At 32.3% G+C, this 72,089-nt stretch overlaps 2 protein-coding genes across 2 annotated transcripts; one reads left to right on the top strand and one right to left on the bottom strand.

Annotated features, from left to right (window-relative positions):
* The first annotated feature begins 34,230 nt into the window (after positions 1-34,230).
* LOC124927752 (auxin-responsive protein SAUR50-like) lies at positions 34,231-34,943 on the top strand. Its single transcript, XM_047468216.1, has one exon. The coding sequence runs from the start codon at positions 34,320-34,322 to the stop codon at positions 34,671-34,673; it is 354 nt and encodes a 117-aa protein (XP_047324172.1). The 5' UTR covers positions 34,231-34,319; the 3' UTR covers positions 34,674-34,943.
* Positions 34,944-43,250: 8,307 nt separating this feature from the next.
* On the bottom strand, positions 43,251-47,422 carry LOC124925532 (filament-like plant protein 4). Its single transcript, XM_047465567.1, has 5 exons — positions 47,261-47,422; positions 46,825-47,038; positions 44,444-46,394; positions 44,184-44,226; positions 43,251-43,883 (listed from the first exon to the last, which is right to left on the bottom strand). Exons 1-5 carry the CDS (start codon positions 47,369-47,371, stop codon positions 43,494-43,496), a joined length of 2,709 nt encoding a protein of 902 aa, XP_047321523.1. The 5' UTR covers positions 47,372-47,422; the 3' UTR covers positions 43,251-43,493.
* Between the last annotated feature and the right edge of the window lie 24,667 nt (positions 47,423-72,089).

The following is a 72,089-nucleotide window of genomic DNA, read 5'->3' as shown; positions in this document are numbered from 1 at the left end:
GCAAACTCCGGCAATCATCAAAATACTAAGGCTGCTGAAATTGAAGTTTTTTCCCTCTTTTCTTTCTTGATTTTCTCTCTCTTTCTTTTGCTCTTATTTCTTGCAAAAGAAGATTTCTCCCCTTTTATATTGCTCCCAAATAAGTGAATAAAGTGGGGCCCAAAATGGGCCTATTTGCTGGGCTTTTTTCCTCATGGACTAAGGAAAACAAAACCCAACACTAAAGGCGTATTCAAAAGAAACTAATAAAAGGATGATTCCTTGCTAAGATTGCGCGATCATTGGCCATAAAAATTGGGTTCTTCTTAAATCTATAGCTTGAGAGGATATCTCTAGAACATGACAAGTTTTTTATGTGTTACATCTCTTTCAACTAAATAGGCCCTTACCCCTTGCACATTATCAAGGTTATTATTGCTCCATCCATATAATTGTTTGATCATATACATGATAAATGATATCATTAATGTGTTAGTAAGAATTTTCATAGCCTCACCTGAGTCACCTCGATTACAAGTAAACGACGTTAAAATCATACTCGAAAGTCACCCAACATCGAAAGATAGTGCAACAATACTAATAACTTTGTGTCAATAATATGAAATGCATCTGTATACCAATTTATAAATATTAATTTATTAAAATATATATACTATCTTTTTAGTTCATTTATTTTTGAGAAAAATATTTTAATTAGTTTTGGTGTAATAGGAAATTCAAATCCATTAGTAATAAGAATGAGTTTCCTAATAATAATAACTTTTTTTTGTTGAGGTTGAATAAGAATCAAAAGGATGAGGTCAAAAGTTACTACTTTAATTGACAAGGGTGAAGAGAAATAAGGTTTATTCTAAATTCTTGGGCCTGTTTGATCTTGGTTATTTGGGGGAGTTTTTATTGAGTTTTTTTTATATACTGTTTCGATGAATATATAAGTTATTTGAGTTTTTAATTTTCTTAATTAATAAAATGTCTTCTTATATTTTATAAAATAAAATAAAAATATTTTTTAAAATAAAATAAAAATATTTTATTTTTAATACAATTTTCTTACATCGTTAGAGGAAGGGGAAGAGGAAAAGGAAGGGGAGAAGACCTCTCAATGAAGATATATATGCGAAAATCCTAGGCTGGAATAGTGAAGTTTGAATGTAATATTTTCTATTTGTAATCTCGGTTTTTTTAAAATGTATGAATGCTACTAATCAGTTTTTTTATGGTTTTTTGATTGTTATCCTTAATCATAACTAGAGCTTGTCTAATTTTGATTTTTGACCCTCACACTTTTGGAATTTTAATAAAATGGTTTTAACCGTTTTTCGAAAAGTAAAATAAAAATATTTTAATTGATAAATCGAAATATATATATATATATATATATATATATATATATATATATATATATAAAAGTTTTAATAACAAGAACTTATATGATATAGTATGGTCAGGAATTTCCCACTTTTATCTATTATCCACCCGACACAATCATCCTCAATTTTCAAAAACATTGGTAAAACCAAAATGTCAACTGTTATGCCATGTATATATGCTACTTTATGTTTTTATTTTTTTCTCTAACCTTAGACTAGAGCCCTTCATAGGCAGTTCAGATCTTCTGCTACCGATTGCCGTGTTCCCCTGTGGCGCACCAATCAGATTGCAGCATTATTAATTTAATAATAAATCAATCTGGGCAGGAGACGGAGGGAGGGAGAATCCGGAATCCGGGTTTAGGCCCGGGTTCACACCAGACGCCGTTAACGGAAGCGCCCGTTAACGCCAGGAAATAATATAATATTCAGATAATACCCAGATAAGATATCTTCGCTCTGATCTACACGCCCATTGAAATGACCCTCATGTAAACCCCCCATACCCACCCATGAGAAGACCGTCTGCCGTTCATGAAAATACACTTACACGTCCATGTAAAGACCGAATTGACAGTCATATTATATTTACGTTTATTAAATATTAATTTAATTTATTAAATAACACAGGCAGCGATATAATATTCGCTTCAAGTAATTCAATCTTTTATTTTCTTGGATTTTTTATTTACTTTTTTTATTTAATTTTTTTTTGCCTCGAGACTCGCTGGAGCGAAGATATATTTGCTTCAATTAATTTTAATAAAAACCCCATGTAAATCCCCCCTACCCACACATGTAAAGACCGTTTGACTACCATGTAAAGACACTTACCCGTTTATGTGAACACCAAAATGACATGGATTTTATATTTCCGTTTATTAAATATGAATTCAATTAATTGAGGATGACATGCAGAAACCGAACAAATCTTCGCCTCAATTACGGGCTCGTTATATTTTCCTATTTTTTGCCTCGAGACTCTCTGGAGCGAAGATATATTTGCTTCAATTAATTTTAATTGAAACCTCATGTAAAACTCCCCTACCCACACATGTAAACCCCGCTTGACTACCATGTAAAGACACTTACACGTTTATGTGAAGACGAAAATTACATGGATTTTATATTTCCGTTTATTAAATATAAATACAATTAATTGAAGATGACATGCTGCAACCGAACAAATCTTCGCCTCAATTACCGGCTAGTTTTTTTTTCCTATTTTTATTTTATTTCATTTTTTTTGCCTCGAGACTCTCTGGAGCGAAGATCTCTTTGCTTCAATTAATTTTAATAAACACCCCATGTAAATCCCCCCTACCCACACATGTAAAGACCGCTTGAATACCATGTAAAGACACTTACCCGTTTATGTGAAGACCAAAATTACCTGGATTTTATATTTCCGTTTTTTAAATATTAATTCAATTAATTGAAGATGACATGCAGCAACCGAACAAATCTTCGCCTCAATTACCGGCTAATTTTTTTTTCCTATTTTTTTTTTATTTCATTTTTTTTGCCTCGAGACTCTCTGGAGCGAAGATATATTTGCTTCAATTAATTCATTACTTTTTTTCTTTATTTCAATTTTTTCGCTGGAAAAGAACATTTGTTCGCCTAGACCATGTTCCATGTAAAATGGATTGAATAGTCGCTTCTCGAGAGAACACTTATTCGCCCCTGGTCCCTGTGTCATGTTACATGGAATGAATAGTCGCTTTTCGAAAGAAGACATGTTCGCCCAGGTTACATGAATATATATACCCCCTAATATGATTATTTTATTATCATTTCCGCCCGATTCATCTCTCTCTCTTCCTGCCTCCATTTCACGGCGATTCGTAACCGGCTCCCCGTCGACCGAACCTGAATCCACATCTTCACGACTCCTCAATGGTACGTATTCCTGACTAGTAGCTTTTAATATTTAGGATTATGGAACTACTACACTAGATTCTGTTATGTGATGTTGTTGTCTCTTTAATCTTTTGGAAACCCTACTCTCAAAATGTTACCTTGACTGTAAATCAATGTTATTTTCATGCACGTGCAGGCTGCCTCAGCATCCGTCCAAAACTTTGGCAAAGATTGGATTTTATGCCCAAATCAATTAAGAAGTGAAGAGATAGTACTCTTCGTTACATTTCTCCCTTATTTTTCCATATTGTTTAAGTTTTCATCCTGTTTAACTGAAATATTTATGATTGTTCTTAAACAGCACTTGATGCAACAATATGCTAACACATGTGGTGCCACGGTGTCAATGAGGTGGCGAGACGATGTTACCCACGTCATAGCATCCACCGATTCTAATGGTGGATGCGGTCGCACTATCAAAGTATTGAAGGGCATATTGAACGGGAGTTGGGTCCTTACCATTGATTGTGAGACTCTGTTATTCTTAACCCTTTACTGTTAACTCAATATTCATTTTCACATATATGAAACTAAAAACACCTATTGCTTTTATACAGGGATAAAATCATCAATCAGATTCAACTGTTACGTGGACGAGGAACCATACGAGGTGCAGCGAGATAATCATGGGACTGTGGGCGGTCCAAGAGCTGGCAGAATGCGTTATTTGAACAATGTAAGTTTTGTCTTATTCCCTCCTCCATATGATATTCAATTGTCCATCATTACTAATAATGTATTGTATTTTCTTTCAGCTGCCCAAACTCTTCGACAGTTACACCTTCATATTTGCAGGGGAATTCATCCCGGCTTACAAACTTGATCTTATGGGGTTTGTAATTGCTGGAGGAGGTACAACTAAAGAAATGGAGAATCCATTTGTCGAGCCCGAGGACGACAAAACTATAGTTGTATACGACAAGTCTAGGCACGATGTTAATGAACTTGTTTGGGTATTTGAGGCAGAGAATCCTCTGAAGACATATTTGGATGTGTTTGGTGTTCCTCACACAAGCTTGCTAGAATCCATTGCTGCTTGTGATTTGCAGCCTTTGTTTTTGTAATAGACATGTGTTGGTTTAATTTGTTACTTAATATTTGAATATTTTGCATTCTTGAAAATTCAATGTCATATTTGATTTCAGAATTATGTTTTTTGTTCTTCGAATTCTTTTTTTTTTAAACATCAGCCTTATATTTAACTAAATCTTGAAACATTAACAAATACTGTATAAATTGTATAAATTGAAGTATAAATTTGATAAATAATTAATATTTTTTAAAACTACTGTCGAAATAATATTTGTAAAACAATTGTCAAAACAATAATGTGAAGAAATCTTCGCTTACTGATTGATTGATTGATTTATTAATTTAATTTCATAATAATTTTTGTCATTTAATTATTGAAATGAAATAATTTTTTTAACAAGTCACCTCACCGCCACCTAACACCTGCCACCTTTTCATTAAATGCTGCATGCAGCAAGCCATGCTGCTAAGCTAGACAACTTTGTACTCTTCTCTCTCTCTACTGTACGACCATTTCTTCGCCGGAGTTATACTACATTGTCTACCATCGACCTCTCCTTCGCCGGAGACTTCATTATAATATCAATCCGTCTTCCTAAATTATAAAATGGTTTGTTTTTGAATGTCATCTATACCTCCTTTACTTTTCTTCCCAACCTTTTCTATGTTTTTTGAATCATCGACATGAAAAGGTCATGTTCTTTTTGATTATCAGGAAGGAATACGTATCAGCGAGAATGATATGGACGAGAATGATATTATTGATTTAAGGTAACATTTTTTAACTTCTCCAATTTTTGTAGTGCACATGTAAGCGAAGATCTCTTCACTACTACATTATGAGATAATATCTTATGAAGCGAAACTATGTTCGCCTAATATTACATTCTTCATACTGTTGAAGTGAAGCATTCTTCGCTTATATTGTTTTCATTTTCCAATAATCTACAAACCTTTATTTTCCACTTGTTCAAACTGAACAGCGAATCTGCTACTTGTCGTCGTCAATTGAATTTCGATGGAAACGGCCAACCTTTGGAGGACATCGAATCCAACTTAATTCCACTTTTAGGTAGAGAATTTGAGAGTGAAGAAGAAGGCTACGTATTCTACTTAGCATACGCTAAACTAATAGGATTTGGTATAAGGCGCAGTTCAAAACATGTAGACAAGGAGGGTAAAATACTGGATAGAGTTTTTTGTTGTAGTGCACAGGGTGAACGGGGAAAGGACAAACGTGATGTCTATGTGAAACGTAGACGTTCTGTGACTCGGTTCTGTTGTGAAGCGAAATTGAGGATAAAGCGTGCAGACAATGGAAAGTTCCAAGTGGTAAATTTTATTAGTGATCATAGTCATCCTCTTGCAAGTCCAAAGAAAACTCACCTGTATAGATGCCATAGGAATATTTCTGCAGTTGCAGGCTTACATATCGAGATGGCCACTAACGTGGGAATTCCTCCTAAGTCATCACATGCTCTAATGTCTAAACAAATCGGTGGAAGGGAGAATCTAGGTTTTCTTCCTGAGGATTACAAAAATTACCTGCGCACGAAAAGAACCAGAGAGTGTAATTTTGGGGAAACAGGGGGTGTATTAGAGTATTTGCAGAACAAACAATCCAATGATCCTGGTTTTTATAATGCTTTTCAACTTGATGCGGACGATTTGATAACGAATATTTTTTGGTGTGATTCCAACATGCGGTCCGATTATTCATACTTCGGAGACGTGGTCAGTTTTGACACCACATACAAGAAGAATAATGAAGGTCGTCCAGTTGCGCTTTTTGTAGGTGTCAATCATCACAAACAATCAATTCTTTTTGGAGCAGCTCTATTATACGATGAAACTGCGATGACTTTTGATTGGTTGTTTGAGACTTTCACCAAAGCTATGCATGGGAAAAAACCAAAAACCATTCTTACAGATCAAGACGCGGCCATGGCTAAGGCCTTGGCGTCTCAATGGCCCGAAACAAATCATCGTCTCTGTATTTGGCACATATTTCAAAATGCAGCCATACATCTTAGCTCGGTGTTCCATAATTTCAGAGATTTTTCTAAGGATTTTTCTTCGTGTATATATGATTTTGAAGAAGAGATAGAGTTTGTTGAAGCTTGGAATCAAATGTTGACAAACTACGGGCTTGAAAACAACGATTGGTTGAAACGCATGTTTAGCATCAGGCGAAAGTGGGCATTAGTGTATGGACGACAAATGTTTTGTGCTGATATGACGACAACACAGAGAAGTGAGAGTATGAACAGTATGTTGAAAAGGTACTGCTCCTACAAACACAAGTTTTTAGAATTTTTCAAACACTTTGAAAGACTACTTGATGAAAGAAGATATGATGTGTTGAAGGCTGATTTCAAATCAATTACCAGCCAACCAAGTCTTAACTATCCAGTTTTGATCTTAAAGGATGCCTGCAAAGTTTACACCCCAGAGGTCTTTAAGTGCTTTGAACAACAATGGTTTATGTCGCATGATTGTGGTGTTGAAATGTTAGAGGATGTTGACACACACAGAAAATACAAGGTAACACCCCACACTAGGAGATGCTCTCATACAGTTACAGTTCATAAGAATGACGATAAGAATATCGAGTGTAGCTGCTGTAAATTTGAATTTGGAGGGATTTTGTGTGCTCACATCCTAAAGATTTTCACAACGATTGACGTGTTGAAGATTCCTCCGGCGTTGATATTGAAGAGGTGGACAAGAACAGCCAAAGATGGAATATTTGGAACTGATCCAACCGTGGACAGTACTAATGTTGATCCGAGTGAGCTTCATAACATAAGATACAGAGATTTGTGTGGGTTGTCCATGCATTTATTTAACAAGGCAGCCGAAAGAGATGACACTTACAATCATGTCAAAGAAATCATGCTGAGCCAGTGCACGTTTGTGGATAAAAAATTGCAGGAGAGTTTAAATATGCAAACTCCACCAACCGGTTTATCACGTTCGGCCGAGGGTGCCCCTGTGCAAGCAAAAGGAATGAAAACTAAGAAGCCAACAAAGTCGGGTAAGAGAAGGAAAGGTGGACTGGAGAAGAACTCAAGAAAACGAAAATCAACAAGAATAACTAGTGAATCACATATTCCGGTATGAAATTGCTGACTTACCCTTCTTTACTAATAATTGTGTTATTAATATTCATATAATAACATACTTTTAAATAAATTTGATCTTCCTTTCCAGCCATCAAGTGCAATGCCAACGACAACTCCTCAGTTCTCAACTCCTCAACAATGGGACGAAAGTTTCAGCATGGACGCCAATACTCCGTTCACTGTTCTTTTGTCATCTCAACTATCGAATTCCAGTTTCATGTGAAATCTGATATGTATATAGTATTGTATGTACGTTGGATTTGAAACAAAGAATAAGGTCGAATGTATGCATGCGAAGTTTTATGAAATACCAAATGAATGACCACACTAATTCATTTCTAAAAAATTACAAACACCTATATGAATCGAATATTTATTCGCCCCAAGTCAACTAATATTAAGTATCCTTTTAGTTGCAAATTGAGAAAATGAAACATAATACTGAGGCGAAGATGTTTTCGCTTGAACCTAACCATCTTTGTCTGATGAAATTGATCTTTATGTTGAAACTGGTATTTACATGTCGTGGTAAGTGCAGTGACATGACAAGTCATCCCGCTTCTCATGGATGAGATGGTGGCTTTACATTATCAGTAACGTGAGGCGAATATGTATTCGCTTCATCGAAAATATGTATTAGAGGCGAATATTTATTCTCTTCATATTTCTTTCATGAAATTAGAGGCTTCACATACATATTTTATGAAGAGAAGGTGTTTGAAGCGAATATTTATGCGGCTCATGTTTATTTCACTTAATTTATTCATTTAACACATAATTGAACAAGTATTTGAAAATCAAATTTCATAAAAAAAACACTTCATGTAAACACGTTCCTAAGTGTGAGGATGTGAAGTAACAATTTTTTAGAATTGAAATTACACAACATATTCTTTATTGTAACAATAAATCATTACAATTATAGGAATAGTTTAATTACCCCATCTGTCTATGAGTACATTATTGTACTCATGTGAACTAAAACTATTTGTAAAATTTAATTACACAATATGTATACAGTTCCTAAATCATTGACTTATCCATTTACGGCAGGAATTGTAGACCTCGCTCCTGGCCTTGTTGAGCTCCGAGCCAATGACACGCCAACAGTATTCCATCCTCAATGTCCTTATTTGGTTCCTTACATTTCTTTTAACTCCAAAGCCAGTTTTCCACCCCTTCACCTCACCTTCATACGTCTCCATGTGTCTCATGCAATAAATGCCGCAGTCAGTGTAATTCTTTGAATCCTGCCATGGCAATTTCAGACATGTCTTTTCCAAACCGCCATACTTTTTAGCAAGAACGGGGTCTACGTCGTTCATATATTGTTGAATGTAGTCATCCTGATACATCATTACAAACAACATTATGTAATGTATTTTAGTGCTACTAGAATTCCAAAATTTAACTGTTTTAAATTTTAATTGTAGTGTCATACCAAGATTTGTGCATTCTTATATCTTCTTTCAAAGGGCGATTGCATAGGTGACTCGCGGTTATCAATTACTTGAAATTGCCTTTGTATGAAGTTATAGCAAACAAGGTAGAAATGTCTGTCATCAATGATTGGGAAAAACAACTGTGGATAGAATTAGAAAACATTAGATTTGAACTGAGTGGTAAATGATATTATAAGGTATGACAGCCAAAGATGTACTTACGAGGTCCACTTCCCAGAGGTCCATTTTTGAAATTTGGAAAGCACGACCTTCTAGACAGAACCTGTCATTGAATTTTTCTCGCGTAGTTATCCCACCTTCACGAAAAATCTGTTTACAGCAGTCTTTAGTCTCACAAGAATAACATAATTGATAAATAACAGTGCTAGTACAACTTACGGTGAGCACGGTTGTGTAGAAAATCTTCTTGTAACGAGATTTGACATTTTTCCTACAAAGGTTGTGCAAAATGTATGACCAAACATCAATAATCATACTGTCTACCCAGGTTTCATTAGCCATTGTGAGCATGTCCCCGCGCGTCAAGTGTAGACATAGGTGTTCCGCAATAAATAACATTTCACTGCATGGAAACAGCAAAACATTTTTCAAGATGGTGTGCAATTCCTATTTTTTATGAATAATTAAGCATTTGCAGCAAACATTACCTTGGATCAAGTCCTCCAGCAAATACGAAACCCACAAAAATCTTCTGAAAGTTTGTTAGTTTCTTGTCATCCCTAAACATTTTATTGAATTGTGGTGTTTTCAAAGCTGTAGGCAATTCCAATGCTTTAACCCATTCTGTCGTTCGCATGTTTGGACGAGAAGAGCCAGTTTGAAGTGGCGGTAGTACACTGGAGATGCCTTCTTCCGGTTCATTCTTTACTATCTCCAAAGAATAGGCGGTGTGAAATGGCGTTAGTAGACTGGAGATGCCTTCTTCAGGTTCATTCTTCACTGTCTCCAATGACGAGGCGGTTTGAAGTGGCTGTGGTAGACTGGAGATGCATTCTTCAGGTTCCTTTTTAACTATCGCCAAAGAAGGGGAGTTTTTGTTGGTTTCGGTTTTGATGACATCGGTTAACCAATCAGTTTTCAAATTTCGTGGGGCTTTTCTTTGGACATTTAAGGCCTTTGAAGGTCCTGCTTCCTCATTTTTTTGGATAATTAGGGTAGGAGTCAAGGCTGGGGTGGTTGTAGTGCTGGGGTTCGTGTTGGTTTCTGTTTTGGGAGTAATTGGGTTGGCTTTGGTTTTGGCTTCTGCCATTGGAGGGGTTGTGGTTTTGAGTGGAGGAATGGGGTTTGCTTTGGGCTTGTCTTGTGCCATTAGAGGGGGTGTGGTTTTGAGTGGAGGAATGGGGTTTGCTGAGGGCTTGTCTTGTGCCAATGGAGGGGGTGTGGTTTTGAGTGGAGGAATGGGGTTTGCTTTAGGCTTGTCTTGTGCCAATGGAGGGGGTGTGGTTTTGAGTGGAGGAATGGGGTTGGTTTTGGTCTTGGCTTGTGCCATTGGAGGGGGTGTGGTTATGATTGGAGGAATGGGGTTGGCTTTGGCTTGTGCCATTGGAGGGGGTGTGGTTTTGAGTGGAGGAATGGGGTTTGTTTTGGGCTTGGCTTGTGCCATTGGAGGGGGTGTGGTTATGATTGGAGGAATGGGGTTGGCTTTGGCTTGTGCCACTGGAGTGGGTGTGGTTATGATTGGAGGAAGGGGGTTGGCGTTGGCTTGTGCCATTGGAGGGGGTGGGGCTGGGGTTTGGGTAACTGTTTTGAGTGGAAGGGGGTTCTTGTGGGATTGGGGTGTTGGTGTGAGGGTGGGTTGTGTGTGGTCTAGGGTGTTTAGAGGATGGGTGTTGGATTTGGCTTGGTTGTCTGCGTTGATATTTTTTTGGATGTTGGGAGAAAGTGTGCTCTTGTTGGATGGGGCCGTTGGTGGGTGGTTGGCTTTTGTCTTCGTTTCGGTGGAGGGGGTGAATGTGTTCTTGTTCGATGGGGCCGTTGGATTGGTGTTGGCATGGTTGTTGGTAGGAAGGGTGTTGCCTTTCGCTTGGGTGGTGGCTTCCGTGTGGGGGTTAATGCCACTTCCTCTGGGCTGCTGCTTTTTGTTTTGGTCCAGACTCCGCTGTAAGCCTTCCCTCAGGATTGCATTGGAGTTTAGCACCGTGGCCAAGGGCTCAAACGCAGACTGTACAAGTTCCATGGCGTTTATCTGGTGCATCTCATTCAGATATTTAGCCCCTTGTGCCAATTCTTCGGCAGCGGCAGCAACCTTCCTCAAACATGACGCCAGGTTTTGTGTAATTGGAGCATGCTCAGTTGGATGGTCATCTCCAGTTTGTGGTGGTGTTGGCTGCACATTTTGTTGCATCGGTGGTTGCTCATTCGGCATGGCTATGCGAGCAACCACCCTACCATGTCCAAACCCCCCCTGTGCAGCCTCATAATCAACCCTTTCGTACATCTTCTTCTCGTCCCAGCATCCTAGAATAGGAAAACTCCTTGAGATCTTACTGTTTACCTTGAACTCAACCACACGGTCCAAGTAGCACAACTGATACATTAGCATGAACAAATATATGTTACGTTCATAGTCATCAAAAAATTATGAATGGACAACCTCCAGCAAATAGATTTCTACACTCACCAAAAGAAAGGTTAATGGTCCATGGAAATAGGATGTCTTCTTTGCTTTCCACTTATAAACACTGTCGACTAGCCCGTCTAACGTGAACTTGCACCAGTTGTAGTCTTTGATTTTAGATACATCCTGGAGGGATTTCAGTACTTTGAATCTGAAAATAAAAAAGTAGTGACTCAAGCCATGTAAAATGATATTGAAGTTCTAAATGAGATCACAGAATTAATGCTAGGTTCTTTGGGTTTACCTGCACTGTGGATTTTGGGATGTCCACAAAAAACTGGATACAACAAACACCACGAAGTCCATCTTGAAGTTACTGTCTCCTTCTGTGTTCTGTAGAATTTTGTCAGGCATTTGGTAGGTTGAAGGACCTCCACTGTTCTCGAATCCCCATCTCCTTCTCCACGCCGTGAGATGTTCCTTGTACACCTTGTCGTCCGTGTGATTTCCTAAACACTCTGCCACAACTAATTCACCTCTGGGTATGTTCAATACACATTGAACATCCTCTTCATCAATCTGCATCTCCTCTCCACTGTGTAGGACGATGCTCCTCCTTCTGGGATTGAATAGACTCACAATGCACCGTGAGAATTGAAGTGGGCATTTTGATATGCCAAGTGACAGAAGGGAACCAAATCCGATGTCCTTCACAGCCTGCTTCTGTTCTTCAGATAACCTGTTAATCAGGTGATGAAGGCCCGACGGAGAGGTTCTGCTCTTGAAATCGACATCAGGGTCACGAGTCCTTCTTCTTTTCTTCTGAACCTGCTTCTCACTAAGTGCTTCATTCGCCGCGTTGGCCAGAATATCCAGTGGTGTCGTGGGCGTGCCTGATGCATCGGGTTTTCGTTTCCTTTGTTGAACACTACATTATCATTAGCAAATTGGATTACTTACCTAATCCAAATAGAGTCAAATTTTAACAAATGTAACATTCGCGTAATTACCTTAGTGTGTTCACTTCAGTCGTGGATTCAGTATATGGAACTATTTGCATATCGGAATCCTGATTCTGAGATGTTAAAGTCACATTTAGATTCTAACGACCTAAACTAAGAAAACGAAATAGACACAAGCATGCAACCGTAAATACTTCTTACCATTTTCGCTGGAGCCGAAGATACTAACCGGAAGACAAATTGGTTCGTAGTCGATATGCCGGAGACGACAGCGCTAGGTCAGATGGTAGAATAACCTGGGTGTCTTACGGCCGAATTCGGGCTTCAGATGTTTTACAGTTTTACTATGCAAAGTGCACTCTTAGTGTGAATGTATTTTCATGAGGCCGTATCGGTTTTCACAAACATGAATAAGGAGTTTCTCATGAACTTCGTACGAGTCGAAGCGATATTCGCTTTTGTAGTGTGAAAGGTAATTATGCATTATGAAAAGTAACATACGACAATAGACGAGGATGTATTCGTGCAGAACTCCGCACTGTACGAATATATCTTCGCTTAGTACATGTCTTTCATGTTTCACATTATTTGAAAAAAAATTCCCACAAAAGAAACAACTATTTGATTCTCAATGCTGAATAAGCGAACAAATCTTCGATCTGCCAATCTAACAGATCGTATCCAATCTAAAGGAATGACGTTTGATTCGATGGTAGCGATTCACTGACCGGCGTCACAAAGTCTGAGACTTTGTGACAGTTGACTTGACATGTGGTAATTTTTTTGGCGCTTCATTGTACTAATTTCCTTTTTAATTGAGCTGTCAATTAAATTCTTTTATAATTTTTTTTGGAATATAAATGACATTGTATATATTTTACTTTGACGCTCATGTAATAAATATAAGGTTTGTTATGTGTGAATAATTTAATATTTCATATAATGTTAATTAGAGTAAATGTAATATTTTAATTTATGACAGTAGTCTTCAGCATTTTTTAATATAAATTTTTGATTCCTATAATGAGTGTAACAAGATAAGATCAAACATCACCTAAACTTTTTAATTAACAATATATAAATTATGATTGATGTTCCCTATCTAAAATAATGAAGACTGGTCCGATTCGATGTATAATGATTAGTTTAAGATATGATGTAACGTACAAAAATATGTCGGCAATGAATTATAAATAAAAATGAAATGTGATCCAGGGGATAGAAATTGAGAAATGGTTTGTAGCGAAGATTTATTCGCGTTAGTGTGTTTGCCACCCACATTCATTCATAATTTAGGTATTCACATACAAGCTTTGTTGTACTTACATCAGGTGTAAATGGTATTCTCATGTAGGGGTTGTGTGTTTCACATGTAAGTCAACCTAGAATCCATTGAAGCGAATATTTATTCGCTTCAGATTAGTTTCTCATAATTTGCAAGTTTCACTGAACACGGATATATGTTCGCTTCTTTTCTTGTATAATTAGATGATTGCATGTGTTTAAAAATAGAAAAATGTTGTGCAATTGGAAACTGTATTAAAATATACTATTTCTTACTTTTTGTGATGTGACAACAATACTGCACACTGTTCCGATTTGACATGTCATGACATGCATAATACTTTTACTGAATCCATAGATATGAAATGATTTCTTTATAGGGTTTTATACAAAAACACACCTCTTTTTCAATGATGACATCTAATTTCTGCACGATGTGACAAAACAAAGGATTAATGTTAATATTAAAAGAATAAGATTAACAAATATTAAAAATAATTAAACTTAAATTAAAAATAATAAAAGCTTAATAATTAAACTTTAATTAAAACTTAATAAAAAGAATTAATGTTAATATTAAAAGAATAAGATTAAAAAATATTACAAATAAATTTAAATAATTACTATACATATAAAACCAGTTCAACCAAACCAAACACCCTTATAATTTTACTATTGGGATAAATATAATTTTATAATTATATTGAAATAATTATAACAGTGTACTACTGTCTACCAAACACATCCTACGTATTATATTGAATATAATTTTATAATTATTCATGAAAATGTGTTTATTCATGTTGAAATAATTTATTATCTAATATAATGTGAATGACAATATTGAATAATGTATTATTTTTAATATTATTAAGTGTTATTACATTTTCGTGAATGAAATTACTTTTTCATGATGTGACAAAGTGACTACACACTGTTCGGATTTGATATTTCATCACGGGAAATTTACTTTTTCTGAATCAATAGATCTAAATAATTTATGAAGAAAACAGATTTTCTTTTTGCTATAAATGTAGGGATTACATGAACAATCTTCGTCGGCAGCATGAAATATCTATTGAGCGTTTTTGTTGAGAGTGTGTGTTTTTTTCATATAGTTTGTTGGGATGTATCATTTGGGAGATTCTCTGTGATGGAAAACTTGTACAATCAAGATCAAGTGGTGGAAAACATCTTCAGTGTACACGAATGCTTGGTAACTCAAGTAGAAACTACCGATCAAATGAAGATCATTCGTGTACACTGCTGTGGTTGCTTACCTAGGATGTACCATTTGGGAGATTCCCTGGGATGGAAAACATCTCAAGAGATAACTCAACAGGTGTAGGACCCCAGTTATGCGTGAGAGATCCGCTGTGGTTGCTTCAATGGAGATGCCTTGAAGCTGGAGATGCAGATGAATATTGTTAAAATGTACAAATGTTTATGAAAAGGGGAAATGTTTATGAAACTTGTAATGAAAATTTGTACGTCGAATGATAATATTTATTTGTTATTTATATTTTCATGCAAATGTCATTAAACATTAATAAAATAACGAAATTGTTAAAAATAATAAAGTATTATCATATCATTGCCATAATTTTAAATGTAAGTTTTGGTCCGATTCGATGTGTAAAGATTATAAATAAAAATTATATGTGATTAACGGAAAGAAATTGGAAAATGGTTTGTAGCGAAGATTTATTCGCGGCGTGTAATTTCCTCCCACATTCGTTCATCATTTTGGTCTTCACATACAAGCGTTGGTGTACTTACATCAGGTGTAAAGGGTATTCTCATGTAGGGGTTGGGCGTTTCACATGTAAGTCAACCTAGAATTCATTCAAGCGAATATTTATTCGCTTCAAATTAGTTCTGCACACGAATATATGTTCGCTTCTTTTCAAATATAATTAGATGAAGTCATGTGCTTAAAAATTGAAAAAAAAACATAATTTGCAACTTCATTAAAATACAATATTTATTAATTTTTTTGATGTGACAACAATACGGCACACTGTTCCGATTTGATATGTCATTACAGGCTACATACAGTAATCCATAGATATGAAATGATTTCTTTATAGGGTTTTATACGAAAACAATCTTCTTTTCTTTTTTGAATGATGAAAGATATTTTCAATACATTTCCGTTGAATGTGGTCGACCTGAAATATGAAGATCAAGCGAATATTATGTCGTTTCGTAACAATGTTTTGTTTCATATAGAAACTTACAGGCGAATGAATCTTCGTTTTCCAATTCATTACAGTATGACATGAAAGTGTCAACAATAATATGTAACTTCAAAGATTGGATGCGACATCATCTTCGTTTTTTAGGGTTTTACAGGCGAAGATCCAATCGATTGATCAATCGAAGGGGTTTACATGAACGGATCAGTCGTTTTACATTATACTTCGAATTGATCATGACATCCAAATTGCAATCAAAGAATGAATCAAAGCTAACGACAATGAGTCGATTTATATCACTACAGAATAAACGAAATACATAATGTAAAATATAACTTCAGACTATAATCAAACATAACTTCATAATATTGATGAATACACAAAAACATTCCATAATCCGTTTACATAAGTACTGCACAGATTAACCAAAAATATAGATGTTCAACAATAAAAATGAAGCTCTAGTCTGATTCATGAGATGATGACTCGTCTATCGGTCCTGTCAGCGACACGACCTCATGTTCGATGACGGGTGGAATGTATAGCTGAATGGCTTCGTTCACAGCATTGATCCATCGGTTGGGGATGAAAACCGTCAAAGAATTTTCAATTATTGATGCGTACTCTAAGTAAAGATGTTGAGGAGTAAACATGAAGTCCTCCGGAGGATTGTCTCCATTTGAAGGTAGGGGATTCCGTAGGCCAAATTGTCTGTATATGACACTTGTGCAGTAGGAGGTAGTTCCCTGAAGGCCCAACAAAATGATGAATGGAGAACCCCTCATCTCGTACATCATTTCAGCAAACAGATACCACGGAACAATGAACCTAATTGGGTGAATATCCGAAATAAAATTCGGAGGCACGAGTCCATTGACCCTTTGCACTTGTAGATTGGCAAAGGAAGTGTAGGGAACTGAAGGACGGGGCAACCAATGCAACTTGTCTAACAACCAGAGGTATAGAACCAAAGGTGATCCACGGCGAGAATAGTTGTTTTCCTCGGGAACAAATTCGTTAAGACCAAGTAATGTCTCAGCAAGTACCAGGCTAGCCAGGTTTGGGGCGTTTCCCATCAGTGCAGGAACTACCCGCAGGAGCCTTTCCGAAGGCCGGCGTCCTGCAGCCGGACATAAAAAAAAATGAGCCAGAACCACAAGCATGATCAGTTTGCTTTGTGTGTGGTTGATGGTCCTCTCAGCTCCCTGGACACGCCAAATGTACTCGTCTATGTTTGTCATATTCAGAAATCCATGTTGGAGGGTAAACAAGAGAGCATCAAACATTGTACATCCATAGAAGCTGTCGCAAATGTGGACGGCCATATGAGGATCTTGATGGACAGGCAAGATCATGAGTGCATTTGTACCACACCTAAGGATTGAAGCAAAGTCCTCTAGCGTCGGGCATATGTGCATTTCCCCAATAACAAAAGAACGAGAGTCCGTATCCCATCTGCTTTGCATGTGGGCCATCAGTCCGTCGTTAACGTTTATTCGTATTAGAGGAAGAATCTCATCTACATGATAGACACTAAAAGGGACAGGGTCATCGTTGATCAGACTTAAGTATCGCTCCAGCTGTTGCTGCGATAAAACCAGCATGTCTGGGTCCATCTCTACATCCATCTTATGAGTTTTACGCTTAATGACTGAATGAAAGACAACGGTAGATTGAGATTCGGGAAGGAGTGAGAGTGTAATGTGAGAGTGAGAGTGAGAGTGAGGGTATGAGAGTGATGATCTTGATACAGCAGTAGTTGAAGTTAATAAATGAGTTTTCATTCTGGAATTGACATCAATACATACCACAGGTAGGTGCATTACATGTTGCGAGGATATCTTCGTTTATGAATTGGCAAACATATAGCGAAGAAGATATCTTCGTCTCGGATATTAAAAATATGGATAGCCCCAAAATTTAACATAAGAAGATATCATCGTTTCGGATATTACAAATATGGATTGAGCCAAAAAATGAAAATAAGAAGATATCTTCGTTTACGAATTTCTAAATTTTCAGTGAAGAAGATATCTTCGGCTCGGATATTAAAAATATGGATTGAACCAACAAATAACATAAGAAGATATCTTCGTTTAGGATTTTGAAAATGTTTAGTGGCGAGGATATCTTCGTTCATGAATTTAAAAACATATAGTGAAGAAGATATCTTCGTCTCGTAGTTTCGAAATATCGACTGTACCCCAAAATAAATTAAGAAGATATATTCGTCTAGGAATTTGAAAACATATATTGAAGAAGATATCTTCGTCTCGTAGTTTCGAAATATCGATTGTACCCCAAAATAAATTAAGAAGATATATTCGTTTAGGAATTTCTAAATATATAGTGAAGAAGATATCTTCGTTTAGTAATTTGTGAACATATATTGAAGAAGATATCTTCGTCTCTGATTATCAAATTAAGGATTGCACCGAAAAGGAACATAAGAAGATATTCGTTTAGAAATTTGAAAATGAATAGTTAAGAAGAGGGCCACAAGAAGACATAACAAGATAATTCTGTTTCAAGAGGTGGTCATCATGTCAATATTACGGTTGCAAGTTTATCAGTTTGATCATGTTAAGAATATATCTTCGTTTAAGAATATTCAAAGATACAGTTAAGAAAATAACATCGTCTAGGATTTCACAAATATGGGTACAAGAATACATATCAAACATCAATACATTATAAGCAATTCATTATAACTCCATACATTAAGATCTGAACTGCCTTCCATACATTAAGATCTGAATTGCATTATAAGTTATAAATCAATATCAAACATCCATACATTAAAAATAGGTCAATTGACCTGTGTGAACATAAGATTTACTGTACAAGTATAATTCCGTATAACACATACAAAACCCTAATATCTTGATCTAATTGCAGTCTTTAACTTGAACCTATTGACATTGTGGTCAGACATAAGAATTCTGTATAAATATTTTATCCTCAATGTACTCAAAGCTTCGTCGGCCTTCAAAAGAACAAGAGAAAGTATAAGAACATTTAAAATTGATAAATGTCATAGAATAACATATAAAAAACACTCACATTTTTTTCGTTGATGTCACATGACCAACCCTTCATCTTTCCTCTATATGTTTCCATATGTCTCATTAAATATACACCGCAGTCGGTCTTGTTTGTTTGGTCTTGCCAAGGCAGCTTTGGGGCCGTTATCCTGTACATCTTAACCTTTTCTGCAAATCTTTGTATGCCTTGCCTTTCCAAGAAAGTCGAAAAACTATCGATTTGATTCCTCAACTGGACATACTTCTCCAAAATTTTCATTCTATGCGGACGACCGGAGTTGTCTAGGACATTTATTTGGGAGTCTTTAATATTCACACATACAAGAAAGAAATGTCCAGAAGTGACGACAGGTAGGAATATCTGCAAAAAGAACATAACATTTGTTATTTTATGGCAGTCTCGTTACTTGGAATTGAGGGATATGTACATACCAGGTCAGCGAAGATGATGTCTTCTTTTGTGACATGGTAGTTTCTCATGTCTTCTTCAAGGGATTCACAAAATAAGGTCCTATCATACTGCAGACTAACCTGCAAAATAAGGGGGGAGACTCAAAGTCATGAACATTGAAGGATACATAGAACAAAACAAGAGAAGCACTTACATGTGAAATTGTTGAAAAACATATTATTCGTGGCTCATGCCTTGGCAACCTACGGCATTTGAAGTGCACAATTATGGACCAAGCGTCCACAACTTCGCTCGCAATTTCACGACCCATTTTCACCGTTTGAAAGAGCTTACGGGTGATATTACCCGGTGCACCTACGTACAGAACGTCCCTGCAAAATACATTCATTTACAAGACCATAACTAACTAATTTCATATTTGAAATTCCGAAAAGCATGAGAGGTAACTTACATTTCAGGCAGGTCTTCATCGAACACAAAATCGGCTAATCTCTGTTCCTTGATGGTTATGTTGTGGTCCAACATATCTGCAACTTGTTGCATGTAGGGGGATCGAAGGTGCACAGGAATTTTCGTGATCTTCCTCTTAGGATATTCTCTAATGTTGATGCATCCCCCCCCATCACCTTCATCTTCGTCTTCAGAAGATTCAACGGCATCAGAAGCCTCAACCTTTTCCTTGCCTTTAACCTGATCATTTGGTGCAACAGATTTGGGTTCCGCAACATGTTCATTCCCTTCACCCTGAGCATTTGGTTCAACATGCTGCGCTTTGGGTTCCTCAACCGGTTCCTTCCCTTCACCCTGATCATCGTCTTCAAGAGTGGGTGTCTGCACTGGGGGTACCTCATCCGGTTCCTTGACTTCGCCATCATGATCAGTTGGTTCAACACGGGGTGAGGCATCTTTGTTGGGAAGAACTGCATCCTCAGGTTCGTCCGGTTGAAAAGGGGGTGACTTTCTTTGAATGGGCTGAAATGCAGCCTGTACATCTTCCAGTTCAACAAGGAGTGATTCTTCGTCAATGTCATGACCTACATCCTCAACATCTTTCGGTTGAACAGGGAGTGACTGATCTTCATTGTGCAGAACTGCATCATCGAGATCATTCGGTTCCACGTGATCCGAACAATTTTCTTGATGGGGCATAACTGCATCCTCAGGTTCGTCCGGTTGAAAAGGGGGTGACTTGGCTTGAATGGGCTGAAATGCAGCCTGTACAACTTCCTGTTCAACAAGGAGTGATTCATCGTCAATGTCATGACCTACATCCTCAACATCTTTCGTTTCAAGAGGGAGTGACTGATCTTCATTGTGCAGAACTGCATCATCGAGATCATTCGGTTCCACCTGATCTGAACGATTTTCTTGATGGGGCATAACTGCATCCTCTAAATCATTCTGTTCAACCCGTGTTGTTTGATTGTCTGCATGGTCCTCCAATGCAGTCTCACATGTGTAATCAACCCGGGGACTAATGACTTTCAAGCCCGCACACGGTAAAGTGTCCACAAGTGCCTCCCTTGTAGGATCTTCCACACCTACATGAACCGGACCATCGATCACCACCTTCAAGTGTTTCATGAACCCTTCAGACTCTCTGAGGTTCAGGAAACCGGCCTCAAAAAAGGGCTTCGGATCGATGTTGCGTTTCTCCAACTCCCCGGATAGGTAATTCAGCTGTTGGGCTGTATCTTTAAAAGTTTGCAGGATTTTGGCGGTCAGCAACTGTACATTATGAAAAACAGACTTCATTAATCTTGAAAACAGGCTAATAATGAACAATGGGAGTCAATTTATTGTTTCCACATACCTCATTATCGTCTTCTTTTACTTCAACCGAGTCAACTGGATTCTCGGGTTGTCTAACTGCTAGGCGCGCCCTTGCCCTGCCAAGCCCAAAACCACCGGCACGACCTTCTAAGTTGGTAAACTCCAACACGCTGACGTCATCCCAACAGGAGATGATTGGAAATTTTCTTTCGTAGGGGATACGTTCACCTTCCACAAAAACACCATCTAGGTAGCAAATCTGGAGTAAAGGAGTGGGAGACATGTTAGAAAATATTACATATCTATAAATCATATATAAGAGAGGCAACAATACTTACCGATAAAAGGGTTATAGGTCCATCGAAATATGGATTTTTATTTTTACTTGCTTTTTCTTTCCAACTTCTTACACTGTCAATCAATCGTTGAAGTGTAAAGTGGCACCAGTTCAGTTCCTTTATGTTATCAACCTCCATTAAGGATTTGAGAATTTTGAACCTGAAATGAAAAAAATACATTTGTCAGTATTCAAAAATACAATTAGATATATAAGAGGTTTGAATACATGTTTACCTGGCTCGTGAATTTTGAACAGGACATAAAAAACTAGAGACAACAAAGACAACGAAGTCTATTTTGAAATCGTTGTCTGCACTTGTGTTACTTAATATCTTGGGGATCATAGAAAGTGTTTCGGGAGCTTTGGAGTCTTCCCCGGTCCATCTGGTCTTCCAATCCCTCAAGAAATTAAAATAAGCAGGGTCCTTAGTCTTGTCCAACCCAACGGACTCGACTACGTTCATTGAGCCTCTAGGGAGGTTCATCACGAGCTGTACGAGATCTTCATCGATACGGATCTCATCACCGTTGGCCAATACCAGAGAACTCTTATCCGGGTCAAAAGATTGGATTACATGTTTGGAAAAATGAGCAAGGCACTTGGAGACGCCCATTGTAAGAAGAGAACCAAACCCGATTTCCTTAACGGCTTCCCTCTGTTCTACGCTCAATTGAGGAATGAGTTGAGCGAGGCCATGAGGTGATGATCTGGTTAGAAATGTCACTGGACGTTTCTTGCGGGTTTTGGTTTTTTGGGGAGAGGGGGGAAACTCTTCATCGAATGGGGTAGTAGACGGAGAAATATTAGTGGTTTCTGGGGGTGGTTCTGGTAACTCTTCATCGACTGTTGGATTGGAGGTAGGAATAACATTTGGTTTTTTTTTAGGGGGAAAAGGTGGTGGTAAAATATCATCAGTACCTGCAGCAACATCAGTAGCTTCGACAGCAACTGTGGAAACTGATTCAGCAGTCGATGAAGACTTAGTATTCGTCTTCGGATTTCTCTTCCTCTTCCTTTCATATGTAAAGTTATTAAACCTCGAAGTCATTATTTTGGGTGGGATAGCATAAATCAGTATTCAACGAAATAAATTGAATAAACATGTGTAAAATTAGTATAAACACAATAAGATGAACATACCTCTCTGGTTTAGTGCTGGGATTGACGTTGGATGCCGGAGTGGGTGCAGTTTCGTTTTCGGTTATGCTCCTACAAACTTGCAAGACGACCTCTCGGGAGTCGATGGGATGATCCACTTCCATGTTGTTGCCTTGGTTACCCGACATGTTCAGAAGAAATCCTTCTAGTATAAACGAAATATCTAGGGTTTCGACGTTCAGTGTTTGGATTATCGCCGGGAGATAGAGAGAGAAGAATATGAACAGTTGCTTATGAAAATGAAATTGAGGGATAGTCGGCTTGTAGCGGGAAATTGAAATTATATCAACTAGTCATGGAAGCGAATAAATATTCGTTCGATATCGTAAATTCATAAAAAAATGATAAAAATAACTGTAAAATAAAAACTATTCATAGAAGCGAAGATTTATTCGTGGAATGTAAGTGCACGGGTAAGTGAATTTACATGACAGGCAAGTTGGCTTCTCATGTGAGGGGAGGTTGTTTTACATGAACGTCAGGCTAAAATTATTTGAAAATAAGAAATCTTCGCTTTCAATCGTCTACTCGAAAAACAAAATTCAAGCGAATATTTGGTCGTTTACTGATTTCCAATTTAATTTAATTACATTAACATTTATTAATAAACGGAAAAAAAGAAAAAAAATATAGCCAAGGAATGGAAGCGAAGATTTGTTCGGTTGCTGCATGTCATCTTCAATTAATTGAATTAATATTTAATAAACGGAAATATAAATTCCATGTCATTCTGGTCTTTACATAAACGGGTAAGTGTCTTTACATGGTAGGCAAGAGGTCTTTACATGGGAGGGTAGGGGGGTTTTACATGAGGTTTTCATTAACATTAATGGAAGCAAATATATCTTCGCTCCAGAGAGTCTCGAGGCAAAAAAAATGAAATAAAAAAAAAATGGGAAAAGAAAACAAGCCGGTAATTGAGGCGAAGATTTGTTCGGTTTCTGCATGTCATCCTCAATTAATTGAATTCATATTTAATAAACGGAAATATAAAATCCATGTCATTTTGGTGTTCACATAAACGGGTAAGTGTCTTTACATGGTAGTCAAACGGTCTTTACATGTGTGGGTAGGGGGGATTTACATGGGGTTTTTATTAAAATTAATTGAAGCAAATATATCTTCGCTCCAGCGAGTCTCGAGGCAAAAAAAAATTAAATAAAAAAAGTAAATAAAAAATCCAAGAAAATAAAAGATTGAATTACTTGAAGCGAATATTATATCGCTGCCTGTGTTATTTAATAAATTAAATTAATATTTAATAAACGTAAATATAATATGACTGTCAATTCGGTCTTTACATGGACGTGTAAGTGTATTTTCATGAACGGCAGACGGTCTTCTCATGGGTGGGTATGGGGGGTTTACATGAGGGTCATTTCAATGGGCGTGTAGATCAGAGCGAAGATATCTTATCTGGGTATTATCTGAATATTATATTATTTCCTGGCGTTAACGGGCGCTTCCGTTAACGGCGTCTGGTGTGAACCCGGGCCTAAACCCGGATTCCGGATTCTCCCTCCCTCCGTCTCCTGCCCAGATTGATTTATTATTAAATTATTAATGCTGCAATCTGATTGGTCCGCCACAGGGGAACACGGCAATCGGTAGCAGAAGATCTGAACTACTTCATAGGACTTGTTCCATATGGTTGTGAGGATTTTATAAATAAACCAATTATCATATCTATTTTTTCAACAATTATATTATTATAATTATATAAATAAAATATCAAATTCCTCCTTATTTATATATTTTTATAATTTTATTATTAAACAAAATAAAGATATTTAGGTAATATAGCCTTTCAAATAACTTTTATTTCAAATCATATCAAACTGAATTTAAAAAAATATATATATTTATCTAAAAAAAACAACATACGAGCTCTCGTAGGGGTAGATTGGTTTATATATATATTAAAAACATATAATTTATTGAGAAGGGGATATGCAAAGTGCATAGAATGAATATAAAAAAATATATTAAATTAAAAAATAAGAGAGCTGAAAAACTAATAATCAAAACCAGACCAAAAAATAAAAATAAATAAATAATAAATTTAATTAATTAATTAAAACATCAATTTGTATAAATATAAATATTTGTATAAATATAGGCTAGGAATTGGGCACTCATCATTAGGCAGCCCATTTAATATAAACTAAAGAAAAATTTTATGATATTTTTAAACATAAAACATCTATGGTTTGATGATGAAAACATAAGATTAGTTTTATTCTCGCCAAAACTTATTTTTGTATCACTACTGTCAAAATTTATGTTTTTTTTAGGTTAAGGCAGCCTAAAACTCGGATAGGCTATGTAGAGATATAATAGAAAAATGATAGAAAGGGAATTTGAAAGTGAAAATGAGAGAGGGAAGGATGTGGTGCATAATTTGGTTGACTGAAAAAATATATCTCTTCTCTCTCTTCCCACTTTTTTTTTCAGACAATAAGATGATATCACATTTCTCTTTCATTCTCTATTCTAAATTCTTTCTATCACTCTTTTTAATAATAATTGCAGAATAATTAAAATAATTATTATTTCTCTCTTTGTATGTCACAATAGAATAATCAAAGTGAACTAAACAAAATAGCAAGTAAAAAATTAAGGTTGTGCAAATGAGTAAACTCAACTCATATTATTCAACCCATATTCAACCATATTCAACCCAAATTAAATTTGGTCAACTCATTATCCAACATATATTAATGAATAATATGGGTTGAGTAACCCAAATAAAATTTTAGTTTATAACACATTTATTACGTACGTTTTGACTCGTTTAATATTTAACATGTTTTTGTCCCTGCTAACACATTTTGATCTGTTTAACAACTATTTAATTTGTTTACCTACTTTAATACATTTTTACTTATTCAACACGTTTTTAACTCGTTTAACTAATATTTTATTCGTTTGACCTGTTTTGACTCGCTTAATATGTTTTTAGTTTTAATAAGTATGTACCTTGTTTTAATCTATTTCACATAGTTTTAGCACATTTTTGGCATATTTTTTTCACATTTTGGCCTGTTTAACACACTTGTGACATGTTTAAAATTTTCGGTTCGTTTAATTTATTTTTTGCTCCGTCTAAAATATCTTTGACATTAGTTTAAGAAATAATAGGTGAGATTAATATGAATTATTTAAATAATTCATACTAAATAAAGTCTTGAATACGGTAAACTCTCTTTATTTTCATAAACAAATTAATTAATTAATTAAAGAGTTTTAGAACCATAGTGATATGTTAGATCTATATGGCTAGACTATAATTAAATATATTATTAATGAGTTTTAAAATTTATAATCATTTTTTATTTAATTATAATGGAGATCAACATAGTTAAAATCAAGAGAATATATATTGGAGTTGGAAGATGATTAGTTTATATTAAATTGATAAGAGAGAATTAAATTAAATTATTTTGAGTAATTTTGGTAACCCTAACCCAACCTGAATTCAACCCAACCCAAATTAGTATTTTAGGTTTGAGTTTGGGTTAGGGTTTGGGTTGGGGTTTAAGTCAACCCAAATTATTCTAACCCTTAAATAAAATCAAGCACACAGAGACATATCAATTTCAGCGTAGAAAATTTAACAAAATTAAAAAAACAACGGGACCCGTATGACTTTTAAAATACCTTCACTATATCGTAATGAATTACATTAAATTATTCTCTAGCATTCTAAGTGTTTACTAATACAAAGTCTTCACGCTTAATAGTGGATTACATGAATAATGACAATAAAATATCTCACCGAAATGGAATACTCAAACGAGTATCTAAGAGAAGTCTAAACAAAGATTTAGACTAGTTAGATTGTAGAGAACTCTACGAGGATGCACCACGTGTGATTCAAGCCAAAACCGACATTGTTTGACTACTCGATCGTCTAGTCAAAACTCTAAATATTTAACTCTACTTTTGTTTATTCTCTTTATGTCTGGTTTTCTATATTAACTAGAAACATTGCTGCCTATTATAGTATATATAATATATAATAATATATTATATATTATTAATTCAAGCCCAATGGGTCGGTCACCCTAAGCACCCATCAAATGAGCTTGACCCAACAAACTCTCTCTCTCTAGATCATTGGGTGGGCTCTAACAAGCCCGCTCTTTCGACAAGCTTCAAACTTCTCATTCGACAAAGATTTGGTCATTATATCGGATTCATTCTTCGATTTGTACTTGAATTCTCTTTGTATTAGTTTGTTCAGTTAATTCATTAGTTTTCCGAAATGAAACTCTACTTTTCAATTGTCCAACTATAAATTCTCCAAAGTCAAGTGGAAGCAACAAATACTTTGATCATTTAGTTTACGCCTTGCTATCATTCCGTGCTTATTGTCATGTTGGAAAAAGTAGGGGTTTTGATCGTTTGACTCTACCTATTGGATTTGAACCAATGAATTTTGTCGTACCTTACTTCAATATGTTTGGATTTCGAATGGAATGTGGAATTTTTGGAGAGATAAATAATGCTCTAGGTATCACTATACACCGTGTACTTTTCTTGTTGCATACTTAATTCTTCTAAGAACCTTCTCAACCACATTGTTTCCTTACAATTCTTAGTGATTGTGATATACGCTATCTCTATGGTAGATAGAGCAACACACTTTTACATCTTGGACTTCCAAGAGACAACTCCTCCTACTAAGGTCATCAGAAATTCTGAAATAGATTTTTTAATGAATGTCACCTACCATATTTGAGTTCGTGTACCCATCTAGAATAGGCTCGTCACTACCAAAACATAAGCACACATTTGAAGTGTCTTTTAGATACGTCAATATTCACTTAACTACTTCCCAGTGCTCTTTTTCCATATTTGAGAGAAATTTGCTAACAACGCCAACTTTATAAACAATATTCGGTCTTGTGCAGACCATAACGTGCATCAAGCTCCCAACTAGAGATGCGTATGAAACTTTTCTTATCTCCTCTTCTTCTTTCTCACCTGTTAGACATTTCTTTCTAGAAAGTTTGAAGTGACCCGCAAGTAAAGAGTTGAATGATTACTCATGTTTAACTGTTCAAGAAACTTCTCGATGTTGCTTTCTTGAGATATCCACAACTTTTCATCTTTCCTGTCATAGGAGATCTTCATTCTAAGTATCTTTTTCATTGGTCCTAAGTCTTTTCATTGTAAAAGACTTGCTCAACTCTTCTTTTAGTTTTTCAATCTTGGAAATATCGCGATCAATGATCAACATGTCGTTAATATATAACAACAGAATGATGAAGTCGTCATTTGAGTACTTTTTAATAAACATACAGTGATCTGATGTAGTTTTACTATATCAATGACTCATCATGAAAGAGTCTAATTTCTTGTATCATTACCTCGGAGTTTGTTTGAGTCCATACAAGCTATTTTTTAATTTGTAGACAAGTTGTTCATTGCCTCTAACTTTGAATCAGTTGGGTTGCTCAATATAAATCTCTTCTTCCAATTCACTATGGAGAAAATCAGTTTTCACATCATGTTGTTCCACCTCTAGGTTCAGGCGTGCAGCCAACCCCAATGCAACTTAGATTGAACAATTCTTATCACCGGAGATATTATTATTTCAAAGTCAATCCATTTCTTCTGACCAAAACTCTTCACAACTAACCAAGCCTTATACATAAGTTGTGAGCTATTACTTTCAGTCTTCAACATATACACCCACTTATTTTTTAGTGCTTTCTTTTCTTGAGGTAGCTTTACCAAGTCATGCGTGTGGTTATAATGTAAGGATTGTATCTCTTCTTGCATGACTTTCAATCACTCGTTCTTGTCCTTTTCTTTAACTACTTCTTGGTAAGTTTATGGTTCTCCTTCATTTTTGAGCAATAAATACTCATTGAAAGGATATTTAGCAGATGGTTGACTCTCCATATTATATCTATAAAAGGTTTTTCAATTGGCATCGATGTAATTTCTTCCTCAATGTTTTCAACTTGATCTTTGTCGTTAACACCGACATCATTGCCTTCATGAGTGTCTCCTCATGATCAAAACTTATGACATGTAGAGTTGCATCCAAACTAATAGGAATTTTAGTAAAGGAACCAACTTCTTCATCCTTCCCACTATCACTTGTAACTTGATCTTCAAGAAACACAACATCTCTACTTCGCATGATCTTCTTCATCATAGGATCACATAACTTGTATTTGAACCCTTCGTGACCGTACCAATGAAGACACACAATGTTGCCTTATCATCAAGCTTTAATCTTTCATCTTTATTGGGATATGAACAAACGCTCTACAACTAAATATTCTCAAATTCTTGTAAATGGCATCTCTTTCTAATCATGTTTGGAATGTCATTGTTCAATGTTGTTGTAGAAGAAAAGTTTATCAAGTCAATTGTTGTTCTCACTTACTCTCCAAAAAATGACTTGGGCAACTTTGCATAAGACAACATGCACCACAATTTTTCTTCAATTGTTCATTCTTTCGGGCACACTATTGTGTTGTGTCTATGAAGGATTTTTTTTCCAATCTGATACCGTGATCTTTACAATATTGTTCTAACGGTCCCTTGTGTTCATCGTCGTTGTATGACTTCACGCATCGCAATTTTTTTGTCTATTTCTCTCTCATCTTTGGCATGGAAACTTTAAAGAACTCTAGTACCGAATATTTAGTTTTCAAAGTATAAAACCAAACATTTCTAGAGTGATCATCAATAAAGGTTACGAAATAAAGTGCTTCACCGAGATATTTTTCTTGCATAGAACAAACATTAGTATGAATCAAATCAAGAACATTTCATTTTCAATGTGGAGGAAGGGAATGAAATGCAACTCTTTGTTTTCCAGCTAAGCAAACATCATAAGTTTTTATAGACGTACCTTACAAACTGGGAAGAAATTGTTTTCTAGTTAGATCTTGAAGTCCCTTTTCACTAACATGGTCGAGTCTCTTGTGTCACAAATAAATATCCACATCCTTATGGATTAAGTTAATATCTCCCTTGTACAATTTGTCTTGTATTACATACAACGTGTTCATCTTTGTTCCTCTAACTATCACGGGCAAACCTTTAACGAGCTTCTACTTACCTTCACCAAAATAATATATGAACCCTTTATTGTTGAGATTTCCCGTAGAAATCAAGTTGAGGCAAATGTCTGGAACGTGCCTCACATCTCTAAGTATCAATTTTTAGTCGATGATAGTATCTAAACAAATGTCATCGATACTCATTATCTTTGATAATAGTTGTTACCCATTCGGAGATTGCCAAAATCTCCTCTCGAATACATAAAAAAATCACCATGAGAATTAATGTGACAAGAAGCACCAAAATCAATCACCTAGTCACTATCTTGACTTATAACATTAACGCAACTATCCTCGCACACGATGGTGTAGTTTCTCTCTACAACCACATTGATTCATTTTCACCCTTTTGACTTTCATTTTGTTCTTATTTCTATATTGGACATTCTCTCTTGATGTACACTAGTTTATTATAAAGATAACACTTAAGATCACTATGAGACTTTGACATTCCTTTGTTCAAGTCATTCTTTATATTTCTACTGTGTGGAGATTTTTACTTCTTCCTTCTACGCGATTTTAAATTTCACCTATAAAGGCTTCTGAAGTTGGTTTACATTTCTCTCTTTTTCTAGCATTTTCGTTGAAAATACTAACTTTAACCATGTCCATGGTTAGAATACCTTTTGTTTCTAAATTGTTTAATGAAATCACCAACATTTCCCAATTGTCCAGTAACAAGCTGAAAAATAGTAGAGTTTATAAACCCACCAAGGTAGCCCAGTGGTAAGAGTCGGCTTAAGAAACCAAAAAGGTCACGAGTTCGATTCCATCTAGAAGCGCTTTGAGTTTAAGCAGGGGGCCAAGGTTGTGGGGTGTGATGCTAGTTCTCTTTCATTAAAAAAAAGTAGTAGAGTTTGTAGCTCATCATCAAGAGTCATCTTCATCGATGATATATGATTCACCAAGCCAATGAACTTGCTAGTGTGTTCTATCATACTCCCATTGTCTTTGTATTTTAAGTTCACGAATCGCTGAATTATCATCGCCTTATTCCTAGAAGAACTCTTCTCGAACATCGATTCTAACTTTTTCAAAAGAGTTTACACGTCGTTTTCTTATACAATATGGTGGAAAGTGCTTTGGTCAACTTATTTCCTAATCATAGCATCTTCTTTCCAATTTGTCATACCTTGTATAGGCCTGAACAAATCTCTCTAAATCAGCAAATTTAGCATCTTACATTTTCATACCGAAAAGGTCGTCGAGGTTAGTTTAATCATCCCTATTAAATTATGCTCAACCATTTGGCACACACAAAAATTGATGAGTCCAACAAAATTCTCTAATACTACTTGTTTGGAAAACATCTTAATAAAAATTACGAATAATTTGTCTTCCCTCTTTGTATATCACAATGAGATAATTAAGATAATTAAACAAAATATCAAGCAATAAAATCAAGCACACGTAGATACATCAATTTTAGCGTGGAAAATCCAACAAGGATAAAACCACGGACCGTATGCCTCTTAAAATACCTTCACTATATTTTAGTGAGTTACACTCAAATCTTCTTTAGCACCTAGCCTAGAGGTCACTAATACAAAGTTTTTACTCTTAATGGTGGATTAAGAGAATAATGACAAAAAAAGATCTCACCAAAAGTAGAATACTCAAACGAGTATCAAATAGAAGTCCAAACAAATATTTAGACTAGTTAAATTGTAGAGAACTCTTTGAGGATTCACCACTAGTGATTTGAGCCAAAGCCGACATCGTTCAACTCCTGAAATTCTGAATATCTAACTTTATGTTTGTTTATTCTCTCTATAGTTTCTTATAATTTAGGAGAAACATTTATTGTCTATTATATAATATAAAACAATATAATATAATATATAATTATATATTATTAATCCAATCTCTATGGATATTCATCTCAGCACCATCAAATGAGCTGATTCCAACACAAAAATTCAGAGTCGCCTAAAATAGGAAGATTATGAGATTGAGGGGTAGAGAAAGGCTGTGTTGAAATGATTTTTCTTTATTATGTATATATTTAAAAAGTGAAAAACTTTTCATTCCTCCACAAAAGTTGTGTAAATATGTTTTACATAATAACTACAATTTAAGTTGGGATATGAATGGACAAAAGTTAATCAAAACATTATAATCCAAGAATATCAAAACAATGCAAAGGAATATTGAAAAAACGGTTAATCATGATAAGAATATAGAAAGAATAAGAAAAAAAAAAAAAGCTCTACAAATCCATAAAGTTTTTATTTTTAAAAAAGTTTAACTCAACAAGAATTTAAATGTCTTACGCTAATCATGGTTTGAAGATCTAGTTAAAGCTTATATGTATTGTAACATATTTATGCATTTTTTTTATAACCATTTTGAATCATAATTCAACTCCATATTACGTAACATATATATTTTTTATTTGTAATTACATAAAGATGAGTGATTGCATTCTGATCTTCAATTTCACATACACAACTATTTATTATACTAATTTTCTTTGTAACTTTGATATTGTGATTGTTAATTTACACTCAACTCATAGGATAATATCCAGTCCAAACAAAACACTAACTCCATTTGTTTTTATCGATCTCGATAGACCATTCGATTGATGCCGAATGGGACAACTACAACATGAAATTCAAGACACAGCCCGACTTAAACAATTGTTGATTTCGTAGAATATATACATAATCAGATCATAGGTTTAAATGAGGTGAGTTAAGGGTGAGCATTGGGTGAATTAATCCGAAATCCAACACGATCCGAATTAGAAATACTAATTCGGATTGAATTGAGATTGGATTGGTTTGAGGTTAGATTTTAAATTCGGATTGGATTAGGATTATTCGAATTATCCAAACAATCTAAACAAAAATATATTTTTCAATTTATTTTTTTATAAATTTCAATTTAATATAATAATTTTTTACTTATTTTCACATAAATAAGACAACAATTTTTTTTTAGATTCGAATTTTTTAATTATAGCTTTAAAATTAATAAAAATAAATTAAAATTAAGTAATTAAATAAGAAAATATTAAATGAGATTAACTTGAATTTGAATAATTCAATTAATAATTTGAATTAAAATATATATTATACTTAATTTATTTTTTCTTTTTTAATTAAATATAAATAAAATAAATGAATTAATTATAAAAAAATATTATTAAATAATTCTAAGTTCACATTAAAAAAAATAAAATAAAATATATAATATATTAGTTTGGATTTTTCAAACCATATTCAATCCAATCCATATCCGATTCTTATTAATTAGTAAAATAATTTAGATTTCAGATTGGATTAATTTAGTTTGGATTTGATTCGAATTGAATAAAACGAATTGTTTTTACCCGTTTGCTCCTCCTAATATAGAATATATACATAATCAAATCATATATTTAAATGATTAGAATTTCAACAAAATGATTGAGATTAATATTTTGAAGAATAACTCATTTTTTTTCAACTAACATGTTATATGCATTTTTCATATGGTTTTTATTATATATTCAGTTATAGCTGAGCATTTAAAAGATTATTTCGTAATTCAAACTATCCGAATAAGAAATACTAATTTGGATTAGTTATTTCGGTTTAAATTAAAATCGGATTTGATTGAGTTTGAATTTAACTAAATTTGGATTGGATTAGGATTATTCAAATTATTCAAACAAAAATATTTATCATTTTTACTAGATTATACCTCGTTAAAATATATATTTTGTTGTTTTTTTTCTGCATCAGTTACGACATAAGTATTTTTTATTTTTTATTTATTTTTACAATAACTATCAAATTTTATGTTAAGTATATAAAAAAAATTAATATTTCATTAATTATATTACTTTTAACAAAAAAGAAATTATATTTATTATTGAATAAATAAAAAACAGATTTATTGACTACATCATCTTCTTATATTTGTTGTAAAGAAATAAAATTAACTATAACAAAACAAAACTATTAAAAACATTAAATTTAACACACATAAAAATAGTCAAGTGGTTTATAAAAAAACCCGTAAAATAAACATAATAAACATTAAATGAAAAAACAAGAAAAAAAATAAAATAAACATATTAAATAAAAAAATAAAAATAAAATGTTAAATTAGATTGTCCAAACGATATCTAATCCAATTTAACTGCATTCCATATTAATTAATATAATAATTTGAATTACAAATTAAATAAATATAATTTGAATTTAATATGAATTTGATAAATAAGAGGATAGAGGACACCTATATTCAATCACCAAAATGATATGTTTTACGTGTGAACATTAACTAGTTTTGTGACTTAAATTAATTATCTCAAGTAATAAAAAATGATCTTATCTACAACTATCCACACTTAGAAATAGTTCAAAGTTGAACTCTTCCAAAAATACATGTATACTTTTTTAACTTTTCTTCTTAAATTTTGTATGCAAGTGAGGGGAATGGGTTGTAATAAATTTATATACATCTCATAATTAAATCCCCCACCTTCACATTATTAGAGATCAAAATTTTCTCCCACCCTCCTCCACATAGGAAAGAGAAAAAAAATGATTCATCCTACTATAAATATATCATCTTTATCATAAGAATCATGATTATATGGCGATCAAGAAATCAAACAAGGTATCTTCAAAGAAGGCAGTACTGAAGCAAATACAGAAGAAATGCTCGAGCCTTGGAAAAAAACATGAACACAAGGTTGATGAAGATGATGATGAAGAAGAAGGGTTTCTCCCTCTTGACGTTCCAAAAGGTCACTTTGTGGTTTATGTGGGAGAGAAGAGGAGTAGATATATAATCCCAATTTCCTTCTTAACATGTCCTCTGTTTCAGAATCTTCTTCATCAAGCGGAAGAAGAATATGGGTTTCATTATCATGGAAATGGGCTAACCATTCCTTGTCAAGAAGATGTCTTTCGATCTCTAACTTCAATGATCAGATGGAAGCATTGAATGATCTTTGGGGAAGAAGACCCATGTAGATAGAAGGATGCAGATCAAGTGAATCATCATGATCTTTCTATTAATTGTTTCTTTTATTTACCTTTTTTTTTGGGTGGTGGGGGTGATCATCTATTAATCTAACTAGGAGCTAAATCTACCCAATTGTCATATATCTATATGAAAAAAACAAAACAAAAATCCCAATTCTATGTTTTGGGTATTTTTGGAGGCATAATAATTGTATATATATATTTGGAATTTGTAAACTTTTTTATTTCTTTCATGCTCTATGTATGTTAGTAAGAGAAGAAGTGCATTAGCAAAAATAAATAAAGAACTACTATTTTATCAATATTAAAAAACATATCTGTTTTTGGAAGTGAAAATAATCAGAAGGTGGCATTAAGGTCTTGTTGGGGTAGATGGTTTTTGAATAATAATTATTTTAAAACAATTAATTGGTGATATTTTGAAATTTGAAATTTTTTTATTTAAGTAAAAATACTTAAAATAATATTAATATATAATGATAAAATAATTTTTTTTAAATTAGAAAGTATTTTAGCACTGTGGGATAAATCGTACAAAACAACTAAGGCATGATATTTCGTTCAACCAACATATTTGATTAATAAATTGATTTTTTTTTTTGTAAATGTGAGTAAAATTATGTTTAAGCAGGTTGAAATTATTTTAAAATTTTCAACCCAACAATGTCAACTTTTTGATCAAAATAAAGTAACCACAAAAATAAAATTTTAAAAATCCCTTAAAACTTTAAATTTAAATATTTGAATTTAAGTTTGAGATCGATGTTCATTCTAGTACGTGATCTCTCACCTTTCTTAGTTTATCCTATATAAAAAGTTTACACTCTCTTTCTTTTTTTTCACTTATTAATATTGTTGTCCTTTTTATATTTTAAAAAAATTGTTAGTTCTCTTAATAAGCTCAAAAGAATATTTCGACATTATTTTGTCATCTGCCTCAAACCTCAAATGAATGTGGTCTGTTTTATATTAGAAGTTTTCATGCAATAACAAGATTTTTTTCATATTGTTAGACATCTTCTTCATTATTGGTTACTTCAAAAGTCGAAAACAAATTTCTCAATCTCATGTTAGAATATATATGTTATTGTTTGGGTGTTTTTGTTGTTAGCACAAAGCATAGTTTACCCTAATTGCTTTCATATTTAAACACTTTTACAATCCTTATTTTTTATCAAGTTGAATGGAACTCAAAAGTTTAGGTTTAGACTCCATTACTTTCTCTTCGCTATAGTTTAGCAATAAGTTCCATCACTTCATGAAGCATGTGACGTGAGTCACTTACTCGGTAGGCACATCTTATAGTGTCTATGGGCTAGGTTTCGTTTGGTCAAGTGCTTCCTGCCTGTAATCCATCTTAAGGTTCTATACACCTCTACCAACGGTCTCTATGTTCGATAGTTGTCAACGTTGTTAGCATTTGTGTCTTCCTCTATGGAATGAGTGTCGACACCGTCCTCTAATGCATACAACGCATCAACCAAATCAATGGTGGGGGTCAAGGAATACTTCTTTTGAGGTCACAATGGGGTCATTTTTATAGACATACATCTTCTTTGTAAGGATGATTCTCGGTAACCCACTCTATATGCCTTTTGTATGATCATCATGGTCATTCCTTTCAAGTTAAGAACTATGTAAAATCCCAACGGGTCTCACACGTGGATCCATGTTGATGGTGACCAACCACATAATCACCTATGGATCATGATCATGTTCCCAATTCATTTAAAGGGTTGACAACTTTTGAATTAAATCATCTAAAACTCATTGTTCTTCTTATAACACAACTCATCTCCATCATTTGCTAAATGGTGTCAAATATCTATTATTTCCATCTTTTTATCTCTGATTTATTCTCGGCAAGGTTGCGGTAATCGATTAATCGACACATACGAATTAATGATTAATCGGAATTAATCGAAATTAATCGAATTAATCGTTTTTAGCCTTAAACACATTATTTTTTAAGAATAATACTAAATTTCATTCATAAAAAGTTAAAAACACGCCCAAATTTGTACATAGTCACATTGGATACTAAAATTATCGTTCAAAAGCATATATAAAGTCAAGAGTATGCATGAAATTCTTAAGAGATAAATATTTACTAGTGAGAACACAATTTAGAATGAAAGATCAACAAGCGACGCGGTTTCAGGCTCCCTGGACAAGATGACCGGCGGCTTGAATAAGAGAGAGGGTAATAAGAACATAAATGAGAAAATGAAATTGAGAGAAAATTATTTATATTCTTTAGAATATAATTTTTACATGTTAATAAAAAATTAGACCGAGTTTGACTCGATTTAACTGGGTTCGACCTGGGTTGACCGTTGACCAATTTTTGGTTATCGATTAGAAAAAACGGGACGCTTTTTCCAATTTTCGATTAATCGCGGATTAATCCCGTTTTTTGCAACCTTGATTCTCAGGGTGGCTAGCATAACCCTCATAATCTGAGACATATTTGACTTTGTCACTTAAACTGCGTTCCTGGGTTACAATTACAAATTTAACATTCAAACCAATGGACAACATAAACAAATGAGGATGCCTAGCTGGGGTTTAAAATATTGCAATTAAGGGTAAATTAAAATGGGTGGAGAAGGTTACTTAATTAATCAATGAAAAGAGTGTACACTTTGATCATTATAATTAACATTGATTAAGGATGGCCTACATATCTTCACATTCACAACAGTTCACCATTCTACATCACTACCTTTTTCTTAGTGCCATTTCATCTCAACATGTCTAACCTTTTTTTTTACTCTATCACGCCTCCCAAAAACACAACCCCACATCACACAATCAAATATTTGAGATAATCCATAGATTATACCATATATCCCTCTCTCTTTTTTGGTAAAAATAAGTTGCATTTAGTTATGTGATTTGATAAAATGATTATGGATTCTTTCCAAATTATTTGAAAAATACCATAAGATTCATCCACACAATATCTCAAATCTAAACCACAAATGGTCATTAAATTATCCCAACATGATCAACTTTTTTCAAAAAAGTATCATCTTAAAAAAACAAGAAAACTACACTACCACTGTCCATGACAGCCGGAAAAGTGGTAAAAATGTATTGATTGATTATAAGTACAATTTCACACACTTGTAAGTACAAGTTGGACAATCATTCATGTCATACCCAACCACCAACAACTATGGAAAACAGCTATACTAAAACTGTATTAATTGATGTTATATTTGATGTTTAGTGCTAGCTAAATCCTAAGGCAAATTAATTAATTAATTAAATGTTTATGCCAAATTTTGGAATTAGGAGAAAAATATAATTAATTCCAATGAATAACCGACAACCGAAATGCAACCAAAAAAAATACTAATGTTTGCCTATCGATTTTACTATAATAAACAGATATTACTTTTATCGCATAGTTTGACCCCAAAAAAATACTAAATCAATATAGTTTCTCAGCGGTATATTCAAACATCTTATAAACCCTAAAAGAGGTAATTAGAGCATCTCCAACGCATGACCTGTGCCCGCATGGGACAGCGTGGAAAAGGGCAGGTCATTGGTTTTTTTCATTTTTTGCATTGGAGATAGAAGCAAAAAGAGGGCAGTGCCCTCGTCATGCCCTCCTCTGACTTTTTCATCATTATATAATATAATATATTATATAATATATGAATATTAGTTATATATTTAATTATAATATTTTTTCATACTATTTTTAAGTAACAATATAATAACATTAAATAAATATATATTCTAAAGTTTTACTATAAGATAGGAATATTAATTATATATTAAATTATAATAATATTAATTATATATTTAATTATAAAAATATTATAATATTTTATTATACTATAGAAATATTAATTATATATTCTTAAATTTTATATGTTATATATTCTCAAATTTATTCGTTTTTAATATTATAATATATTTTAAATTATAAAAATATTTTATATTTTTTATTAATTATATTAATATGTTTTAAGGGTGAAATTTTAAATTTTCCTATAATATATATAATACAGGAATATTACTTATATATTTAATTAATAAATATATTTTTTAAATAAATTAATATATTTTTTATTAATTATATTAACACGTGAGTTTAAAATCTCAAATTTTCCTATAATATAGCTATAATATAGGAATATTAGTTATAATATTTCTATATTATAAATTAGTTATTTATTTAAAATATTATAAATAAAATTTATTATTTAGATAAGAGGGCGGGCGGAAGCATTGGAGTGTTTTGGACAACTATAATGTGTGCCCCCTTTCTGCTGATGTGGAATATTGATTTCACAAAATAAGAGGGCAGAGGTCTTGTGCGCTGCTGATGCTCTTAAGGAGAACTGAGTCTTCATTCTTTATGATTTTAGTTTGACATTGTTTTTAACACCCTCATCTTCCTCATTTAAACCCTAATTAATGACCATTTGTTGAGAAATGTAAATTAGAAAATAATTAATTTTGAGGTGTTCAAAATTAATATACTCAAATTCTAGTTAGGCAGCAAGTCGGATCATGCCTCTAGCTTCCCTTTATTATTATTGTCTTCTGGTTTCTAGATATTGTAGTTAATTAATAAGTCATATATGGTCAAAGACCAAAAGAAATGGTTGTTGCCCACCTGAGGATTAATTTCATTTTATTTTATTTAATTTTTTAGAGAAAATATTTAATGACTCACAAAATATAATTAAGTTAAATCGCGGTCTTCAATGTGATTACTTCACAACGTTAACGTTATAAGGGAGATCTTTTCTGAAAAATTGATGGAGGCGGTTAGTGAACTTGATCTTTTTTTATGATTTTTGAGTTCGTTATTGTTACATTTTATGTTATGTTGGTTAGTTGGTAAACAATTTTTGTTTATGTTTTCATTGTTGCTCTCAAATGGTTAATCGCGTTGTATTTTTGGTTTGTAATAAGATGAACACTCGTATTTTTGTGTTGTTTTTATTGTTATATTTAAACGATTATCATTATTTATATGATAGTATATTTAAAAAAGAAACTATTTTGTGAATTTTACTTAATTTGTTTAAAATATCCTTTATCACTTATGAATTATAACATGCAAAAGTATTGCAAGATTATTTTTAGTCTAATATATATTACCATTTAAAATTTGGAAATTTCAACATATTGACTGACTTTTTATTTTATTGATTTGATCGATCTTTTTCTGACATTTTGGAGTTTGGGTGTAGATTTGTGAATTGTTTAGAGGTGTGGATAGGATTAGGGGTGAACATTAGTTGAATTAATTCGAAATTCAATCCGAATCATAAATACTAATTCGGATTGGATATTTCGGATTGAATTGAGATCGGATCGGATTGAGTTTGGATTGAATTAAATCGGATTGAATTAGAATTATCCAAATTATCCAAACTATCTAAATAAAAATTTAATTTTTAATTTGTTTTTCTTTAAATTAAATTTCATCTCAATATAATATATATTTTACTTATCATTACTTTGACAACGATATTTATTTTTTTATTATTTTTATTATTGTTTTTTTTAAATTCAAATTTAATAATAATAAAAAAAATTCGGAATTTTAAAAAAAAAATTAAAAAAAATTAAAAAGGAATTGTTGACTAATTTCAAGTTGATATATATAAATATTTTTTAGTTTGGATTATTCAAACCATTTTCAATCAAATCTGTTTTCGATCCGTATTAATTAGTAAAATTGTTTGGATTACGGATTTGATAAATTTAGTTTGAATTTAATATGGATCGGACAAAACGGATTGGTTTTACCCATTTAATTGGTTTTACCCATTTGCTTTCCCCTAAATAGGATGAGTTTTTATGGATGCTTTAATTTTCCTAATTTTATTTTAATGTGTTTTTGGTTAAATCCAGATTTTTTTATTAAGAAATTAAGAACAATTAAGAGATATTAATCACTTTCTCTATTATTTTGAAGAAAATAGAATTTTAAGTTTATAACTACAATTATTGGGCCATTTTTTGTGGGCTCGTCTTTTGGTTAATACACTCGAGGTGTGTGATGGACTGTCCTGGGCCTCCTGGCCCTCTTCTATTGAGTTACTTCTACTCACAAACTTTTGATAAAAATATTAAAAAGAAAAAGAAAATGTTATCTCGTAATTTTAAATATGATCTTATCTGAATTCATAAATAAATAATGATGTACATAAAGTTTGTAAATGAATTCAAATGCTATAATGTTATATTTCTTTGACTAACAATGTTAACTAGCTAGAAATTCGAAATTACGTTGTTCACTTGTTTCCAATATTTATATAACTAACAAAATTGAAACATCTCGGGTATAGAAACTAAGCTTAATGCGCCTTCTTTGGATATAGAACAAGGCCAAGATAAAGCTAGAAATAAGTCTTTTATGAAGTAGATTTATGAGACGAGATCTTTGTTCGACACATGCTCCAATAGTAACTTATTTGTATCACTTCATTTTAAATACCTTTCATCCTATCACAAAATAAAAAAATAAAAGGTTAAAAAGAAAATGGGAAATGAGTTAATTAAGCACATTAATATCCAAATTCTCTTTTACTCTAACAAGAAACATCATGGATTTAAAAGTTTAGCATTTCAACTTTGAAATCTGAAGAAAGACCCTTCTACAATTAGAATACCCTTTTTTTCTTCAGGTTAGAAGTAAAATTTTTAAAATAAATATCATTGAAAATGTCAAACCTCACTTTCATGATTTTGTCATTTCATCTTAAAATATTTTAAATAAGAATCAAACTCGTAATCTTTATTATTTTAAATACCGACTCTAACTACTTAAACTAGGTTAGAACATTTACCGTATAAATGTTCAAAATAATAAAGGAACACATATTTTTAATTATTAAATTGAATGTAGGTTGTGTATCAATATAATTTATAATTATTTTTATTAAGTTTAAATTAATAGTTACATATACAAACTATATTTATTTCTAATCATTTTAACCTCCAAAATATACTACATCATCTTGTTAACCATTTTCAAATACAGCTATAGTTAACATACAAGATTAGCAAGAACTGTTAAAATCTCTTTATTTATTTATTTATTTTTGTAAGTGGTATTTTTGACCAATGACACTTATAAAAAGGTATTTGTGTGTTTAATAGATGTCAATTTTGTCATTAATATCAATGGAAAGTCTGCATCAGACATGTTATTATGTAGTCCTAATGTTGGTATCATCTGACATATTTTACTAATTAAGCATATTAAATAGATGATACCTAAGTCGGTGGAAGATTGTTGTTTTATTTTTAAAAGATGCTTTAAATTCATTAAGATATTTTATTTCCCAAAAGATGCTTAATAAATTCATTAAGATATATATATATATATATATATATATATATATATATATATATATATATATATATATATATATATATATATATATATATTAGTACAACCGACATTGAAATCTCTGATATTTTAGACAATATATTTTTACTTAGTTCTTCCGGTCGATTTGATGATTTAATTGTTATATATATATAGAATGGTTGATCGGAAATTCAAACCAAATTGAATTATTATTTTGATAAATTAATTTTGAATTAATTGTTCAAAATTAGATCTGAGTTCAAATAGTTCAAATTAATCTAACAAAATATACTTCACAAAAATATCAAGCTTTAGAACCATGATATATTTTTAAATAAGTAAATAAATAAAATGTAGAGCTGTTGCTAGATAAATAAAATAACAGATCCATTGATTGCTGCAGCATCTTTGCATCTTGTAATTATACATAAAAAGATTTATAATTAAAAATTAATTTTTGAAAAAATTTAAAAGCTGGTTGGTTGTTTTTTTTTTAAATAAACTTTGATCTATTTAAAAAAGATGATTGATCATGATTTTTAGAAGGATGTATTTTTTATTTTTTTTATAAAAGACTTAAAGTGTGTTATATAATGATAAAATAAATTTTATTTTTTTAAAAATATAAAGTATTTTAATATTTTTATTAATGAGTTAAGTGATATAATAGATAAAAATGAATTAAATAATGTTGAATAATAGTTCAACACTGAATTTTTTATTTTAATTAATTGAGTTAAGTTGTGCATAAAAAGAATATAGGGTCAATTCAACCTATTAAAAATTGATTGGCAAAACAAAATCAGAAAATACAAACAAACATATTAATCAATGGTTTAAAAATTTTAGTTTGGATTATTCAATCCTAATATAATCACGTACTAAATTATGAATTTTGATAAATTTAATTTGAACTTAATATGGACAATAAAAATATTTAATAATGTGGTCGTAATAGATTATTACGTACATTATAAAAATAAAAATAAAAACACTTTATTGATTTTCATTATGAGACGTTCTTTTGAAGTCATTGTATCATTTTCCTCATTCAATAACCTCTCCCCTTCTTTCACTCCGTTCCGAAGAGTAACTAAAACCAATTCAATCACGTTTTCATCCAATTGGAATCTGGTGCCTCATTTTTAATAAACTATTGGTAAAAAAAAAAATGTGACATGAACAGTTACACAAAACCACTCTGAAATTAGCTTATAATTTTCCCAAAGAGTCAATGTTCAAATGGCTTCAAAACCAATAAAATTTCCACAAAGACTGATATTAAGTATTGACATACATATCAGATGCATTTGCCTTATACACAAATAATAAAAGTACTATACTTTTCTTTTTGTTATTTCATTACATATATTGTCAATGAAGTTGAAAAACTGTGTGCATGGCTTCAATTCAAAAACTCAATACTTACCTTTTTTTGCTGGAAAAGAATCTTGAAAATCCACGCGATTGCTTCTCGGGTGTAGATGAACCAGACTTGACAGTAGTAGTGATAGGAAGATTTTTTACTGGTGATCTTAATGGCGTAATAATCTTCTCCGTAGTAGCATGTGAAGGACTACATGGAGAGTTGAATGTGTCGATATCTGTTTGATCAAAGTCGTGCAAATTTGTGTCACTTATAGTTGGTTCTTCTTCTGATAGGCTATCGTGTTTATGGCTCCTTTCGCTGAATGGCGATCCAATGTAGTAGTCTCTTGGAGGAGGTGGACGCATCGTTTTCAGCTGTTTGCCAAGGAGAAATATGGTTTCTTGACACTCTGCAAGCTTCTCCTCTGCTGCAGCCAGCTCTTTTTCCTGCAGAATTTCGATCAATTTTTAGCAGTTTGTACAGGAAATGCAAAAAATAGCATAAAGTTAAAATTTAGAGTGATATCTTAGTGTGATTTTGATCAACATAACAATGTAGATTTTTTCGAAACATTGATCAGACAGTTCTAAATTATTATTTTTTTGACAAACATATCAAATGTATAATGAAACAATCAACTAAGTTCAAGATTTCAACTTCTTTGACAAATCTTATAAAGCTTAATAGTGGAAGTTTTGTCATCTCTTTAGAAAAAGATTAAATGTTTAAAACATAAAGTAATTTACCTGGTTATTCTTGCTTTCATGTTCATCAGTGATGCTCTCCAATCTGAAAATTTCCCAAAAGAAAAGTTAGCAAAAGATATGATAGAATCCAACACAAAATCTCATATAACAGCTCTAATACAGAGTATAAAGTCATATTTTTATCACAATTATAATCTCATTGAAAAATGGTCAAAACTGAAAAGTTTGTGTTTTTAGGAATAGGATTTTATCTAATCATGGTTTGAAATATGTGAGATAAAAAGAATAGATAAACCAACCTTTGTAATTGTTCCTGAAGCTCCTTGCATGTAGCCATAGCATCTTGATGATTTCTCCTTTCCTCTTGAAGCTCAATATCTGAATTCTCTATTTTCGCTTGTAGAAGATTTATTTGTGTTTCCAACTCCTCTGCACGTATTTCAAGCGCTTTGTATGACTCAGCCATACATTTAAGCTGTGTCTCAGCCAACCCGTTCATCTTTTGAGCTAATGCCAACTGTGATTTCACTTCTACCAGAGCCAGTTCAGCTTCATCCAACTGTTTTTTCGTATTCTCTAGATTTTCGCTACATCTTGTCATATCCTCAGCCAAATTCTCTTTTTCCCTTTTCAATTGTTCGAACTCCTCAAACGAGCATTTCCATGGAACAACATCTGGTTCAGAATCAGAGATCGGACCAAAGCTTCCTTCATTAGGATATTTCTCTGTTGGTGAGTCTGGATGTAACGCAATCTTGTCTATGCAGTCAGAAACATTGTTCTTGTAGCCAAGGACATTAAAATGGAGTTCTCCAGCCTTGGATAAAACATGTGAAAGTTTCAGAATGAAATCAACCAAGCTTGATTTAGAACAAATAACGTTATTGAATGCAAAAGAGAATTCCTCAATTCTCTTGCTCCATCCATCTCTATTATCTGGAGATGATGTTTCTAGAACAGCCATTGCTTCTTTTCCCAGAATCAACACAAATTCATGAATTTGAGAAATGGAAGCAGCTATTTCTTCAGTTATAACATGCTCTTTTGTTTCTTCCACCACATGTTTAATGCTATCCAAAACCTTTTCTATCTCTGTGTCTTTCGGTGTAGACTCAAGTAACATGGATATTCTTGATTGAAGCCTTACCAACTCCGTGTCATTATTTTTCGAACAATCTGAAACAGTTTGATCGTTTGATGAGTACGCAAGTTTTTCCATCTCGAGGAAATCATCCATTAGTTCCAAGTGTTTAATATTTTCAGATTTAGGCTTCTCAACACTCATTTCCTTCTTAAACGGAGACCATGAACTAGCACTGCTTACTGCATCATCATTTCCATCTTCAGACAGGGATGTCAAACTTCTATGATGATCATGGGAATGGATTTGAGATTCTAAAGCTTGAAGCTTGCTTATAGTCTTGGTAGAAACATTGCGTGATGCCTGCAATTCGTTATTGCGTTTGGATAACGTTCCTTTAAGAAGTTTTGTTTCTTCTTCCATAGAAAAGAGTCTTTCTGTGAGCAATTCATTCTCTTTTTGGTACTTGTGATAGTTTTCAAAAGATGTTTCAGCCAAGTAAGATGGATATGGACTAGGGGGCCTCCTTACTCGAGTTTCTCCCAAGTTCTCAACTTCTAACTTCATTTGAGCCAATGCTGCAGGACCAGGCAGTTTCTTCCTCACAAGGCCACGTAGCCTCTGGCTCTCAGCTTCTAACTTAGCTATTTTCTTAACTCCTTCTAGATGTTGCTTGTTGGCCACTTCTGCAGCTCTCACGCTCATATTCTTTTCCTCGTTTCGGATCTCAAGCTCTTTGTTAATGACATGAACTTCGTATTTGAGTGAACCTAGTTGTCTTTCACATGATTCGATATTGCTCTTCAGAAGCTCTATCTCTGCCTCAGCCTGCGATTTCTCTTTGTTTATTTGAATTATCATGTTGGAACGTTCTTGCAATGACCTTGAAAGAGCATTAGTTTGTGCCTCTGATTTGTAAAGCTCTTGATTCAAGTTGTTTATCTTTGATTCAAATTCAAGCCTTATTTTATCCCATTGCTTTGTTTTTGCCAACACGACGTCATGCAATTCCTGTTCGTGTTCTTCCTTCAAGTTACGTATCTGCCTCATGCATTCCTTGAGAGCACCATCTAAATGGGATGAACGATCTTCGGCTGTAAGCTTTAGTAGTGTCACAGATTCTAGGTGGTTTTTTAGTGCCAATGCTTCTGCTTCTGCCTTCTCCCAACCTGCAACATGGAAACTATTTGTTCAAAGAACACAAACAGAAAGAAGAAAAGGTGCAAAGCCGAAACTGATCTTGTTTGATGTGGTGTTATTTGAAAAAAAAATCTCGTTCAATGAGAAAACATATTATTTGGTTAACTGAATAAACTGTTTTTTGTATTGAATATTTACAATGTTATGAGAATAAAATTTAGGGTAGTTTAGTTTAGTGTATTTTTCCAAATAAACAATCGTCAAACAAGGCCAAAGTACAAAAGCATCAACAACAACAAAACAGGAGCCAAACAACAAGAGCCTAAGCACCCCCTAGAGAGCTCCGAGGTTTACAAGAATGTCCATAATATTACCCTAGCAGAAAGGATTTGTGCACTGGAGAATAGAAACTATTTATAACTTCATAAACATATTTAGGAAAAGTAAACAATTTGATACCTGATACAGCTTCTTCAGCAACTTTAGCATGTTGTTTCACTATGATTTCCTTACTTATTATCTCTGATTGGGCAGTTGAGAGCTTTTCATTTAATTTCGAAATCTCATCTTGTAAGTTCTCCACCTGATCCTCATATGTCTTCACTTGTTCCTCCAATCCGGTTAGATGAGAATAAGACTCCACAGAAATTTGAACAAACTTTGGTTTCTTATCCTGAAGTAAAGATAACATCAGCATCTTTGCCAAAGGACCCATGAAAGGAAACATTGACCCATAAAAGGAAACATTATTGAATTCCAATTGGGGGAATATGAAACAACTTGGCATATAAGCCAATGGAGTTTGATTATCCTATTCTTAGCATACTAATCCAAATCATGTCTTGTTTAAGATAATTGTGTGATCTATTTCTACGATTTTATATGATGAAACTACCTGTTCAACACGAGATCCAGTTGATGACAAAGAAGCGGCGGAGTCTGCAACTGTAACTGCTTTCTCAGCTCCAGACTTTTTCTTCCATGGCCAACTCCTGCGGTTGTCCATCTCTAGTTACTATTATTCACACCTGCTGCACAAGTCAGTCAGAACATCTAAACACCTCAATGAAAGAATTTACATAAATCAACATGCATTTAATCATAAAATTGTAAACCAAAAAGGTTGAGCAATAAATACGAATCCTCATTAGGAAGCATTTATCAGCTATCAATAAACATGATTAAAGAAGTATATATCATAAGATCATCAATTCCGAAAACTGAACTACAGAATTCAAGAGAGAAAACTTAATAATTCTTCAATATCAAATCACCAAATCATAGACAATATCACTCAATTTTCGGTACAATCACATTAATTCTAAACGTAGATCAACAAATTCCATCAACTAATCCCGCAACTGAACAAATCATAATGGAAAAGCGCGAACAATTCAAGCAGAAATCAGAGTTTCCATTCAATACACAAAAATGTCATCATCTCCAATCTCCATGAATATGTTCAATTTGTAACTGAGAATGATAATCGATCGCTGCGATTATCGTAAACCGTTATCGACAATTAATACTGCATATGTAAGCTTCATCACATCCAGCATTAAATATGAATCGTCATCAGGAATCATTTATCAGCTATCAATAAACATTGATTAAAGAAGACTGAACTTCAGAATACAATACAGAGAGAAAACCTAAGAAATCTTCCGAATCACCAAATCATAGATGACAAAACCGTCACTCAATTTTCAGGATTACAATCATTATAAAGTAGATCAACAAATTCCGTTCATCTAATCCATTAACTAAACAAATCATAATGAAAAAGCGCGAACACTAGTAGTAATAGCAACAATTCAAAATGTTAATTAATCCACGCTAATGACGCTGAGATTCATAGAAAACAACATACATCTAGCAATGCAGCTTGTATAGAGATAGTGAGATCCTGAATTACAGTATCCTATTCGGATTACAGAGAGAAATGATCAAGTAGTCGAGGCTCAGCTCCTTATGGATTCGTCTTCTTCACAGAGTGATAAGATGTAGAGAGAGAAAGATAGAGAGAGAAATTGTTGTTGTTCAGTAATGGAGATTCCTTCTTTTTCTCTCCATTAGAGGCCGGAGAAGAAGATGAAGGCGAAGAGAGTGGAGGTGGGTAGAGAACTGAAAGTATTTGGCGCTTTCACTTTACTATAACTTACAACCCACAAAAATACATAATATTACATAATTTAATCAAATATAATAATAATAACGGAGAAAATCAACGAAACAACTCCATGAATTCAACGTGGCCTGTCAGGTTGTTCTCATGTCCCGAAAATGTTCATTTCGAGACAATTTGTTTTATCCCGAAATGCCCGTTTTGGGACCAAAATAACTGTTTCAGTACATTTTTTATTTTTTCCCTCCTACCCACGTAGTTTTGAGACCCGCGTTTTGAGACATTTAAAAAAAAAAAAAAATCTCTTACCCACATGATATGTCTGATATGTCATGTTGATTCGTAGACTTATTTTCTCTAAACTTTTCGTTGAATTTATTAATTTTCGTAATAATAATAATAATAAAAGTAGTTATGGGTAAATAATGAGTGAAATATAATCGGAAAAAATGAGCATGTTTGGAAACCTCTCCGATATTATGAATTTAAATTTGTTAGTCAACAAATTATGCATCTCGTTAAATGATTAAGTGTGTTTATAACACATTTGTTTAATTCGTTGGATTGGATGAATCGAGTGATTTTAATCGAGGCAATATGAAATAAGGGGATATTTAATTTTTTTATTTTTGTGAAGGATGAGCTGTAGACGTCGACTTTTGGAATTGGACCACCGTTGTCACTGGCTGGCTGCGCACCACAATCAAACGACAAGGATAAATGTCAGCGTGTGACATTGTTCCTTTATCCACGTTTCATCTCGACCGTCCATTTTAGACCTTGTTTGATTTCATTATAATTTTTGTTAATTAATTAAGTCTTAACAAACCAAATATAACACGTTTTTACCATTACCCAACAACGATTAACGTATAAGTCAATTTACTCACCTAACAAATTTGGATCCTTTAAGAAAATTCATTAAAACAATAAAAACAAAAACTTAAGTAAACAAAAATAATTACGACAACTAAAACAAAATATATAGACATGAAATGTTATCACAAGTATCATAGTGTCATCGACATTAATTAAACATTCAACTTTGTAACTATCTCAAATGAAAATAAATATATTGTATTTAATTGGATAATTGGATGAATTTGTATTAACTATAATTTATAATAAATGATTTGACATTAAAGATGAATTTAGCGTAAGAGAAAAACTAATTAATAAAAGGCTTTAAAATGTAATTAAGGAAGAAGTGGGGTGTTAATGAGTTTATGGTGGCCAGGTTGGCTCTTTTATCCGATGATCTGTCACTCTGTCTTCTCTCTAAATCGCACTTTCCTCACCATTTAATTCCCTTCCCTAAAATCGGTAATACAATTATTATTTGTCTAATCAAACCTTTTGTTGTTTTATTCGAAATAGAATTATAAATATTCAAAGTTGGAAGAACAACTATATATGTTCCTGCCATATAAAAAAATTATGGTCACAAGGTGAATCACATATCCCGTAAACACACTTAACCATTTAATTAGGCGCAAAACTTGTGTCTAACGGGCTCGAACACAGGATCATTTAAAAAAAAAAACTGGGAAATATTCGTCACTATATAAGTGGTTTCTGCCAGAGTCGTTATCTAAAAATTAAAAGTTATAGATTTGATTTCCACTTAAAACGATTTAAATATATTAATATATATATATATTGTATGAGTTAGAACCTTAAAAAAAAATTATTTTGAAGTTAATTTATAGACACATATCACATATGTTGGTTTACTTAGAGTTTTGATTTAAAATCAAATCTATAAAGATTAACAAACAAATTTCAATTGTAGTAGTTAGCAAAATATCTTTGGATGTTACTTAAAACTTCTTATTCTTAAATTGGACTCTAGATAACACTTATAGAATTGAAAAAAAAAAAAGGGATAGACAGTTGTCTAAGTCTTAATACTAAGAATATATACTTATTCTTGAAAAAAAAGAACTAGGAATAGAATATATGCTTAGTACATGATTTTACCTTTAACTTTAGTTAAAAGATGTAAAAAAATCATATTATTATTATTTTTTTTAATCAAATTATAATTAACCATATGTTGAGTTAAAAGTTCAATGGTTTACTTCTCATCTCTACACGCCTACTTTTGTATTTGTCTTGGGTCAAGGAAGGTATCCTATTGTAGATATGAAAATAATTATTTTATTGAGTTAGTGTTTTAGTTTGTTTTTGCTTACATGTTAATTCAAGAATGATTTTGAGACCCAAGAATAAGAATAAATAAATTCAATGCATTTTTATTAATGTTTATGAAAATTTATGTGTTTTTATGAAAAGTAATTAGAATATTTAAATTAAAATTCTACAAAATTATAAAAAAAAAAAGTTAATATTTGAAAAAAACGTAACGATTTTCCGCTAAAACGTTTGTTCTTATTAGAGAGCTCATACTATATTAAAAATAAATAAAAAGTTTCCTATTGAAGACTAAAAGATCACTTAAGTCACTAATAACTTTGTCTTATTGTCACATGACACTTAGCCAATCGCAGGTCGATACACACAATGCCCCGGTATCCATCGTTTACAACTATGACTATTAGGGTATCTAATCTCATTCGTTCCCCAGCTTTCGTCACTCAATATCTCGTCACTCAGCAGTATCGTAGGTTGTTGTCGTTGGAAATTTAAAATCAATAAACATTTTTTTAGTTAATAATAAATAAAATATTAACACACTAATAGAGATTATCATCAAACAATTCAAATAGATCAAACATAGTAATTATGTAGGTATTATAATTTGTTTGGCGGTTTTTTATCCAAACTGTCTTAAGTTAGGGGCAGTTTTCTCCGAAACCCGAACAAGAGATATTTTTGTTTCCGTTCCAACTTTTCTTCAATTTTATTATAATTTTGCCTAAACACTAATAAACATAATTGAATATATTATGTTATTAATATATTGATTTATTTTTCTTATTTTATAAGAATTAATTTTTTTTTATAATAATATAAATTTTCAATATATTATAATATATATAATATTAAAATATTTATTTAAATAATTTTATTAAAAAACTTTTTTTATTTTTTAAAATAATATCTAAAAATATCCCTGCCTCCTCAAAATAATAATCAATTATTAATTTTTAAATAATCAAGTTTTTTAAAAAAAATTATTCAAAAAAGTAATAATATATATATATATATATTATAAAATTATAAAAAATAGTCAATTTATACTATATTTTATATTTAAACTAAATAATATTATAAATTTATCTGATATCTCCTCATTCCATATCAACCAACGACTTTACCTAATAAATTAAAACCATTAATAGTTTAAGGTTAAATTTGACATTTAAGAAAATATTTGAGATCCAAATTGATATTTTGATCTTATCCTACGTAAGAAAAGATGGAAACAGTTATATGATGATGTTAGGAAAGAGAAAATGCAGGAGAGTGGGGCTGGGACCCACTTGTAACAAGTACTTTGCATGCTTTCATGAAGAAAGGTGGGGACCACATGTGGGACCATATGCCACGTGGAATCAGGAAATGATCGTCTATCCAACTAATCCATCGATATTTATTGTTTAGTATTTTCTTAAACCGCGTTTGGGACCCACATTCATTAGTCGGTATAGATAAAAAAAACATTTTAAGAATTCGAAATTAAAATATGTATTTTTCATCAATTCAATTCAGCTTAAGAGTCATAATAATAATAATAATAATAATAATAATAATAATAATAATAATAATAATAATAATAATAATAATAATAATAATAAATCATATTTGTTAAAACAAATTTGATAAAACTTTATATTTATAATTTAATTATTTTTTTTTACTTAAAAATGTTTTATTTAATTAATTATATTTTTTTTATAAAAAAAAAAACAATTCCACTTTTTGTTTTTATTTGTTTTTAAATGTCATTATGACTGTGATATTAACAAAAAAATAAATAAATAAATAATATATATATATATATATATATTATTTTCAAATAATTTTAATAATCTTTTTAATTGAGTTCCTTTAATTAGTTAAATTTTCAAGACATTTTACTTTACTTTTTTAAGATAACTTTTTTTTTTTTTTTTTTTTTTTGTTTCTTTTTTCATTATGAATAATTTGGTTATATGAAAATGAGCATAGTATAAAGTGATGTAACTGGTTGCCTAGTAATCACAAAAATTGTTTTCAAATAATTTTAATATGTTTTTATTTAGTTCCTTTAATTAGTTAAATATATATTCAAGACATTTGTTTTTTTTAACTTCATATAATACATAATATTATTATAAAAATATTAACTTAATTTTTATAAAATATAAAAAATAAATATATTAGTAATGTTATATATTTAATTGTGTTTATTAGTATACGGGACGATGGCACAAATATCATCCCGGTCAAATCGAAGAAACCCCCACTCCAAATAGAACAATTAAATTGTAAACTGCGAGACGAATTATAATTGTCATCTTTAACTGTGGTCAAATTGGTGGAATATTGTATTATAGTATGTATTTGGAGAACCATCAAACAAATATCTAGATTTTGTGTATCTTAATTCATTAATGTAGAAAGTTAAAATTTCAGGATACTAAACTCCAATTCATTCAAGTATTTTGTGACCTTTGATTGGGATACATATTCTGAAAATGTCATAGCTCAAATGTCTAAGATCAAAAGTGAGTGATATTAAAGATCAACTTATGCAAGGTAAGTAAGTGTAGAACTCTTTCTTAAATAAATAAATTATTTTATGTAATTTTCTTATTTGTTACCAAAAAAATAAGTTTAAGTATACAGTAGAAATAAAATTAGATAAAAAAGATGATACATTTTTTAGTACACAATTGTATAAACAAACCAAAATATGATAAAGAATCACTAACAAAAGTGGAGTCAAAATTAAAAAAATTACAACCATCATAAGTAAAACTAATTATAGTACAAAAACCAACTTACAATCAATATAAATTATGAGCAAAGACCATTATACCATATAAACAATGCAAATCATACAATTATTTAAAATACTATAAAATAAAGAAGAATAGAGAACTTGGTAAATATATCTCCCAAGAAAAAATAATTCAACCATTTCCGCCAAAATTGTGTATGTACGATTCTAAAGTAAATGAGGATCGAACGAGACATCGCGCATCTTATTCTTAAGTAATTTATCGTGTTCACCAACTCCATCACTACATGATATAATCGATATCTCGTTTTTAATGTTAAAAATATTGATTTGATTATAATGGTAAGAATTTAATTTTATTGGTGAAAGTTCTCAGATTTTTATCTAAAATAATGTGCCACATAACAAAAAAAAATGTAACTATTTTTTTTCTCTTTAATATCAACCCATACAAATCATGACACGAGAATAGAAAAGTTTTCCTACTTTTCTTTTTAACATGTTCTCACTACAATGGATATAATATTAACCTATCATTATTACCTCTGAATTTAATATGATATTTTAAATAAAAAAAATAAATTAGAGATTTCAATATACCCTTTCGTTCAAACATCTCACCCATCTACTTAAAGTAGATGTATCAAAATACATAAAATATAAATAATGTTTATACAAAAAAAGTCTAATATTTTTTTATTTGTTTTTATCCATTATACTAATTCAACTAAAATTCTATTCAAAAGAACAAATTTTATGAAGAAATAACAAGTTTATTTTATAGTAATTATACATTCTTAATCTCTTTTTTTTAAATTCTTTATCGTTTTTAGGGCATTTTGAACAAATTATTTTTTGTATTTTTAGCTTTCAAAATTCTATAAATAAAAATTACAAACAAACATTTGTACATAGCACAACAAAAAAGATTTATTTTTTTTATTTTGTTCTCAATAAGAGCTCTTATTTACTTAAATTTATTTTCATTTTCTACAATGTGTAATGTTTTAATTTATCATGTCTTAATATTAAAAAATAATAATTTAAAGGTCAAATGTATGCCCATCAAAATATTGAAATTAAAATAAAAGAATTAATTTGAAAAATCATGAGTTCATGACTCTTTTGAAAACTTTCAAATTGAGTGTACAAATTGTTTCAAATTATTATAATAAATAACACTAAATTAATTTATTTATTTCAATCATGGCACCGCTTAAACTCAAAACTATTTCAAATAAAATTAAATTCATAATATTTTGGTCTCTTAAACCGACTTTTACACTGAAATAACTTATAATGCGTTTGATTTGATTAACTTCACTATTCAGTATACTTTCAACAATAGTTAGAATTAATTTATATCAAGTAGGTATAATTTATCTCATAATATTAAAATACTCCTAATTCTCTTTTAATATAAAATAATAGTTAACTCAAATAATATATAATAAATAAACTAACCTTTTCAACTAATATTATTTTAATTTCATATCTATTTTTTTTTATCAAATAAACTATTTTTTCCTCTAATATTATTTTTACTTTAAAATAAATAAATAAAAATATTTTAATATTTTCATTAATAAATTAAATAATTTAATTGTTAATAGTATACTGAACCATTATTAAATATAGAATTCCAAATAAGCTCAAACCAGCTTCCTTCTTCAAATCAATTAAAATATAAAATATTATTATTTCATTATTTAAAGTATTAAATGAAAAATATTTTAATCATTTAAGTCAAATAAATCAAAATAATTCATATCGATCAACAAATCAAATGTTAAAAATAATTATTATTGCATAACTAAGTGGTTAAAGTGTCCATTTCTAAAACAAAAAATCTCTAACTCAAACTTAACAAATGTGTTTCAAATGTATAAATATATCAGAAAAATAAAAAATTTATTTAAAAGATAGTTTGGGAATGTTTTTCCTCATGGGATTCTCTTTTGCCTTCCCCATGTTATAAAGTTATAATCAACCCTCTTTTTCTCTTTTCCTTCTTTCACTTTAACCACAACTTTTTATCCAAAATCTTTACAATCCATGGCAATGAGTACAACTAATCTTAAAGTGATGATATAAATAAGGATACAAAACATTAAAACAAACCCTTCACCTCCAAGCAAAGAAAAAAAAGAAAAACCCTAATACATCAATAGAAAAAAAAAATATCTACAACCTAAAGAAATCACAAACCACTCTAGTTTTATAATTTAAAGATCATAATCTAAGTTTATATGCATTAAATATTTCTCAAGTTGGCTAGATATCCAGATATTACAATATTTTACCCTATTCTTTCAAATAAATTTTATCAACCCTTTTACATTTTCTAGTTCCATGTGAACATATGATTAAGTATGTTTTAAGGGATCGAAACTTTCATTACCGTGCCATTATAATCTTGTCCCCACTTTCAATTTTCTAAGATTGTGACCCATGATGAAGCATTGTTGAAATCTTTTTGGTACAAATTTGAAAAACCCCTAAGCTCATGATCACATTGTTCTATCATAGATTTTCCCATCATTTAAAGCCTAGTAATTCCCTTAGTATTGTGGAGCATCTTTTTATATATTAGCAACTCTATTGTACATTAAATATATGTATAAAAAATTACACTCTTATGTAAATCATTTTCTCATATACTTATTTGTTGTTAGAACGTGTGGTTGCGTGTCGTTAGTTTTTTCATAGTATTAGAGGTTCTACACCAAGATTCAACTCTCTCATCATCCAACACCTCATTTAGGCTGAGAAGTAATTGACAACTACTATGTAATAGCGAAGATTCCTGTTTTTCGTCACTATTGATACAAGAAAAAATAACTATATTTATAAAAATATCAGGAGAAATAGCGACAATTTTAACAACTAGTTAGCATTATGTCACGGGCTAAAATTCGACCCGTGCGGCACTAAGCTAAATCGACCCTGATTCTAGCTTAGAAAGCCTTTCTAAACACAATGCAAGAAGAACTCAAACGCAAGAAAGAACTTAGAGAGAGAAAACTCTTGAGAATAAGAATATATTGAAAGAATGCTTGATAATTACAATGAAATACCTTCAGAGTATTTATAGGACTTACATGTGTTAAATTAGGAATTACGTCTAATTACAATTTAATTACACTAATTTAGGATATTCCTTCCATAGCAAGAATATCCCTACCTAATTTAGAATATCTCTAATAATCTCTTCCTTAATTGGAATATATATTCTAATCCCTTCCTTGATTAGAATATATCTTCCAATCCCTTCCTTAATTAGATTATCTTCCAATCTCTTCCTTGATTAGAAGATTCGTTGGGCCCACGTAGGCAACTGGGCCTCCCCTTGGGCTAACAAGATTAGCGCACTATCAGGCCAAGACTCTAATGAGCCTCGACATCCCCTGGATTGGGTCGTGACTCTAATGGGCCGTGACATACTCCCCCACCTTAGTCGTGGCCGTACTCGGTTCGACCTTGGCCTGATACTCTTCAACCTCTTCCTTGAAACATTCCCCACACGGTCCCTCGTATCTGTGCACAAGTCCCTTGAGCACAGATTACATAGACTTGCATTCTGGAACATCATGGAAGTACACCTCGTGGCTCGATGTTTGCACCCCATAAAAATGGGACGTGATATACTCCCCCACCTAAGTCGTGGCCGTCCTCGGCACGACCCTAGACCGGTGCATGGTGATCTTCTTTCTGGCGTCCCCTGAGTGCTCTTCCTCCCCTTTTGCACGTCACGGCATTGGGTGCACTTATGGTCGCCAGCCTTAACCGATATAAGATGTTTCCCACACATCTCTCGATTGAACACAGTCCCTTGAATCTGCGCACAAGCCCCTTGAGCACTGACCGCATAGACTTCAACAGTTGCGGGGGCAACTTCCCCCTTTCCATCGTCCCCTTTCATGACTGCACACCCTCTTAGATCTGCCCCTCTCTTCATATTCCCGGTGTCTCCCTCTGAATATGTCCGAGCACGATCTGCTTCCTTTCCCACGGACTTGGTGCGAGTGAAGGCAGACTGACTTTGGACCACGTTGCCTGTGGCCAAACCTTGTGGATCTGATGGTTGTGTGTTGTCTTTGGCCTTGAGCCCCTCGAAGGCTTCGACACACGCTATCTGGACTTCCTCGAGTACTTCTTCTTTTCCCTTGGACCCGTCCCCATCACCCATCTTGGCAAAAGTGGCAAATATCTCTTTACCACGTTTGCGACCTCGAACGAATCGCATCGTCGAGAATCTGCTTATTCCCTCTGATTCTCTCCTTGTTGGAATCACGCTATTCTTCCCGTGATCCAAAATGATTAAGGAATCGGAATAAGGCATTATACAAGCGCGTACCTGATCGCACCATTCGAGTCCCAACACTACGTCGTAGTCTTCCATTGGGACCAAAGTAAATGAGACTGTCCCATTCCAGCCTCCGATCTTGGTGTGCACTCTCCTAGCCTCCCCATTTACCGGCTTGGCTACATCGAAGGACTTCACCGTCCCTCTTGTTGGGCTGATCCGCAGACCCAACGCCTTGGCTACTCCTTCTCGCATGAAGTTGTGCGTAGCCCCTGTGTCTACTAGTGCCTTGATGCGCTTTCCCCCGATCCAAGCTTCCACAAACAAAGAGCCCTTCCTTGTTCCCTTGTCCGGCTTCGCAACACTAGTCTTTACGGCATTGAGCAGTCTTAAGGATCCTATTTGAGTCTCTTCTTCCTCATCAGAGAACTCAGTTCCTTTAACTGCTGCAACCTTTTCCCCCTTAAACGGGCACATAAACTTTATGTGATTATGGGCACCACAAATATAACAGGCTCTTGGCTTCTCCGACTCGTCGGCTTGCCTCCCTGAGTTTTTATGTGCATGCCCCTTCTTAGATGAACGGTCTCCCCCATATTTCTCCTGGTCCTGTGGGCAGTCTCCCCCACCTTCTTCCCCATCATCCCTGATGAACTTAGGCCTGTCCACAGACACTTTGAGCTCTATCAGTCTTTCTGCAACCGCTATTGCCTCGGAAACGTCCCGCACTTTGGCCCTTTGCAGCTCCAACTGTGCCCAAGTCTTGAGGCCATTAACAAACGCGAACAGTGTCTCCTGTTCCGTTAGACTAGGTAACTCGAGCATCAACTCCTGGAATTCCTTCACATACTCCTTGATGGTTCCTTTGTGCACAAGTTGACTCAACCTTTTCCTTGCCTCGTACTCGGCATTCTTTGGGAAGAATTGGCGTTTGAACTCGGTCTTGAAGTCTTCCCACGTTTCCATCCTCAAGGTCCCTCGTTCAATATCTCCTTCTCGCCTCCTCCACCACAGCAACGCCATCTCTTGTAGGAAGAAAGGTGTCGTCTCCAACTTGTCACGATCATCAAGTATGCTTGATGCTCGAAAGTACCTCTCCATGTTCCAAAGGAAGTCCTCCACTTCCCTTGCACTCCTCGATCCTTTGAACGAAGTTGGCTTAGGAACATCCATCCGTTGAGGTGCCGCACCTCTATGTTCCCCTCCATTCCTCGCAATCCGTCTTTCCATCGATTCTAGCCTCTCCAAGATCTCCCTCTTGAGAGTCTCAACCATTGCATGGACTTCTCCCCGGATTGGATCAAGCACCTTCTGGCAGATGTCATTAACCTCCCCTCGAACCAATCCTAGCACTTCGTCACGAATGCTACGATTCGAACCGTTAATGATCCCCATTAACTCATTCTCCAACTTTTCAGCACCCTCGTCCAACATCGTCACCTTCTCGGACACCGCGCTAAACACTTCGAGAGCTTCTTGGTGATCGCTCATGCCTTCTTCAAGCCGGGTCACCCGCGCTTCAATGGCAGCACCTCTCTCGACGGACTTATCCCTCTTGGATCCCTTGTCCTTACGTTGGCCGGTCGGAACCTTAGTGACGGTAGTTCGTGAATCTATTTCTTGCAGCTTGAATGCGGAAATACAACCTTGCTCTGATACCACTTGTCACGGGCTAAAATTCGACCCGTGCGGCACTAAGCTAAATCGACCCTGATTCTAGCTTAGAAAGCCTTTCTAAACACAATGCAAGAAGAACTCAAACGCAAGAAAGAACTTAGAGAGAGAAAACTCTTGAGAATAAGAATATATTGAAAGAATGCTTGATAATTACAATGAAATACCTTCAGAGTATTTATAGGACTTACATGTGTTAAATTAGGAATTACGTCTAATTACAATTTAATTACACTAATTTAGGATATTCCTTCCATAGCAAGAATATCCCTACCTAATTTAGAATATCTCTAATAATCTCTTCCTTAATTGGAATATATATTCTAATCCCTTCCTTGATTAGAATATATCTTCCAATCCCTTCCTTAATTAGATTATCTTCCAATCTCTTCCTTGATTAGAAGATTCGTTGGGCCCACGTAGGCAACTGGGCCTCCCCTTGGGCTAACAAGATTAGCGCACTATCAGGCCAAGACTCTAATGAGCCTCGACATCCCCTGGATTGGGTCGTGACTCTAATGGGCCGTGACATACTCCCCCACCTTAGTCGTGGCCGTACTCGGTTCGACCTTGGCCTGATACTCTTCAACCTCTTCCTTGAAACATTCCCCACACGGTCCCTCGTATCTGTGCACAAGTCCCTTGAGCACAGATTACATAGACTTGCATTCTGGAACATCATGGAAGTACACCTCGTGGCTCGATGTTTGCACCCCATAAAAATGGGACGTGATATACTCCCCCACCTAAGTCGTGGCCGTCCTCGGCACGACCCTAGACCGGTGCATGGTGATCTTCTTTCTGGCGTCCCCTGAGTGCTCTTCCTCCCCTTTTGCACGTCACGGCATTGGGTGCACTTATGGTCGCCAGCCTTAACCGATATAAGATGTTTCCCACACATCTCTCGATTGAACACAGTCCCTTGAATCTGCGCACAAGCCCCTTGAGCACTGACCGCATAGACTTCAACAGTTGCGGGGGCAACTTCCCCCTTTCCATCGTCCCCTTTCATGACTGCACACCCTCTTAGATCTGCCCCTCTCTTCATATTCCCGGTGTCTCCCTCTGAATATGTCCGAGCACGATCTGCTTCCTTTCCCACGGACTTGGTGCGAGTGAAGGCAGACTGACTTTGGACCACGTTGCCTGTGGCCAAACCTTGTGGATCTGATGGTTGTGTGTTGTCTTTGGCCTTGAGCCCCTCGAAGGCTTCGACACACGCTATCTGGACTTCCTCGGGTACTTCTTCTTTTCCCTTGGACCCGTCCCCATCACCCATCTTGGCAAAAGTGGCAAATATCTCTTTACCACGTTTGCGACCTCGAACGAATCGCATTGCCGAGAATCTGCTTATTCCCTCTGATTCTCTCCTTGTTGGAATCACGCTATTCTTCCCGTGATCCAAAATGATTAAGGAATCGGAATAAGGCATTATGCAAGCGCGTACCTGATCGCACCATTCGAGTCCCAACACTACGTCGTAGTCTTCCATTGGGACCAAAGTAAATGAGACTGTCCCATTCCAGCCTCCGATCTTGGTGTGCACTCTCCTAGCCTCCCCATTTACCGGCTTGGCTACATCGAAGGACTTCACCGTCCCTCTTGTTGGGCTGATCCGCAGACCCAACGCCTTGGCTACTCCTTCTCGCATGAAGTTGTGCGTAGCCCCTGTGTCTACTAGTGCCTTGATGCGCTTTCCCCCGATCCAAGCTTCCACAAACAAAGAGCCCTTCCTTGTTCCCTTGTCCGGCTTCGCAACACTAGTCTTTACGGCATTGAGCAGTCTTAAGGATCCTATTTGAGTCTCTTCTTCCTCATCAGAGAACTCAGTTCCTTTAACTGCTGCAACCTTTTCCCCCTTAAACGGGCACATAAACTTTATGTGATTATGGGCACCACAAATATAACAGGCTCTTGGCTTCTCCGACTCGTCGGCTTGCCTCCCTGAGTTTTTATGTGCATGCCCCTTCTTAGATGAACGGTCTCCCCCATATTTCTCCTGGTCCTGTGGGCAGTCTCCCCCACCTTCTTCCCCATCATCCCTGATGAACTTAGGCCTGTCCACAGACACTTTGAGCTCTATCAGTCTTTCTGCAACCGCTATTGCCTCGGAAACGTCCCGCACTTTGGCCCTTTGCAGCTCCAACTGTGCCCAAGTCTTGAGGCCATTAACAAACGCGAACAGTGTCTCCTGTTCCGTTAGACTAGGTAACTCGAGCATCAACTCCTGGAATTCCTTCACATACTCCTTGATGGTTCCTTTGTGCACAAGTTGACTCAACCTTTTCCTTGCCTCGTACTCGGCATTCTTTGGGAAGAATTGGCGTTTGAACTCGGTCTTGAAGTCTTCCCACGTTTCCATCCTCAAGGTCCCTCGTTCAATATCTCCTTCTCGCCTCCTCCACCACAGCAACGCCATCTCTTGTAGGAAGAAAGGTGTCGTCTCCAACTTGTCACGATCATCAAGTATGCTTGATGCTCGAAAGTACCTCTCCATGTTCCAAAGGAAGTCCTCCACTTCCCTTGCACTCCTCGATCCTTTGAACGAAGTTGGCTTAGGAACATCCATCCGTTGAGGTGCCGCACCTCTATGTTCCCCTCCATTCCTCGCAATCCGTCTTTCCATCGATTCTAGCCTCTCCAAGATCTCCCTCTTGAGAGTCTCAACCATTGCATGGACTTCTCCCCGGATTGGATCAAGCACCTTCTGGCAGATGTCATTAACCTCCCCTCGAACCAATCCTAGCACTTCGTCACGAATGCTACGATTCGAACCGTTAATGATCCCCATTAACTCATTCTCCAACTTTTCAGCACCCTCGTCCAACATCGTCACCTTCTCGGACACCGCGCTAAACACTTCGAGAGCTTCTTGGTGATCGCTCATGCCTTCTTCAAGCCGGGTCACCCGCGCTTCAATGGCAGCACCTCTCTCGACGGACTTATCCCTCTTGGATCCCTTGTCCTTACGTTGGCCGGTCGGAACCTTAGTGACGGTAGTTCGTGAATCTATTTCTTGCAGCTTGAATGCGGAAATACAACCTTGCTCTGATACCACTTGTCACGGGCTAAAATTCGACCCGTGCGGCACTAAGCTAAATCGACCCTGATTCTAGCTTAGAAAGCCTTTCTAAACACAATGCAAGAAGAACTCAAACGCAAGAAAGAACTTAGAGAGAGAAAACTCTTGAGAATAAGAATATATTGAAAGAATGCTTGATAATTACAATGAAATACCTTCAGAGTATTTATAGGACTTACATGTGTTAAATTAGGAATTACGTCTAATTACAATTTAATTACACTAATTTAGGATATTCCTTCCATAGCAAGAATATCCCTACCTAATTTAGAATATCTCTAATAATCTCTTCCTTAATTGGAATATATATTCTAATCCCTTCCTTGATTAGAATATATCTTCCAATCCCTTCCTTAATTAGATTATCTTCCAATCTCTTCCTTGATTAGAAGATTCGTTGGGCCCACGTAGGCAACTGGGCCTCCCCTTGGGCTAACAAGATTAGCGCACTATCAGGCCAAGACTCTAATGAGCCTCGACATCCCCTGGATTGGGTCGTGACTCTAATGGGCCGTGACATACTCCCCCACCTTAGTCGTGGCCGTACTCGGTTCGACCTTGGCCTGATACTCTTCAACCTCTTCCTTGAAACATTCCCCACACGGTCCCTCGTATCTGTGCACAAGTCCCTTGAGCACAGATTACATAGACTTGCATTCTGGAACATCATGGAAGTACACCTCGTGGCTCGATGTTTGCACCCCATAAAAATGGGACGTGACAATTAGCTATAAAGACTATAACGACGACTACCGTTGGTTCAGCTACCCTCGCTCTTAACCTTTTTCTATGATAATTTGAACAATAACACATTTTTCATTAGCTATTTTCTTCCCAATACTAATATTTCATTTAATTTTTTTCAATAGCCTAAAATAATTCAACCGACTCTAATTCCATCACTAGCTAAATTGTTGAGAAAATATATAATCTAAATCCACGATAAAAGAAGATATAAAAATATAGTAGTAATTAATAATAAACAACACAAGATATAACGAGGTTCGACCAACAATGTCTACATCCTCGGGGAGTTGTCCATTCTATTAATTTTTCATGAAATAATGGTTCAAGTAACCCTAGGTTACAATGTCTCTATTTATAGGAGTACACCTAAAGCCAAAAAAACTAAACAACTACCCTTAAAAACTTAAAACCCATTATAATATATAAAATATAAGCACAAAACCCATCATAAATCTCTTTTATACTAATTTTCCTAGGACAATCCTTGTGTGACTTAATTTCTTTAGGTGGATGCTGATAATGATCAAATTCTTTTTAAATAATCTTCGGTTTAGATTATTGACGATATTTTAGTTATAAATGAGTTATGTGGTCGATAAACGGATAGTTTATAATTTATATTAAACCAAAATAATTCAAACCCATTACCCAACAAGGTCTTGATTTCCTTTTTTTCTGTAATGAATAAGCTGTTACAATTAAAAAATCCCTTTCAAACAAGGCCTTAAATCTAATTCTGATGTGAGAAGTCGTGTCATTTAAGTTCTCTATTATAGGCACCCGACACCATTTTAGCTGTCAGTAATGGAGATTGCAGCAAAACACGGTTTTCAAATTACAGTCTTGACCAAAAACACTCGACCCACAGAAGATAAAAACAAATATAAATGTCTGTGAAGACCAGTTGAGTAAAGCTTACATATTTATTTTTTTGTTGACTTTGTGTGTAAATGGTGAAGAAACTGAACCAATTAAACAACTAGAAGCATGTTTTTAATTGGGTTTTTGTTGTTATTTCAAAAAAACAAGTTTTCACTTATAAATAAAATCAAACATATTTAAAATTTGGTGAATAAGGTGAGAACAAATAAGAATTATAAGTTAGAATAAAATAAATGTATTAAATACACTAACATTAACCATTTGAATAATCTAAATACTATTAATGTTAAAAAAGAAAAGAAGGAATGTCTCTTACCAAAATAAATAATTGTTAAGATAAATGATAAAAAAAAATCCTTTATACAACGAATCATGAATGACAGCTATTAATTATTTGCATGTGCTTCACCTTACATCTCTACTCATAAGTCATATTGGGTAATTAAACATATAATTAAACTACAATTAAATAAATAAGAATCTCACATAATTAATAAAAAAAGAAGACCCACTGCTGCAAAAACAACTTATTACGTATTGTTTGTAATAATTGGGAGTGAATATCGGTAAACTAATCGAAAATCCAATCTAATTCGATCCGAATCCAAAATACTAATTTGGATTAAATATTTCGGATTGGATTAAGTTCGGATCGGATTAAGAGTCCAGATCGAATTAAATTCGGATTGGATTAGGATTATCCAAATTATCCAAACTACCTAAACAAAAGTATATTTTTAATTTATTTTTCTTTAAATTACATTTTATCTCAATATAATATATATTTTTTATTTATTTCTGCATTTTTAGTCTTTATTTTTTTTCATAAATAAACAAAATTAATTATAATATAAATTTAACATTTTTTTTATAATTAAACATATTAAACATTAAATTATAAATAAGTTAAGTAATTAAATTTTCTTAATCCAAGGGGTGAGTATTTGACGTACTAATTCGAATTGAATCCGAATTATAAAATTGAATTAACTGATTGAATTACGAATTAGATAAATTTAGTGAACAAGAAAAAAAAACTACTAAAAACAAAAAAAAATATATTAAAAGTATATTAACTAATATTCAGGTGCATCTAATCCAAATAATATAAAACTCAACAAGAATCAAACTACTGTATTTTTTAATCAAACTTTTTTTTTCTTTACAAATTACTTAAATAAACTATTATTTATATGTATACAAGAAGTGGGCGATTGAGAAATGATTTAAGCTTGGTATATTAATATAAATAAATAAACAATAATGACCGACAATAACCTATTTTTCTCATCTAAAATTTTATGTTATGTAAATTTATTTAAAACATTATTTGCATTCAATATCTTCTTCCACTCCATTTTCATTTTAATGATTTTAATATATTTGATTTAAAATGTTTATAAAAGATATTTGATTTTAATATATTTTAATATATTCAATATTAGTTATAACTTATAAGGAATTATTATTTATTAAGAATGAGATGTAAATCGATATATTTTGCATGTTATAAATTAGTTTTCATTTTATTAATTTATAATTTAATAAAAAAAACAGTATAATATATATTTAAAAATATAATTATTTTCTCTCTTGTTACTAATTAACTTTTTATTTCTACTACATAATGTCATTTTCTTTTAATTATTGTTATTTTTAAAATTTATATCTTATCTGTAAATATTATATATATCGAAACAATGCTTAGAGTGTGATTTTTTTGATTAATATATATATTCACACAAATGATATATTTGAGTTTAAATTTGAAAACAATTATATATTTATATATACATATATTTATTTAATTAATTAATTCAAAATATTTATTAATTTATAATTATTATTTTTATTAAATAAAAAATAATAATAATAAAATGTATAGTCTCTCAATTATGTCATTAATCCTTTTAATTAAAAAAATTATTTTTAGTTAGCTCTCTTCAAATGAAAATCATTACTCTTTCATATTTTTTCAACGAGTAGAAGAGTAAATAAAGATGCAATACAAAATATATGTTGATGCAAACCCTAGCTATCTTGATCAATGAACATAAATTTTTAATACTCTATTTATTTATCGATGTTTATTTTTATTAATCATATATAAATGTATTTAGAGAATAATAGAAGATCCTGTTAGATTTGAAATCAGAAAAAAATGTTGTCTAATTAAAAATTTACAATGATTTGTAATTCAATTCTTAAGATAATTTATTTTTCGTTGTTGAACTTAATTCCAAAAAGGTTTGAATATGGCTAAGATATGGCTAAGATATTTATTTTCGAGGTGAAAATGAATTCCTAAAGTGGATGGATATCAACGGACTTGTTTGAGGAAAGAGGTTTTTATATGATGTAGGTGAAAGAAGATAGTTTAGAGAGAGATAAAATTAGAGGGTAATTTTGGTATTTATATAATAAAATTATTTAATTTGATGGTTGATAAAATGTTTGAGTTTTAGAATAAAAACTGAGTTTTATCTTAAAAACCCTTTCATCAAATGATTAATATATATATATTAATATATATATATATATATATATATATATATATATATATATATATATATATATTAAGAGTTATGGTTAATTTTGATATATATGTGAGAGTAAATGAATACTTGGGTCGGATTGTGGGTTGACCCAATCATAAATTTAAAATGATTAAAAATAAAATAAAAAATGCTATCACAATTTTACTTTAATTTCTTTTACAGTTTTATATATCATTACTCGTGCAATTGGATAAATTACATGGCTAGTTGTATATAATTATTCATTTGTAACTATATTGTTTTGTTCCAAACATTTTACTTTATGGTTGATTTGTCCATTAGTTCTATCCTTTGTTTCTAGTGTGTTAAAAATTTGATAACATATTTATCTTTTTTTTTCCTTTACAACTTCTAATAATACTATGAATTTGTTTATATTTAAGTTAGGTATTTTTATAATATTAAAATAAATGACATATTAATATATATATATATATATATATTATTTTATTCTGAATATGCTTATATTTATTTCTTAATATTATGTTATATTTCAAATTTATTATGATAGTTCAAATGACAAAAATCAGTGAAAAAAAATATTAGCGGATTCGATTTCACTTTTTGAACTCGTTTGTGTGAATTATTTTGAGATTTTTATTCAAAACTTAATTATCCCACCATAATATGTTTATATTTATTTCTTAATATTATGTTATATTTCAAATTTACTAGGAGGGTTCAAATGACAAAAATGGTGAAAAAAAATATTAGCGGGTTCAATTTCACTTTTTGAACTCGTTTTGTGAATTATTTTGAGATTTTTATTCAAAACTCAATTATCTCACCATATAATTTTCATCTATTAAATTATTCAACTTATTAATTAAAATATTTATATACTTTTATTTTATTTATACAAAATTAAATTTTAAATATAAAAAACATTATTATAATTCAACTAATAATAAATTCAAATAACCTATTATTTCATGAAACAATTTTTTTTATTATTAAAAACCTACTCAAACTTCAAATAACCAACATCAAAACAACTCTTATGAATAAGGATAGTTTGGGTATTTATTTTGTTAGGCATTTAAGTCATTAATTCATTTTTTCCACTTTGAGCTCGATTGATATGTAGCATCAATCCTCACCGTCGTGATTTTCCGTTTTCATTCAAAACGTTTTCAGATAAAATTGAATTCATACCATTTTGATCTCTTGAACTATTTTTTTATCACTAAATGACTACCTTGGTGGGGTTTCAATTATCATATGTACTTTTAACAATTAAATCATTTAATTTATAATCAAAATTGTAAAACACCTTTATTTTATTTATATAAAAATTTTAAATTTTATTTGGTTACAAACCTACTAACCCCACATCCACCTCAAATAAACTCTTGTTTGGGTATTTATTTTGTTAGGTACTTAGGTCATTAATTCTTTGTGATGTCAACAACCAGCATTTCAAAATTGGCATTTTATAAATGTCCTTGTGTTGTATTTAAGGTCTTGTTTCAATCAATCACCATCTTTCCCAAATTATTTATGTTTGTTTTCTATTACCCATAAAATTAGGTACCATTGAATTTCTCAGATAATAATTGATCAATTATCTAACATTTTAAAACTGAGAAAAAAAACTAAAGTTCATAGTTATATATTATATAAGTTTAATGAATTAAACATACTCCTATCCGAATATGTTAATGATTTTTTTTTATTTAAATTCAAATATAATGTGGTTGTTTATTATTAAAGATGGAGGTCCAAACTTTTTAAACATATATATATATTACACAAAAGTAAGTAGTTGAGAAATTTTATCACATAAATTGGATTATCCCAGATGCTAATCCTTAACCCACATTGTAGATCAATTGGGAAATGTTAATGTTTCAAGTTAAAATATCATAAAAAAAGGTGAATTAAAGTAAGAGTTGTTATAGTGTGATGTTAAGTTAGCTTTTCTAAACATTAAATTTGAATTAAAAATATATATTATTTTCTCAATGATAGACATACACAAATTGAAGCTAATAAAAAGAACTCTGAAATAAACTAATAACAAAAATTATGATGTAAATAATGAAAATATCAATACAATATATATAATATGATAAAAGTTTACCAACACAACTTCAATAAGGTATCATTCAAGTTGCCTCTCTCGAGAATAAATCTCAGTCATGACATTAAAAATGACAAAAAATTATGAAATTTGGGCTAGTATGATTTTATGACATTTGAACAAATAATTCATATAAAATATATTAATTTAATATTATCTAAAACTTCATTAACTTAAAACACATTAATGTCATTATGTGCTATAATTTTTTAAATTTTCACTTTTAAGTATTAATATTAAAATGTAATTATGTCATTACTATGATGGAAATGAATGAAAAACAAAGGGAGCCGAGAGCTCCAACAAGATCAATACCGGCAAGCAACACAAATCAGTATATTTAGGAGGTTTGAATTGAGACAACATATCTAACGGAATTGAATTGTTTAATAACTATTCATATTATTTTTTACTTAAATTTATTTAAAAAGAAATCGACAAACTTTCGGTGATCATAAGCAATCCAAAAGTTTCTTTTTGATCGAATCAAATAGAAAATCAAATAGAAAGTAAGATTTATTTTTTCATACTATTTCATAACATAAATATTATTATGGTTTTTTTCAAAAAAAAAAATTATTATGGGTCTGGTATAAAAACAAAAAGTTTGTGACGCTAAACTCAACTTAAAATTTAATTTAGAAATATTCTTTAACTCATATTTCTCTCTATTCATAATTTAATTTTTTATTTTCTAAAAAAACTCTAATACCGAATTCAAAGTGCCATGCTATTATTATTATTTAATATTCATATTGCAAAGAAATAGTCTTTCTTTTTCCTAAAAAAATCTCATTGATGCAATGCTACATGTTTAATAATATTTTTCAACCAAGATAAAGGCTTACACAGTATCTCCACAACATTATTATTATTATTATTATTACCTTTTCTAAATTTGTAATGGGAAATTCGTAGTTTGGTTCAGGAACTCATCGCCTTTACGAGAACATTTGTATTCGTTAATATCTTGGTTTTTAATAATTTTAATTTACATTTTTTTGCACGGGCTATTCTTAGTTTCGTTGTGCTTAAACGCTCTTATTTTTTAAAATATATTGATATTTAAAAAAAAAATTAAAGAAAAATAAAGCACTAATCATTTAGTGCGTCTGCCATTTTACTTTTTATTTATTAAGAAAAAAATAGTGATATATAACATTTTAATATTAAAATGAATAAAAACTGATTAATTTTGTTGATTAACTATATTGTTTTTTATATATGATGGGTAAATTGTATAAGTTTTGTTTCACACTTATTTTATTTGAAAAAAAATGTATATAATAACAAAGACCATACAAAAGGGCCCATCAACTACATATGTTAAAACTTCAAAGATCATATTAGGTTTGGGCCTTTAGCGTTGTTTGATTTCATTAAGTTTTTCATCTAAATTTGTAATCAATAAAAAAAATTTATTATACAAAAGTTTATATTTATAATTGACCTATACTTGAGCTAATTGATTCTTAGTGAAAGGTTTGGTTACTCTGTTATATTTATATTTATATTTATATTTATATTTATATTTATATTTATATTTATATTTATATTTATATTTATATTTATATTTATATTTATATTTATATTTATATTTATATTTATAAGAAAAAAAAAGTTCACTTAAACGTATGTACTTGTACAATTAACTCACGAACATATATACTAATAAAAGGTCATTTAAACGTATTCACTATCAAAAACTGGCTATTTAGCCTCTTTTTAGTAAGCCATGATTAATTTTTATTTTTTAATTTATATATTTAATAATTAAATATTAATATATTTTCTTTATCATTCTTTTTTATTTATTACTCATAAATGAACCCTCAATTTTTTTATAGGAGTATTTATTATTAGTTATTTTAATTTAATTATATATATATATAGGAGAATTCATTATTAATTATTTTAACTTTATATTTTTTTATATTCACATTATTATTAATTATTTTAAAATGGTTTGGTCCCAATAATAATTGAATATAACAATAAAAATCCTTTAACACAAAAATAAACTATTTAATAATTAAGAATTGGATAGTAATAAAAACTCATTTATCAAATAAGAAAAGAGTGATAATCAAATATTAGACAAAACAATGCACCATACTACTCTGTAATACTATATATAAGTCGTGAATAAAAATTAAATAAATAATTATTAATTTTATTTTTTGTTTATATTAAATTAAATAAGAAAATACCTTTAAAAAAAATATTATAATACATACTATTCATAAATAAGTTGTTAATTTTTTTTTTTAAAAATGAGTATTTAAAAAATATAATAAATAAAAACTAATAAAAAAATGAAATATAAAAGAAAAATTAATATTAAAATAATAAAAAATTTAAAAATAAAATAAATTATCTGGTTTAACTAATAAAAAAAAAAGAGAAAAAAAATATATTAATATTTAATTAATAAATATATAAATTTAAAAATAAAAGTTAACCATATTATTAAAATAGGCTAAATAGCGAATTTTTGATAGTACATATGTTTAAATGACATTTTATTAGTAAATCCGTTTAAGTGAACTAGTTGTACAAGTAAATACGTCTAAGTGAATTTTTTTCCTTTTTATAAAGTATTGAAATATGAAATTCAATCCACTCAATAAACGAAAATTTAACCTAAAAATTAGCTGAGAAACATTAAACCAATAATAAATCATCATTTTTTCATTAAATACTTCTACATGAATGAATATAAAAGATATCAGATGAGTGATTATTCATTTTGTGGAATATTTTAGGATGGGATTTTTCATTTTTTATAAATAAGGATCTTTAGTATGTTTGATGTTTGGTTATTTAGAATTTTTAATGAGTTTTTTTTTTAAAAATAAATGGTGTTTAATAAAAAAATATTTGAATCTTTAATTTGTTGGATTACTCTGATTTATTATTTAAAACTTAAATTTTATAAAAAAAATATTCATATATATGCTAGATTTGATTTTAGTTGGAATGCAGTATGCTTGAATTGCTTTTAAAATATTCTTAATTTTGAGTTCATGAAATTTTATATATAACTTTTAATTATTTTTTTTTGAAAACAGCTTAATGCCATTTCATTAAAAAACCCAAAAGTGGGAAAAAATACAAAAGTTTAAGATCAGATCTAGACAATTTCTAGATTTGACAATGAAACAATAATTGAATTACAGACAATAACAATAATCAATTAAAGTCTATAACGTTTTTACTTTTATTTTTCTTGTGACCTTCTCAAACGAAATATTCCATATCTGGCAGAGTTTTTTATTCTCTTCATTCCTTTCGATTCCTCTCCAGGATTGAATGAGTGCATTTCCATCTGAAGTTATATCTCTCCAAATATCTTCAG

The sequence above is a fragment of the Impatiens glandulifera genome, chromosome 2 (genome assembly GCF_907164915.1).
Source record: "Impatiens glandulifera chromosome 2, dImpGla2.1, whole genome shotgun sequence".
Classification (NCBI taxonomy): Eukaryota; Viridiplantae; Streptophyta; class Magnoliopsida; order Ericales; family Balsaminaceae; genus Impatiens; species Impatiens glandulifera.
This window is presented reverse-complemented; position numbering and strand designations above follow the sequence as displayed.

Bases quoted from the DNA above. Each gene is read 5' to 3' on its own strand.
- LOC124927752 (XM_047468216.1), top strand. From the start codon at position 34,320: ATGGCGATCAAGAAATCAAACAAGGTATCTTCAAAGAAGGCAGTACTG.
- LOC124925532 (XM_047465567.1), bottom strand. From the start codon at position 47,371: ATGGACAACCGCAGGAGTTGGCCATGGAAGAAAAAGTCTGGAGCTGAG. The intron at 47,039-47,260 runs GTAGTTTCATCA...TCTTTACTTCAG, and splicing joins CTGGATCTCGTGTTGAACAG to GATAAGAAACCAAAGTTTGT. The intron at 43,884-44,183 runs GTAAATTACTTT...GAAATTCTGCAG, and splicing joins ATGAAAGCAAGAATAACCAG to GAAAAAGAGCTGGCTGCAGC.